General features: G+C 45.7%; 2 protein-coding genes across 2 annotated transcripts; both read left to right on the forward strand.

The window, feature by feature from the left end:
- Positions 1–2,242: 2,242 nt before the first annotated feature.
- On the forward strand, positions 2,243–8,827 carry LOC120981932 (sperm acrosome membrane-associated protein 6-like). Its single transcript, XM_040411738.1, has 8 exons — positions 2,243–2,338; positions 5,857–5,931; positions 6,021–6,086; positions 7,537–7,569; positions 7,680–7,757; positions 7,847–7,950; positions 8,055–8,214; positions 8,414–8,827. Exons 1-8 carry the CDS (start codon positions 2,272–2,274, stop codon positions 8,710–8,712), a joined length of 882 nt encoding a protein of 293 aa, XP_040267672.1. The 5' UTR covers positions 2,243–2,271; the 3' UTR covers positions 8,713–8,827.
- An 11,546-nt stretch (positions 8,828–20,373) lies between these two features.
- On the forward strand, positions 20,374–46,789 carry LOC120981450 (sperm acrosome membrane-associated protein 6-like). The gene is made up of 8 exons (XM_040410989.1): positions 20,374–20,469; positions 40,677–40,922; positions 44,267–44,341; positions 44,430–44,495; positions 46,248–46,280; positions 46,391–46,468; positions 46,558–46,661; positions 46,766–46,789. Exons 2-8 carry the CDS (start codon positions 40,712–40,714, stop codon positions 46,787–46,789), a joined length of 591 nt encoding a protein of 196 aa, XP_040266923.1. The 5' UTR covers positions 20,374–20,469; positions 40,677–40,711.
- The last annotated feature ends 15,837 nt before the right edge of the window (positions 46,790–62,626 follow it).

A 62,626-nucleotide genomic window follows, 5' to 3' on the forward strand; every position in this document is an offset into this window, starting at 1 on the left:
TCTGTAAAAAAATGGCCGGTGAAATCCTAAAGGTGCTCTTTGGAATGTGGGCCCCTTTGCCCACCTAGGCTGCAAAAAAGTGTCACACATTTGGTATTGCCGTACTCAGGAGAAGTTGGGCAATGTTTTTTGGGGTGTCATTTTACATATACCCATGCTGGGTGAGAGAAATATCTTGGCAAAAGACAACTTTTCCCATTTTTTTATACAAAGTTGGCATTTGACCAAGATATTTATCTCACCCAGCATGGGTATATGTAAATGACACCCCAAAACACATTCCCCAACTTCTCCTGAGTACGGAGATACCAGATGTGTGACACTTTTTTGCAGCCTAGGTGGGCAAAGGGCCCACATTCCTTTTAGGAGGGCATTTTTAGACATTTGGATCCCAGACTTCTTCTCACGCTTTAGGGTCCCTAAAATGCCAGGGCAGTATAATACCCCACATGGGACCCCTTTTGGAAAGAAGACACCCCAAGGTATTCAATGAGGGGCATGGCGAGTTCATAGAATTATTTTTTTTTTGGCACAAGTTAGCGGAAATTGATATATATTTTTTTTTTCTCACAAAGTCTCCCGTTCCGCTAACTTGGGACAAAAATTTCAATCTTTCATGGACTCAATATGCCCCTGAGCGAATACCTTGGGGTGTCTTCTTTCCGAAATGGGGTCACATGTGGGGTATTTATACTGCCCTGGCATTTTAGGGGCCCTAAAGCGTGAGAAGAAGTCTGGAATATAAATGTCTAAAAAATTTTACGCATTTGGATTCCGTGAGGGGTATGGTGAGTTCATGTGAGATTTTTTTTTTTTACACAAGTTAGTGGAATATGACACTTTGTAAGAAAAAAAAAAAAATAATAATAATTTCCGCTAACTTGGGCCAAAAAAATTTCTGAATGGAGCCTTACAGGGAGGTGATCAATGACAGGTGGGTGATCAGGGAGTCTATATGGGGTGATCACCCCCCGGTCATTGATCACCCCCCTGTAAGGCTCCATTCAGATGTCCGTATGTGTTTTGCGGATCCGATCCATGTATCAGTGGATCCGTAAAAATCATACGGACGTCTGAATGGAGCCTTACAGGGGGGTGATCAATGACAGGGGGGTGATCAATGACAGGGGGGTGATCAGGGAGTCTATATGGGGTGATCACCCCCGTCATTGATCACCCCCCTGTAAGGCTCCATTCAGACGTCCGTATGTGTTTTGTGGATCCGATCCATGTATCAGTGGATCCGTAAAAATCATACAGACGTCTGAATGGAGCCTTACAAGGGGGTGATCAATGACAGGGGGGTGATTAGGGAGTCTATATGGGGTTAATAAGTGACAGGGGGGGGGTGTAGTGTAGTGGTGTTTGGTGCTACTTATTACTGAGCTGCCTGTGTCCTCCTCTGGTGGTCGATCCAAGCAAAAGGGACCACCAGAGGACCAGGTAGCAGGTATATTAGACGCTGTTATCAAAACAGCGTCTAATATACCTGTTAGGGGTTAAAAAAATCGCATCTCCAGCCTGCCAGCGAACGATCGCCGCTGGGCAGGCTGGAGATCCACTCGCTTACCTTCCGATCCTGTGAACGCGCGCGCCTGTGTGTGCGCGTTCACAGGAAATCTCGGCTCACGCAAGATGACGCCAATCGGCGTTAGTGTAGCCTGTGAGCGCCACAGCAATGACTCCTTTCGGCGTTAGTGTTGCGGAAAGTGGTTAAATGTCCATAGCAACCAATCAGATTCCACCTTTCATTTTTCACAGGTGGAATCTGATTGGTTGCTATGGGTAACTAAGCCATCTCTTCTTTACACCAGTTTGATAAATCTCTCCCATTATATTTATGGTGCAAAACCCATCCCTCATTATCTTTCTAGTACAAGCTGTTGTGGGAGCCTTAGGGGGTCATTTGTCAAACTGGTATAAAGTAGAACTGGCTTAGTTACCCATAGCAACCAATCAGATTCCTCCTTAAATTTTCCAAAGAAGCTGAAAGGTGGAATCTGATTGGTTGCTATGGGAAACTAAGCCAGTTCTACTTGACACCAGTTTGATAAATGACCCCACTTATACTCACTTCTCTCCGTTTTCTCAGGTTCGCAGGCTGAAGGGATATAGTGACGATACGTCATGCGATTTTTTACGTCCTATTATCTGCTGCTGCAGATAATAGTATTTCTATGTGGAGCTCAGGTAGCGACATCTTGCCTGAAATGCTTCACCACCCCAGCGGACAGGGCCAGCATTTGTTACCATGCGGTCTCGCTGGACAAAATGGGGGCCGAAGAATGTCTCCAGAGGCTACACTGGGGCTTTGACCCCCTGAATAACATCTCGATAGGTAACGGCTTCATCTTCTATATAGTACATGTGTCCTCTCAGGATTGAGCCATTTCTCTGCCGACTAAAGCTTTACTTGTAGCTCATTAACCACCTCAGCCCCCCCTAGCTTAAACCCCCTTAATGACCAGGGCACTACACTACTTTCACCGTTTATTGCTCGGTCATCCAACTTACCACCCAAATGAATTTCACCTCCTTTTCTTCTCACTAATAGAGCTTTCATTTGGTGGTATTTCATTGCTCCTGACATTTTTACTTTTTTTGTTATTAATCGTAATTTAACGATTTTTTTGCAAAAAAATGACATTTTTCACTTTCAGTTGTAAAATTTTGCAAAAAAAACGACATCCATATATAAATTTTTCTCAGAATTTATTGTTCTACATGTCTTTGATAAAAAAAATAATTGTTTGGGTAAAAGCTATAGCGTTTACAAACTATGGTACAAAAATGTGAATTTCCGCTTTTTGAAGCAGCTCTGACTTTCTGAGCACCTGTCATGTTTCCTGAGGTTCTACAATGGCCAGACAGTAGAAAAACCCCACAAATGACCCCATTTCGGAAAGTAGACACCCTAAGGTATTCGCTGATGGGCATAGTGAGTTCATAGAACTTTTTATTTTTTGTCACAAGTTAGCGGAAATGATGATTTTTTTTTTATTTTTTATTTTTCCTTACAAAGTCTCATATTCCACTAACTTGTGACAAAAAATAAAAACTTCCATGAACTCACTATGCCCATCACGAAATACTTTGGGGTGTCTTCTTTCCAAAATGGGGTCACTTGTGGGGTAGTTATACTGCCCTGGCAATTTAGGGGCCCTAATGTGTGGGAAGTAGTTTGAAATCAAAATGTGTAAAAAATGACCTGTGAAATCCGAAAGGTGCTCTTTGGAATGTGGGCCCCTTTGCCCACCTAGGCTGCAAAAAAGTGTCACACATGTGCTATCACCGTACTCAGGAGAAGTTGGGCAATGTGTTTTGGGGTGTCATTTTACATATACCCATGCTGGGTGAGAGAAATATCTCGGCAAAAGACAACTTTTCCCATTTATTTTTATACAAAGTTGGCATTTGACCAAGATATTTATCTCACCCAGCATGGGTATATGTAAAATGACACCCCAAAACACATTGCCCAACTTCTCCTGAGTACAGAGATACCACATGGGTGACACTTTTTTGCAGCCTAGATGCGCAAAGGGGCCTAAATTCCTTTTAGGAGGGCATTTTTAGACATTTGGATCCCAAACTTCTTCTTACGCTTTAGGGCCCCTAAAATGCCAAGGCAGTATAAATACCCCACATGTGACCCCATTTTGGAAAGAAGACACCCCAAGGTATTCAATGAGGGGCATGGCGAGTTCATAGAATTTTTATTTTTTTTGGCACAAGTTAGCGGAAATTGATTATTTTTTTATTTATTTTTTCTCACAAAGACTCCCTTTCCGCTAACTTAGGACAAAAATTTAAATCTTTCATGGACTCAATATGCCCCTCACGGAATATCTTGGGGTGTCTTCTTTCCGAAATGGGGTCACATTTGGGGTATTTATACTGCCCTGGCATTTTAGGGGCCCTAAAGCGTGAGAAGTCTGGAATATAAATGTCTAAAAAATTTTACACATTTGGATTCCGTGAGGGGTATGGTGAGTTCATGTGAGATTTTATTTTTTGACACAAGTTAGCGGAATATGAGAAAAAAAAAAAAAAAACTATTTCCGCTAACTTGGGCCAAAAAAATGTCTGAATGGAGCCTTACAGGGGGGTGATCAATGACAGGGGGGTGATCAGGGAGTGTATATGGGGTGATCACCCCCCTGTCATTGATCACCCCCCCTGAAAGGCTCCATTCAGACGTCCATATGTTTTTTACGGATCCACGGATACATGGATCGGATCCGCAAAACACATACGGACGTCTGAATGGAGCCTTACAGGGGGGTGATCGCCCCATATAGACTCCCTGATAACCCCCCTGTCATTGATCACCCCCCTGTTATTGATCACCCCCCTGTAAGGCTCCATTCAGACGTCCGTATGTGTTTTGCGGATCCGATCCATGGATTCGTGGATCCGCAAAACACATACGGACCTCTGAATGGAGCCAGCCTTACAAGGGGGTAATCAATGACAGGGGGGTGATCAGGGAGTCTATATGGGGTGATCACCCTCCTGTAAGGCTCCATTCAGACGTCCGTATGTGTTTTGCGGATCCGATCCGTGGATCCGCAAAACACATACGGACCTCTGAATGGAGCCAGCCTTACAAGGGGGTGATCAATGACAGGGGGGTGATCAGGGAGTCTATATGGGGTGATCACCCCCCTGTCATTGATCACCCCCCTGTAAGGCTCCATTCAGACGTCCGTATGTGTTTTGCGTATCCGATCCATGGATCCGTGGATCCGCAAAACACATACGGACCTCTAAATGGAGCCAGCCTTACAAGGGGGTGATCAATGACAGGGGGGTGATCAGGGAGTCTATATGGGGTGATCACCCCCCTGTCATTGATCACCCCCCTGTAAGGCTCCATTCAGACGTCCGTATGTGTTTTGCGGATCCGATCCATGTATCCGTGGATCCGTAAAAAAACATATGGACGTCTGAATGGAGCCTTACAGGGGGGTGATTAGGGAGTCTATATGGGGTGATCACCCCCCTTTCATTGATCACCCCCCTGTAAGGCTCCATTCAGACGTCCGTATGTGTTTTGCGTATCCGATCCATGGATCCGTGGATCCGCAAAACACATACGGACCTCTAAATGGAGCCAGCCTTACAAGGGGGTGATCAATGACAGGGGGGTGATCAGGGAGTCTATATGGGGTGATCACCCCCCTGTAAGGCTCCATTCAGACGTCCGTATGTGTTTTGCGGATCCGATCCATGTATCCGTGGATACGTAAAAAACATATGGCCGTCTGAATGGAGCCTTACAGGGGGGGTGATCAATGACGGGGGGGTGATCAGGGAGTCTATATGGGGTGATCAGGGGTTAATAAGGGGTTAATAAGTGACTGACAGGGGGGGGTGTAGTGTAGTTGTTTTTGGTGCTACTTATTACTGAGCTGCCTGTGTCCTCTGGTGGTCGATCCAAGCAAAAGGGACCACCAGAGGACCAGGTAGCAGGTATATTAGACGCTGTTATCAAAACGGCGTCTAATATACCTGTTAGGGGTTAAAAAAAATCGCATCTACAGCCTGCCAGCGAACGATCGCCGCTGGCAGGCTGTAGATCCACTCGCTCACCTTCCGATCCTGTGAACGCGCGCGCCTGTGTGCGCGCGAGCGTTCACAGGAAATCTCGCGTCTTGCGAGATGACGCGTATATGCGTGACTCTGCCTGCAGCTGCCACCTCCGGAACGCGATCCTGCGTTAGGCGGTCCGGAGGCGGTTAACAGTTGTCCGAGCAGGAAATCTCTTCTACATTCTATCCATCCAGATAGCCCCATCTTCATCATAGAGCGCTGTAGGCAATGTCCTAAATCTTATGTGTCTTCTCCTTACAGCCTTCAACCAGATACAGAACATCAGAAAGTATCTCAAGACCTTTGAAAAAGAGGTCAAGAAAATTGAAAAACTATGTAAGTTCCTGAAATCTCAAGAATTTCCCCAATTTCCTTTGAGTCATAAATAGTAAATATAAGTTTTCCCAAATTTTTTTTTCCACCAGCTTGGGTAGAACAGTTTGACAAAAAGATGGCTGAATTTGTCAAAGGCGTGAAAGATCGTGTCTCAAGTAAGTGACTAAAGATCCTCATAAAGAGCCAGGAGACATATTCTATATACCGTATTTTTCGCCCTATAAGACGCACCGGCCCATAAGACGCACCTAGGTTTTTGGGGAAGAAAATAAGAAAAAAAAAATTTTTTAACCAAAAGGTGTGCTTTTGGTGGGTTTGGAACTAATGGTGGTCTGTGGATGGCACTGTTATGGGGGGATCTGTGAAGGACACTGTTATGGGGGGATCTGTGGATGACGGACACTGTTATGGGGGGATCTGTGGATGACGGACACTGTTATGGGGGGGATCTGTGGATGACGGACACTGTTATGGGGGGGATCTGTGGATGACGGACACTGTTATGGGGGGGATCTGTGGATGATGGACACTGTTACAGGGGGATCTGTGGATGACGGACACTGTTACAGGGGGGGGGATCTGTGGCTGGCACTGTTACAGGGGGGGGGATCTGTGGCTGGCACTGTTACAGGGGGGGATCTGTGGCTGGCACTGTTACAGGGGGGGATCTGTCGCTGGCACTGTTACAGGGGGGGATCTGTGGCTGGCACTGTTACAGGGGGGATCTGTGGCTGGCACTGTTACAGGGGGGATCTGTGGCTGGCACTGTTACAGGGGGGATCTGTGGCTGGCACTGTTACAGGGGGGATCTGTGGCTGGCACTGTTACAGGGGGGATCTGTGGCTGGCACTGTTACAGGGGGAATCTGTGGACTATATGTGCCATCCACAGATCCCCCCCACCCCATAACAGTGCCTTCCACAGACCCCCTTCACCCCTTAACTGTGCCATCCACGAATCAGAAAGCGCCCGCCCCCCACCCCCTTCCAGTATACAAATATAAAATGTCTTATTCAATTAAAATTTATTACATATGCCCCCTCACTCCTAAATTGCTAATAGTACCTTACATCCTATTCCTAATAGGTTCTGTACAATGCCGGCAGGCAGGCCGGGCGGCCAGCGCGTCACTCACTGACGTCACTTGCCTGCGCCGCCTGCTTCATTCATAAAGTAGGCGGCGCAGGCACGTGACATCAGGAAGTTACGCTGCCGCCCGCCCGGCCTGCCTGCCGGCATTGTACAGAACCTATTAGGAATAGGATGTAAGGTACTATTAGGAATTTAGGAGTGAGGGGGCATATGTAATAAATTTTAATTGAATAAGACATTTTATATTACTATACCGGAGGGGCGGGGCTATAGTACACTGACTGCACCGCCCCGCCGCTATTCCCGGCCCCCAGCTCCTCCTCATAGTCCCTCCCCCGGCCCCCGCTTGTACATCGCATCCAGCGATGTTAAACTGTCAGCATTTGCCCCATAAGACGCAGGGGCATTTCCCCCCCATTTTTTTTGGGGGGGGGGGGGGGGGAGTGCGTCTTATGGGGCGAAAAATACGGTATATCATCATCCATCCTTAACCATATTTGATTTCTTCCTTAGGTCATCCACCGTTGGAATGCAGACCTCCATGCGGTGAGTAATGTCATTAGATTAGACAATTTGAGGAGTGGCCTCCATTACATACATGGTGGGGTCATTATTTACCTCAGACATTAGACCCCTCTCTCTATTTCTTTCCCTAGGGCTTCAAAAAGCTGCCCGAACCTTTTCATGCAGCCGATGTGCTGAGGAGGACTGCAATATCCCGGTGACCTGTCCCCGTAAGATAATTTCTACCATTAGTTTGGGAACCTCTTATGAACCTGTTAGCTCATTGCTGCATGTCATTGACCGTGGTTTCCCATTTCAGTTAAGGACATCAAGGTGGAAGAGCTGGAAGAGACCCGAATCTGGTGCACGGCGTCCTTTATCCTTCCTGATCATCCGAAGGTTGTTTGGAAGTACGCCAAAAACGTAAGTCGCATATACCATTCTATTACAGTGCAAATTTATACTGCCATTTATACTCCACATAGGACACATGTCTCATGCGATGTCATCAATGTTTTCACTTTCAGATCAAAAAAACGGATTTGAGTAACTTTAAAGACATCTACATTGGGGATGACCTGGATGTACACATCAAGCCGACCAGAGTCAGCCATAAAGGAACTTATGCCTGTGAGATAATTGATGAGGATGATGACATCATACTCCGAAGATTCTTTTATCTCGATGGTAAGACTTAGTTTTCTCTCTCAAATATTCTCTTTTCTAGACCATTCTCATAAATATATATATACGATAAGAAGCCCCTCCTGCCTCTGCTCTTACAGTAAAGAACTATTTCTGATAACTTCTCAGTCTTTCATTCAGCACTGCAGAAGACAACGTTCTCCTCATCACATTATTTATTGTATTCTCTTCTGTTTTTCAGTGACGCAGACTAAATCCAAGGCAATGGAGGAAATAGAAGCTGAATTCCATCGAGCTCTGGCACAAAAACTACCTACCCAGGAGGAAGAGGAGGAGAGGATCGAACATGGTCCCTCCACTAAAGACATCATCCTCACCTTCCTCCAGAGCCATGTCAGCTATGCCATCTACGCTGCTGTCTGCTGTCTTATTGTCACCGTATTGGTCGGGTTCCTTTGGCGTCATGCCCTGAGTGTAGACTGGTCGAAAAAAACATCAGGACCAAGAACCAGCTTCCCACCAGGACACTACCTGCCATAGAACAAATCAGCCATCTGGAGTCAACAACAACAGACTCCCAAGGGGTATCACCAACTACCCCTCATCTGCAGCCAACCATCTCTGCAGAAAAAAAAACTATCCCTTACCCCCCCCCCCCCCCCCCCCCCCAAAAAAAAAAAAGAATAAAAAACTATCCCTTACCCAAAACCTATCCCTTACCCCCCTCCAAAAAAAAACAAAAACAATCCTGCAGAGGCACAGAGAGAACCCCTCAAGCCTGGAGCAGACCTTTATCACTTGTCAATAGGTTACACCCTGAAAGGACCAAGAACGTGTCCAGGAGGCAGAGGAGGAGGCCACCAACCCATCTATTTTAACCTGCAGCAAGACCAACACTGCAGAGGCACAGTGGGAACCCCTCAACCCTGGATGTGATTTTCATCACTGGTCAATGTGGTGCACCCTGAAAAGACATCGAGACATTCAGGATAAAGAGGATCACCATCAAATTACCTCTAGCTTGTGCTATAAGATCTTGCTGGATTGTTACCAAAAAAATTATTAAAAAAAAATAAAAATCTTTTCTTGAGTAACAGTTTTATTATCTAAAAGGTACAAATCTTTTACATAGTGTGAGAGGGGGGGCGTAAGGAAAGAAACAGAAGGTTTGTAAAGGGGGATCAGAGGTGGAAAATGGGTGGATAGAGGAGGACATCAGGGGGGAGCAAAACAATTGGCTTTATTTCTGGCTGTTCTCTCTCTCTCTCTCTCTCTCTCTCTCTCTCTCTCTCTCTCCCTTTCTGGCTGTCCTCTCTCTTTCTCTCTCTCCATTTCTGGCTGTCCTCTCTCTTTCTCTCTCTCCATTTCTGGCTGTTCTCTCTCTCTCTCTCTCTCTCTCTCTCTCTCTCTCTCTCCATTTCTGGCTGTCCTCTCTCTCTCTCTCTCTCTCTCTCTCTCTCTCCATTTCTGGCTGTCCTCTCTCTCTCTCCATTTCTGGCTGTCCTCTCTCTCTCTCTCTCTCTCTCTCTCTCCATTTCTGGCTGTCCTCTCTCTCTCTCTCTCTCTCTCTCCATTTCTGGCTGTCCTCTCTCTCTCTCTCTCTCTCTCTCTCTCCATTTCTGGCTGTCCCCTCTCTCTCTCTCTCTCTCTCTCTCTCCATTTCTGTCTGTCCTCTCTCTCTCTCTCTCCATTTCTGGCTGTCCTCTCTCTCTCTCTCTCTCTCTCTCTCTCCATTTCTGGCTGTCCTCTCTCTCTCTCTCTCTCTCTCTCTCTCTCTCTCTCTCTCTCTCTCCATTTCTGGCTGTCCTCTCTCTCTCTCTCTCTCTCTCTCCATTTCTGGCTGTCCTCTCTCTCTCTCTCTCTCTCCATTTCTGGCTGTCCTCTCTCTCTCTCTCTCTCTCTCTCTCTCTCCATTTCTGGCTGTCCTCTCTCTCTCTCTCTCCATTTCTGGCTGTCCCCTCTCTCTCTCTGTCCATTTCTGGCTGTCCCCTCTCTCTCTCTCTCTCTCCATTTCTGGCTGTCCCCTCTCTCTCTCTCTCTCTCTCTCTCTCTCTCTCTCTCTCTCTCTCCATTTCTGGCTGTCCTCTCTCTCTCTCTCTCTCTCCCCCCATTTCACACGCAAACAAAAACGATAACGGAACCCCGTTTTGCGGACTGCAAAAAAATACTGTCGCGTGCATGAGGCCTTAAAGGGACACTGACAGGCCAAATCAGCATATATAGTTAGATATATCACATTACAGGTCTTATAGAGTCTTTTAAAAGCATATAACTATCCCCCCTGTCCACCTTATAAAGAGCGAAATATAAAGTTTTATAACCTGCATCTGCGGTCAGCAATCTGCCCAAGGGGCGGCGTTTCATGTGAAAATGCGCCCAGCCAGCCTTCCCAACTGCCGTTTGTAGCCCCGCCCAGCTCATCATTATTCACTTCGCTGGGCGGCGGCTACAACTCTCCCCAGTCCCGATCCTGCGCCTGCGCAATTCAATCCTCCGGGCATCTTTCATGCCCATTCTTCTGCGCCCCGCCGTGCCGTCGGACGCACTATAATTAACCCCTTATATGATGTGAGTGAGCGGCGCTCTGAAGCGCTGCTCTGAACAGTGCATGGCTGTAGCCGCCGCCCAGCGAAGTGAATAATAATGAGCTGGGCGGGGCTACAAACGGCAGTTGGGAAGGCTGGCTGGGCGCATTTTCACATGAAACGCCGCCCCTTGGGCAGATTGCTGACCGCAGATGCAGGTTATAAAACTTTATATTTCGCTCTTTATAAGGTGGACAGGGGGGATAGTTATATGTTTTTAAAAGACTCTATAAGACCTGTAATGTGATATATCTAACTATATATGCTGATTTGGCCTGTCAGTGTCCCTTTAATGGGAATTTAACCACCTCAGCCCCCAGTGCTTAAACACCCTGAAAGACCAGGCCACTTTTTACACTTCTGACCTACACTACTTTCACCATTTATTGCTCGGTCATGCAACTTACCACCCAAATGAATTTTACCTCCTTTTCTCTCACTAATAGAGCTTTCATTTGGTGGTATTTCATTGCTGCTGACATTTTTACTTTTTTTGTTATTAATCGAAATTTAGCGATTTTTTTTGCAAAAAAATGACATTTTTCACTTTCAGTTGTAAAATTTTGCAAAAAAAAACGACATCCATATATAAATTTTGCTCTAAATTTATTGTTCTACATGTCTTTGATAAAAAAAAAATGTTTGGGTAAAAAAAAAATGGTTTGGGTAAAAGTTATAGCGTTTACAAACTATGGTACAAAAATGTGAATTTCCGCTTTTTGAAGCAGCTCTGACTTTCTGAGCACCTGTCATGTTTCCTGAGGTTCTACAATGCCCAGACAGTACAAACACCCTAAGGTATTCGCTGATGGGCATAGTGAGTTCATAGAACTTTTTATTTTTTGTCACAAGTTAGCGGAAAATGATGATTTTTTTTTTTTCTTACAAAGTCTCATATTCCACTAACTTGTGACAAAAAATAAAAACTTCTATGAACTCACTATGCCCATCACGAAATACCTTGGGGTCTCTTCTTTCCAAAATGGGGTCACTTGTGGGGTGGTTATACTGCCCTGGCATTCTAGGGGCCCAAATGTGTGGTAAGGAGTTTGAAATCAAATTCTGTAAAAAATGACCTGTGAAATCCGAAAGGTGCTCTTTGGAATATGGGCCCCTTCGCCCACCTAGGCTGCAAAAAAGTGTCACACATCTGGTATCTCCGTACTCAGAAGAAGGTGGGGAATGTGTTTTGGGGTGTCATTTTATATATACCCATGCTGGGTGAGAGAAATATCTTGGTCAAATGCCAACTTTGTATAAAAAAATGGGAAAAGTTGTCTTTTGCCAAGATATTTCTCTCACCCAGCATGGGTATATGTAAAATGACACCCCAAAACACATTCCCCAACTTCTCCTGAGTACGGAGATACCAGATGTGTGACACTTTTTTGCAGCCTAGGTGGGCAAAGGGGCCCATATTCCAAAGAGCACCTTTCGGATTTCACAGGTCATTTTTTACAGAATTTGATTTCAAACTCCTTACCACACATTTGGGCCCCTAGAATGCCAGGGCAGTATAACTACCCCACAAGTGACCCCATTTTGGAAAGAAGAGACCCCAAGGTATTCGCTGATGGGCATAGTGAGTTCATGGAAGTTTTTATTTTTTGTCACAAGTTAGTGGAATATGAGACTTTGTATGAAAAAAAAAAAAAAAAAAAAATCAGCATTTTCCACTAACTTGTGACAAAAAATAAAAAATTCTAGGAACTCGCCATGCCCCTCACGGAATACCTTGGGGTGTCTTCTTTCCAAAATGGGGTCACTTGTGGGGTAGTTATACTGCCCTGGCATTTTCCAGGGGCCCTAATGTGTGGTAAGTAGGTAAATGACCTGTGAAATCCTAAAGGTGCTCTTTGGAATATGGGCCCCTTTGCCCACCTAGGCTGCAAAAAAGTGTCACACATGTGGTATCGCCGTATTCAGGAGAAGTTGGGGAATGTGTTTTGGGGTGTCATTTTACATATACCCTTGCTGGGTGAGAGAAATATCTTGACAAAAGACAACTTTTCCCATTTTTTTATACAAAGTTGGCATTTGACCAAGATATTTCTCTCACCCAGCATGGGTATATGTAAAATGACACCCCAAAACACATTCCCCAACTTCTCCTGAGTACGGCGATACCACATGTGTGACACTTTTTTGCAGCCTAGATGCGCAAAGGTGCCCAAATTCCTTTTAGGAGGGCATTTTTAGACATTTGGATACTAGACTTCTTCTCACGCTTTGGGGCCCCTAGAATGCCAGGGCAGTATAAATACCCCACATGTGACCCCATTTTGGAAAGAAGACACCCCAAGGTATTCAATGAGGGGCATGGCGAGTTCATAGAAAATTTTTTTTTTTTGGCACAAGTTAGCGGAAATTGATATTTTTAATTTTTTTCTCACAAAGTCTCCCGTTCCGCTAACTTGGGACAAAAATTTCAATCTTTCATGGACTCAATATGCCCCTCACGGAATACCTGGGGGTGTCTTCTTTCCGAAATGGGGTCACATGTGGGGTATTTATACTGCCCTGGCATTCTAGGGGCCCTAAAGCGTGAGAAGTCGTCTGGAATATAAATGTCTAAAAATTTTTACGCATTTGGATTCCGTGAGGGGTATGGTGAGTTCATGTGAGATTTTATTTTTTGACACAAGTTAGTGGAATATGAGACTTTGTAAGAAAAAAAAAATAATAATTCCGCTAACTTGGGCCAAAAAAATGTCTGGAGCCTTACAGAGGGGTGATCAATGACAGGGGGGGGTGATCAATGACAGGGGGGGTGATCAATGACAGGGGGGTGATCAGAGAGTCTATATGGGGTGATCACCACAGTCATTGATCACGCCCGTGTAAGGCTTCATTCAGACGTCCGGATGCGTTTTGCGGATCCGATCCATCTATCAGTGCATCCGTAAAAATCATGCGGACGTCTGAATGGAGCTTTACAGGGGGGTAATCAATGACAGGGGGGTGATCAGGGAGTCTATATGGGGTGATCACCACAGTCATTGATCATGCCCCTGTAAGGCTTCATTCAGACGTCCGGATGCAGTTTGCGGATCCGATCCATCTATCAGTGGATCCGTAAAAATCATGCGGACGTCTGAATGGAGCTTTACAGGGGGGTAATCAATGACAGGGGGGGTAATCAATGACAGGGGGGTGATCAGGGAGTCTATATGGGGTGATCACCACAGTCATTGATCACGCCCCTGTAAGGCTTCATTCAGACGTCCGGATGCGTTTTGCGGATCCGATCCATCTATCAGTGCATCCGTAAAAATCATGCAGACATCTGAATGGAGCTTTACAGGGGGGTGATCAATGACAGGGGTGTAATCAATGACAGGGGGGTGATCAGGGAGTCTATATGGGGTGATGACCACAGTCATTGATCACGCCCCTGTAAGGCTTCATTCAGACGTCCGTATGCGTTTTGCGGATCCGATCCATCTATCAGTGGATCCGTAAAAATCATGCGGACGTCTGAATGGAGCTTTACAGGGGGGTAATCAATGACAGGGGGGGTAATCAATGACGGGGGTGATCAGGGAGTCTATATGGTGTGATCACCACAGTCATTGATCACGCCCCTGTAAGGCTTCATTCAGACGTCCGGATGCGTTTTGCGGATCCGATCCATCTATCAGTGCATCCGTAAAAATCATGCAGACATCTGAATGGAGCTTTACAGGGGGGTAATCAATGACAGGGGTGTAATCAATGACAGGGGGGTGATCAGGGAGTCTATATGGGGTGATAACCACAGTCATTGATCACGCCCCTGTAAGGCTTCATTCAGACGTCCGGATGCAGTTTGCGGATCCGATCCATCTATCAGTGGATCCGTAAAAATCATGCGGACGTCTGAATGGAGCTTTACAGGGGGGTAATCAATGACAGGGGGGGTAATCAATGACAGGGGGGTGATCACCACAGTCATTGATCACGCCTCTGTAAGGCTTCATTCAGACGTCCGGATGCGTTTTGCGGATCCGATCCATCTATCAGTGCATCCGTAAAAATCATGCAGACATCTGAATGGAGCTTTACAGGGGGGTAATCAATGACAGGGGTGTAATCAATGACAGGGGGGTGATCAGGGAGTCTATATGGGGTGATAACCACAGTCATTGATCATGCCCCTGTAAGGCTTCATTCAGACGTCCGGATGCGTTTTGCGGATCCGATCCATCTATCAGTGCATCCGTAAAAATCATGCGGACATCTGAATGGAGCTTTACAGGGGGGTGATCAGGGAGTCTATATGGGGTGATCACCACAGTCATTGATCACGCCCCTGTAAGGCTTCATTCAGACGTCCGGATGCGTTTTGCGGATCCGATCCATCTATCAGTGGATCCGTAAAAATCATGCGGACGTCTGAATGGAGCTTTACAGGGGGTTGATCAATGACAGGGGGGTAATCAATGACAGGGGGGTGATCAGGGAGTCTATATGGGGTGATCACCACAGTCATTGATCACGCCCCTGTAAGGCTTCATTCAGACGTCCGGATGCGTTTTGCGGATCCGATCCATCTATCAGTGGATCCGTAAAAATCATGCGGACGTCTGAATGGAGCTTTACAGGGGGGTGATCAATGACAGGGGGGTGATCAATGACAGGGGGGAAATCAATGACAGGGGGGTGATCAGGGATTCTATATGGGGTGATCAGGGGCTAATAAGGGGTTAATAAGTGACGGGGGGGGTGTAGTGTAGTGTAGTGGTGCTTGGTGCTACTTTACTGAGCTGCCTGTGTCCTCTGGTGGTCGATCCAAACAAAGGGGACCACCAGAGGACCAGGTAGCAGGTATATTAGACGCTGTTATCAAAACAGCGTCTAATATACCTGTTAGGGGTTAAAAAAAACACATCTCCAGCCTGCCAGCGAACGATCGCCGCTGGCAGGCTGGAGATCAACTCTCTTACCTTCCGTTCCTGTGAGCGCGCGCGCCTGTGTGCGCGCGTTCACAGGAAATCTCGCGTCTCGCGAGATGACGCGTATATGCGTCCAGGCGGAATGAATCAACCACCTCCAGGACGCGTCTGTGCGTACAGCGGTCCGGAGGTGGTTAAAGGGTTTCTGGCACCCCACAAAACTCATTATTTTTTTTTTGGTTAGTTAGATTCCTTATAGCGCGATATAGGAGAATATAATAGTCTTACTTTCATGCGGCCGATTCTTTATAAAACGAAGTTTTATAATATGTAAATGAGGGCTCTACCAGCAAGTAGGGCGTCTACTTGCTGGTAGCCGCAGCAGCAATCCGCCCCCTCGCCGTGTTGATTGACAGGGCCAGCCGGGATCTCCTCCTCCGGCCGGCTCTGTCAGTATTTCAAAAATCGCGCGCCTCTGGTCATTCGGCGCAGGCGCTCTGAGATGAGGAGGCTCGTCTCCTCAGCACTCCCTCAGTGCGCCTGCGCCGATGACGTCTTCTCTTTCGGTGATGTCATCGGCGCAGGCGCACTGAGGAGACGAGCCTCCTCATCTCAGAGCGCCTGCGCCGAATGACCAGAGGCGCGCGATTTTTGAATTACTGACAAGGCCGGCCAGGGGAGGAGATCCCGGCTGGCCCTGTCAATCAACACGGCGAGGGGGCGGATTGCTTCTGCGGCTACCAGCAAGTAGACGCCCTACTTGCTGGTAGAGCCCTCATTTACATATTATAAAACTTTGTTTTATAAAGAATCGGCCGCATGAAAGTAAGTAAGACTATTATATTCTCCTATATCGCCCTATAAGGAATCTAACTATCCCAAAAAAAATAATAAGTTTTGTGGGGTGACAGAAACCCTTTAAAAAACTAAATATTAGCTTTAAAATGTCCTGTGTAGAGATGAGTGACTCAAAGTTGACAATGAGGAATTCGATCCGAATTACATGAAAAATTCGATTCGCATCAAATCCGAATTTTCTCACGCTTCGCGGTAACGAATCGCATTTTTGTGAATGGGGTTGTTTTGGCTCGAAGCACATGGATTTCTCCAAGCCTCATTCAGATGAATGAACTGATTCTCAGTCGCAGTGAAGGCGCCTCAGGCTTTAAGTTCATTCATGCAAAAAATCTGGATGGGGCGGCTCACCCTGCTCTAGGAATGGTACGGTAAATTTAAGTTCATTCATGTCACTATTTTGTACGAATCCTAAAACAACTATTATTTGATGGATGGTATTTTTGTAGGGAAAGATGGCCGCTCTGCATGTCACCCAGCACCATGCTTGTGCATTGTGATGTCACCCAGCAGCAATCTCTATTGTGATGTCATCGGGGTATATAAGGAGGCGCTGGGCACAGAGCGGTCACTCTTCAGTTGGATGTGACACGTGAGTACTCCATCATTACCATGTCCGTACCTGTAGCTGAGAAATTAGTGCCCCTTCCCAAATCCTTAGGTCCACTTAAGGACCACAGGTTTATACCCCCCTAGTGACCAGGCCCTTTTTTACAAATCGGCACTCCACAACTTTAGCGGTTTATTGCTCGGTCATGCAACTTACCACCCAAATGAATTTTACCTCCTTTTCTTCTCACTAATAGAGCTTTCATTTGGTGGTATTTCATTGCTGCTGACATTTTTACTTTTTTTGTTATTAATCGAAATTTACAGATTTTTTATTTTTTTTTGCAAAAAAATGACATTTTTCACTTTCAGTTGTAAAATTTTGCAAAAAAAACGACATCCATATATTAATTTTTCTCTAAATTTATCGTTCTACATGTCTTTGATAAAAAAAAAATGTTTGGGTAAAAAAAAAAATGGTTTGGGTAAAAGTTATAGCGTTTACAAACTATGGTACAAAAATGTGAATTTCCGCTTTTTGAAGCAGCTCTGACTTTCTGAGCACCTGTCATGTTTCCTGAGGTTCTACAATGCCCAAACAGTACAAACACCCCACAAATGACCCCATTTCGGAAAGTAGACACCCTAAGGTATTCGCTGATGGGGATAGTGAGTTCATAGAACTTTTTATTTTTTGTCACAAGTTAGCAGAAAATGATTTTTTTTTTTTTGATTTTTTTTTTTTCTTACAAAGTCTCATATTCCACTAACTTGTGACAAAAAATAAAAACTTTCATGAACTCACTATGCCCATCAGCGAATACCTTGGGGTGTCTTCTTTCCAAAATGGGGTCACTTGTGGGCTAGTTATACTGCCCTGGCATTTTAGGGGCCCAAATGAGTACGAAGTAGTTTGAAATCAAAATCTGTAAAAAAATGGCCGGTGAAATCCTAAAGGTGCTCTTTGGAATGTGGGCCCCTTTGCCCACCTAGGCTGCAAAAAAGTGTCACACATGTGGTATTGCCGTACTCAGGAGAAGTTGGGCAATGTTTTTTGGGGTGTCATTTTACATATACCCATGCTGGGTGAGAGAAATATCTTGGCAAAAGACAACTTTTCCCATTTTTTTATACAAAGTTGGCATTTGACCAAGATATTTATCTCACCCAGCATGGGTATATGTAAAATGACACCCCAAAACACATTCCCCAACTTCTCCTGAGTACGGCGATACCAGATGTGTGACACTTTTTTGCAGCCTAGATGCGCAAAGGGGCCCACATTCCTTTTAGGAGGGCATTTTTAGACATTTGGATCCCAGACTTCTTCTCACGCTTTAGGGCCCCTAAAATGCCAGGGCAGTATAAATACCCCACATGGGACCCCATTTTGGAAAGAAGACACCCCAAGGTATTCAATGAGGGGCATGGCGAGTTCATAGAATTATTATTTTTTTGGCACAAGTTAGCGGAAATTGATATATATTTTTTTTTTCTCACAAAGTCTCCCTTTCCGCTAACTTAGGACAAAAATTTCAATCTTTCATGGACTCAATATGCCCCTGAGCGAATACCTTGGGGTGTCTTCTTTCCGAAATGGGGTCACATGTGGGGTATTTATACTGCCCTGGCATTTTAGGGGCCCTAAAGCGTGAGAAGAAGTCTGGAATATAAATGTCTAAAAAATTTTAAGCATTTGGATTCCGTGAGGGGTATGGTGAGTTCATGTGAGATTTTTTTTTTTTACACAAGTTAGTGGAATATGACACTTTGTAAGAAAAAAAAAAATAATAATTTCCGCTAACTTGGGCCAAAAAAATGTCTGAATGGAGCCTTACAGGGAGGTGATCAATGACAGGTGGGTGATCAGGGAGTCTATATGGGGTGATCACCCCCCTGTCATTGATCACCCCCCTGTAAGGCTCCATTCAGATGTCCGTATGTGTTTTGCGGATCCGATCCATGTATCAGCGGATCCGTAAAAATCATACGGACGTCTGAATGGAGCCTTACAGGGGGGTGATCAATGACAGGGGGGTGATCAATGACAGGGGGGTGATCAGGGAGTCTATATGGGGTGATCACCCCCGTCATTGATCACCCCCCCTATAAGGCTCCATTCAGACGTCCGTATGTGTTTTGCGGATCCGATCCATGTATCAGCGGATCCGTAAAAATCATACGGACGTCTGAATGGAGCCTTACAGGGGGGTGATCAATGACGGGGGGTGATCAGGGAGTCTATATGGGGTGATCACCCCCGTCATTGATCACCCCCCTGTAAGGCTCCATTCAGACGTCCGTATGTGTTTTGTGGATCCGATCCATGTATCAGTGGATCCGTAAAAATCATACAGACGTCTGAATGGAGCCTTACAAGGGGGTGATCAATGACAGGGGGGTGATTAGGGAGTCTATATGGGGTTAATAAGTGACAGGGGGGGGTGTAGTGTAGTGGTGTTTGGTGCTACTTATTACTGAGCTGCCTGTGTCCTCCTCTGGTGGTCGATCCAAGCAAAAGGGACCACCAGAGGACCAGGTAGCAGGTATATTAGACGCTGTTATCAAAACAGCGTCTAATATACCTGTTAGGGGTTAAAAAAATCGCATCTCCAGCCTGCCAGCGAACGATCGCCGCTGGGCAGGCTGGAGATCCACTCGCTTACCTTCCGATCCTGTGAACGCGCGCGCCTGTGTGTGCGCGTTCACAGGAAATCTCGGCTCACGCAAGATGACGCCAATCGGCGTTAGTGTAGCCTGTGAGCGCCACAGCAATGACTCCTTTCGGCGTTAGTGTTGCGGAAAGTGGTTAAATGTCCATAGCAACCAATCAGATTCCACCTTTCATTTTTCACAGGTGGAATCTGATTGGTTGCTATGGGTAACTAAGCCATCTCTTCTTTACACCAGTTTGATAAATCTCTCCCATTATATTTATGGTGCAAAACCCATCCCTCATTATCTTTCTAGTACAAGCTGTTGTGGGAGCCTTAGGGGGTCATTTGTCAAACTGGTATAAAGTAGAACTGGCTTAGTTACCCATAGCAACCAATCAGATTCCTCCTTCAATTTTCCAAAGAAGCTGAAAGGTGGAATCTGATTGGTTGCTATGGGAAACTAAGCCAGTTCTACTTGACACCAGTTTGATAAATGACCCCACTTATACTCACTTCTCTCCGTTTTCTCAGGTTCGCAGGCTGAAGGGATATAGTGACGATACGTCATGCGATTTTTTACGTCCTATTATCTGCTGCTGCAGATAATAGTATTTCTATGTGGAGCTCAGGTAGCGACATCTTGCCTGAAATGCTTCACCACCCCAGCGGACAGGGCCAGCATTTGTTACCATGCGGTCTCGCTGGACAAAATGGGGGCCGAAGAATGTCTCCAGAGGCTACACTGGGGCTTTGACCCCCTGAATAACATCTCGATAGGTAACGGCTTCATCTTCTATATAGTACATGTGTCCTCTCAGGATTGAGCCATTTCTCTGCCGACTAAAGCTTTACTTGTAGCTCATTAACCACCTCAGCCCCCCCTAGCTTAAACCCCCTTAATAACCAGGGCACTACACTACTTTCACCGTTTATTGCTCGGTCATGCAACTTACCACCCAAATGAATTTCACCTCCTTTTCTTCTCACTAATAGAGCTTTCATTTGGTGGTATTTCATTGCTCCTGACATTTTTACTTTTTTTGTTATTAATCGTAATTTAACGATTTTTTTGCAAAAAAATGACATTTTTCACTTTCAGTTGTAAAATTTTGCAAAAAAAACGACATCCATATATAAATTTTTCTCAGAATTTATTGTTCTACATGTCTTTGATAAAAAAAATAATTGTTTGGGTAAAAGCTATAGCGTTTACAAACTATGGTACAAAAATGTGAATTTCCGCTTTTTGAAGCAGCTCTGACTTTCTGAGCACCTGTCATGTTTCCTGAGGTTCTACAATGGCCAGACAGTAGAAAAACCCCACAAATGACCCCATTTCGGAAAGTAGACACCCTAAGGTATTCGCTGATGGGCATAGTGAGTTCATAGAACTTTTTATTTTTTGTCACAAGTTAGCGGAAATGATGATTTTTTTTTTTATTTTTATTTTTCCTTACAAAGTCTCATATTCCACTAACTTGTGACAAAAAATAAAAACTTCCATGAACTCACTATGCCCATCACGAAATACTTTGGGGTGTCTTCTTTCCAAAATGGGGTCACTTGTGGGGTAGTTATACTGCCCTGGCAATTTAGGGGCCCTAATGTGTGGGAAGTAGTTTGAAATCAAAATGTGTAAAAAATGACCTGTGAAATCCGAAAGGTGCTCTTTGGAATGTGGGCCCCTTTGCCCACCTAGGCTGCAAAAAAGTGTCACACATGTGCTATCACCGTACTCAGGAGAAGTTGGGCAATGTGTTTTGGGGTGTCATTTTACATATACCCATGCTGGGTGAGAGAAATATCTCGGCAAAAGACAACTTTTCCCATTTATTTTTATACAAAGTTGGCATTTGACCAAGATATTTATCTCACCCAGCATGGGTATATGTAAAATGACACCCCAAAACACATTGCCCAACTTCTCCTGAGTACAGAGATACCACATGGGTGACACTTTTTTGCAGCCTAGATGCGCAAAGGGGCCTAAATTCCTTTTAGGAGGGCATTTTTAGACATTTGGATCCCAAACTTCTTCTTACGCTTTAGGGCCCCTAAAATGCCAAGGCAGTATAAATACCCCACATGTGACCCCATTTTGGAAAGAAGACACCCCAAGGTATTCAATGAGGGGCATGGCGAGTTCATAGAATTTTTATTTTTTTTGGCACAAGTTAGCGGAAATTGATTATTTTTTTATTTATTTTTTCTCACAAAGACTCCCTTTCCGCTAACTTAGGACAAAAATTTAAATCTTTCATGGACTCAATATGCCCCTCACGGAATATCTTGGGGTGTCTTCTTTCCGAAATGGGGTCATATTTGGGGTATTTATACTGCCCTGGCATTTTAGGGGCCCTAAAGCGTGAGAAGAAGTCTGGAATATAAATGTCTAAAAAATTTTACACATTTGGATTCCGTGAGGGGTATGGTGAGTTCATGTGAGATTTTATTTTTTGACACAAGTTAGCGGAATATGAGAAAAAAAAAAAAAAACTATTTCCGCTAACTTGGGCCAAAAAAATGTCTGAATGGAGCCTTACAGGGGGGTGATCAATGACAGGGGGGTGATCAGGGAGTGTATATGGGGTGATCACCCCCCTGTCATTGATCACCCCCCCTGAAAGGCTCCATTCAGACGTCCATATGTTTTTTACGGATCCACGGATACATGGATCGGATCCGCAAAACACATACGGACGTCTGAATGGAGCCTTACAGGGGGGTGATCGCCCCATATAGACTCCCTGATAACCCCCCTGTCATTGATCACCCCCCTGTTATTGATCACCCCCCTGTAAGGCTCCATTCAGACGTCCGTATGTGTTTTGCGGATCCGATCCATGGATTCGTGGATCCGCAAAACACATACGGACCTCTGAATGGAGCCAGCCTTACAAGGGGGTGATCAATGACAGGGGGGTGATCAGGGAGTCTATATGGGGTGATCACCCTCCTGTAAGGCTCCATTCAGACGTCCGTATGTGTTTTGCGGATCCGATCCGTGGATCCGCAAAACACATACGGACCTCTGAATGGAGCCAGCCTTACAAGGGGGTGATCAATGACAGGGGGGTGATCAGGGAGTCTATATGGGGTGATGACCCCCCTGTCATTGATCACCCCCCTGTAAGGCTCCATTCAGACGTCCGTATGTGTTTTGCGTATCCGATCCGTGGATCCGCAAAACACATACGGACCTCTAAATGGAGCCAGCCTTACAAGGGGGTGATCAATGACAGGGGGGTGATCAGGGAGTCTATATGGGGTGATCACCCCCCTGTCATTGATCACCCCCCTGTAAGGCTCCATTCAGACGTCCGTATGTGTTTTGCGGATCCGATCCATGTATCCGTGGATCCGTAAAAAAACATATGGACGTCTGAATGGAGCCTTACAGGGGGGTGATCAGGGAGTCTATATGGGGTGATCACCCCCCTTTCATTGATCACCCCCCTGTAAGGCTCCATTCAGACGTCCGTATGTGTTTTGCGTATTCCGATCCATGGATCCGTGGATCCGCAAAACACATACGGACCTCTAAATGGAGCCAGCCTTACAAGGGGCTGATCAATGACAGGGGGGTGATCAGGGAGTCTATATGGGGTGATCACCCCCCTGTAAGGCTCCATTCAGACGTCCGTATGTGTTTTGCGGATCCGATCCATGTATCCGTGGATACGTAAAAAACATATGGCCGTCTGAATGGAGCCTTACAGGGGGGGTGATCAATGACAGGGGGGTGATCAGGGAGTCTATATGGGGTGATCAGGGGTTAATAAGGGGTTAATAAGTGACTGACAGGGGGGGGTGTAGTGTAGTTGTTTTTGGTGCTACTTATTACTGAGCTGCCTGTGTCCTCTGGTGGTCGATCCAAGCAAAAGGGACCACCAGAGGACCAGGTAGCAGGTATATTAGATGCTGTTATCAAAACGGCGTCTAATATACCTGTTAGGGGTTAAAAAAATTGCATCTACAGCCTGCCAGCGAACGATCGCCGCTGGCAGGCTGTAGATCCACTCGCTCACCTTCCGATCCTGTGAACGCGCGCGCCTGTGTGCGCGCGTTCACAGGAAATCTCGCGTCTTGCGAGATGACGCGTATATGCGTGACTCTGCCTGCAGCTGCCACCTCCGGAACGCGATCCTGCGTTAGGCAGTCCGGAGGCGGTTAACAGTTGTCCGAGCAGGAAATCTCTTCTACATTCTATCCATCCAGATAGCCCCATCTTCATCATAGAGCGCTGTAGGCAATGTCCTAAATCTTATGTGTCTTCTCCTTACAGCCTTCAACCAGATACAGAACATCAGAAAGTATCTCAAGACCTTTGAAAAAGAGGTCAAGAAAATTGAAAAACTATGTAAGTTCCTGAAATCTCAAGAATTTCCCCAATTTCTTTTGAGTCATAAATAGTAAATATAAGTTTTCCCAAATTTTTTTTCCACCAGCTTGGGTAGAGCAGTTTGACAAAAAGATGGCTGAATTTGTCAAAGGCGTGAAAGATCGTGTCTCAAGTAAGTGACTAAAGATCCTCATAAAGAGCCAGGAGACATATTCTATATACCGTATTTTTCGCCCTATAAGACGCACCTAGGTTTTTGGGGAAGAAAATAAGAAAAAAAATATTTTTAACCAAAAGGTGTGCTTTTGGTGGGTTTGGAACTAATGGTGGTCTGTGGATGGCACTGTTATGGGGGGATCTGTGAAGGACACTGTTATGGGGGGATCTGTAGATGACGGACACTGTTATGGGGGGATCTGTGGATGACAGACACTGTTATGGGGGGATCTGTGGATGACAGACACTGTTATGGGGGGGATCTGTGGATGACGGACACTGTTATGGGGGGGATCTGTGGATGACGGACACTGTTACAGGGGGGATCTGTGGCTGGCACTGTTACAGGGGGGGGATCTGTGACTGGCACTGTTACAGGGGGGGGATCTGTGGCTGGCACTGTTACAGGGGGGATCTGTGGCTGGCACTGTTACAGGGGGGGATCTGTGGCTGGCACTGTTACAGGGGGGGATCTGTGGCTGGCACTGTTACAGGGGGGTTCTGTGGCTGGCACTGTTACAGGGGGGGATCTGTGGCTGGCACTGTTACAGGGGGGGATCTGTGGCTGGCACTGTTACAGGGGGGATCTGTGGCTGGCACTGTTACAGGGGGGATCTGTGGCTGGCACTGTTACAGGGGGGGATCTGTGGCTGGCACTGTTACAGGGGGGGGGGATCTGTGGCTGGCACTGTTACAGGGGGGGATCTGTGGCTGGCACTGTTACAGGGGGGGATCTGTGGCTGGCACTGTTACAGGGGGGATCTGTGGCTGGCACTGTTACAGGGGGGATCTGTGGCTGGCACTGTTACAGGGGGGATCTGTGGCTGGCACTGTTACAGGGGGAATCTGTGGACTATATGTGCCATCCACAGACCCCCCCACCCCATAACAGTGCCTTCCACAGACCCCCCCCCCCACCCCTTAACTGTGCCATCCACGAATCAGAAAGCGCCCGCCCCCCACCCCCTTCCAGTATACAAATATAAAATGTCTTATTCAATTAAAATTTATTACATATGCCCCCTCACTCCAAATTGCTAATAGTACCTTACATCCTATTCCTAATAGGTTCTGTACAATGCCGGCAGGCAGGCCGGGCGGCCAGCGCGTCACTCACTGACGTCACTTGCCTGCGCCGCCTGCTTCATTCATAAAGTAGGCGGCGCAGGCACGTGACATCAGGAAGTTACGCTGCTGCCGCCCCCCCGGCCTGCCTGCCGGCATTGTACAGACCCTATTAGGAATAGGATGTAACGTACTATTCGGAATTTAGGAGTGAGGGGGCATATGTAATAAATTTTAATTGAATAAGACATTTTCTATTACTATACCGGAGGGGCGGGGCTATAGTACACTGACTGCACCGCCACGCCGCTATTCCCGGCCCCCAGCTCCTCCTCCTAGTCCCTCCCCCGGCCCCCGCTCGCTCGTACATCGCATCCAGCGATGTTAAACTGTCAACATTCGCCCCATAAGACGCAGGGGCATTTTCCCCCCATTTTTTTTTTGGGGGGGGGGGGGTAATGCGTCTTATGGGGCGAAAAATACGGTATATCATCATCCATCCTTAAGCATATTTGATTTCTTCCATTAGGTCATCCACCGTTGGAATGCAGACCTCCATGCGGTGAGTAATGTCATTAGATTAGACAATTTGAGGAGTGGCCTCCATTACATACATGGTGGGGTCATCATTTACCTCAGACATTAGACCCCTCTCTCTATTTCTTTCCCTAGGGCTTCAAAAAGCTGCCCGAACCTTTTCATGCAGCCGATGTGCTGAGGAGGACTGCAATATCCCGGTGACCTGTCCCCGTAAGATAATTTCTACCATTAGTTTGGGAACCTCTTATGAACCTGTTAGCTCATTGCTGCATGTCATTGACCGTGGTTTCCCATTTCAGTTAAGGACATCAAGGTGGAAGAGCTGGAAGAGACCCGAATCTGGTGCACGGCGTCCTTTATCCTTCCTGATCATCCGAAGGTTGTTTGGAAGTACGCCAAAAACGTAAGTCGCATATACCATTCTATTACAGTGCAAATTTATACTGCCATTTATACTCCACATAGGACACATGTCTCATACGATGTCATCAATGTTTTCACTTTCAGATCAAAAAAAACGGATTTGAGTAACTTTAAAGACATCTACATTGGGGATGACCTGGATGTACACATCAAGCCAACCAGAGTCAGCCATAAAGGAACTTATGCCTGTGAGATAATAGATGAGGATGATGACATCATACTCCGAAGATTCTTTTATCTCGATGGTAAGACTTAGTTTTCTCTCTCGAATGTTCTCTTTTCTAGACCATTCGGATAAATATATATATATATACGATAAGAAGCCTCTCCTGCCTCTGCTCTTACAGTAAAGAACTATTTCTGATAACTTCTCAGTCTTTCATTCAGCACTGCAGAAGACAACGTTCTCCTCATCACCTTATTTATTGTATTCTCTTCTGTTTTTCAGTGACGCAGACTAAATCCAAGGCAATGGAGGAAATAGAAGCTGAATTTCATCGAGCTCTGGCACAAAAACTACCTACCCAGGAGGAAGAGGAGGAGAGGATCGAACATGGTCCCTCCACTAAAGACATCATCCTCACCTTCCTCCAGAGCCATGTCAGCTATGCCATCTACGCTGCTGTCTGCTGTCTTATTGTCACCGTATTGGTCGGGTTCCTTTGGCGTCATGCCCTGAGCGTAGACTGGTCGAAAAAAACATCAGGACCAAGAACCAGCTTCCCACCAGGACACTACCTGCCGCCATAGAACAAATCAGCCATCTGGAGTCAACAACAACAGACTCCCAAGGGGTATCACCAACTACCCCTCATCTGCAGCCAACCATCTCTGCAGAAAAAAACCTATCCCTTACCCCCCCCCCCCCCCCCCCCCAAAAAAAAAAAAAAAAGAATAAAAAACTATCCCTTACCCAAAACCTATCCCTTACCCCCCTCCAAAAAAAAAAAAAAAAAAAAAAAAAAACAATCCTGCAGAGGCACAGAGAGAACCCCTCAAGCCTGGAGCAGACCTTTATCACTTGTCAATAGGTTACACCCTGAAAGGACCAAGAACGTGTCCAGGAGGCAGAGGAGGAGGCCACCAACCCATCTATTTTAACCTGCAGCAAGACCAACACTGCAGAGGCACAGTGGGAACCCCTCAACCCTGGATGTGATTTTCATCACTGGTCAATGTGGTGCACCCTGAAAAGACATCGAGACATTCAGGATAAAGAGGATCACCATCAAATTACCTCTAGCTTGTGCTATAAGATCTTGCTGGATTGTTACCAAAAAAATTATAAAAAAAAAAAAAAAAAATCTTTTCTTGAGTAACAGTTTTATTATCTAAAAGGTACAAATCTTCTACAAAGTGTGAGAGGGGGGAGGGGGGGGCGTAAGGAAAGAAACAGAAGGTTTGTAAAGGGGGATCAGAGGTGGAAAATGGGTGGATAGAAAAGGACATCAGGGGGGAGCAAAACATTAGGACCACACTTTTCATGGCTTTATTTCTGGTTGTCCTCTCTCTCTCCGTTTCTGGCTGTTCTATCTCTATCTATCTCTCTCTCTCTCTCTCCGTTTCTGGCTAATATACTGCGCAGACAGCCCCCCAATATACTGCGCAGACAGCCCCCCATATACTGCGCAGACCCCCCCCAATATAATGTGCGCAGGCACCCCCATATACTGCAAACATGTCTGAGAGTGTTGGGAGCAGGGACAGACTGACCTGAGCGCCGCGGTAGTGAGATTTAATAGAACATTTTCGTTATGATAGAGCTCCCTGTCCGCCGCGCGTGCGCACTGGCCCATAATTTTTGCCTACCCCAACTCTGCTGAGGCTCCCGGCGCATGCGCGATGGGCCATAAATCTAACCTGCACTGGCCATGAAATTTTGGTACCCAACTCACACGTGCGCACTGGCCCATAGTTTTTGCCTACCCCAACTCTGCTGAGGCTCCCGGCGCATGCGCGATGGGCCATAAATCTAACCTTCACTGGCCATTAAATTTTGGTACCCAACTCGCACGTGCGCACTGGCCCATAGTTTTTGCCTACCCTCTCTGCTAAGGCTCCCGGCGCATGCGCGTGGGCCATAAATCTAACCTACCGCCCCCCGTCGGCGCGTTCACATTCACTTGCCGTGAAATGTTGGTACCATAGTTAGTTCTGTGCAGGCGCTAACACACCTTCTTTTCAGCCACTGAGGTGGCGAGCTCGGCGACACACCTCCTTCTGAGCCTTCCGATGCCTCTACGTCACTACCGGAAGTGACGAGGGTACCAACTTTTTACAGGTACCAACTTTTCACGGAACACCGGTGGAGGAGTTATCCTGCAGGCCGTGTGATATAGAGACGGGACGGATGAAGGACGAGGAGGCCTCCTATTAACCCCTTCTACCCCCGAGGGTTTTGTTTATTGCGCTCCCTGCCTTCCCAGAGCATTAACTCTTTTATTTTTCTGTTCACATAGCCGTATGAGGGCTTGTTTTTTTTGCGGGACAAGTTGTATTTTCCAACACCGCTGTTTAATATTGCATAGAATTCCAAATGGGGTTAAATTGCAAAAAAAAAATGCTATTCCGCCACAGTTTTACGTTTTTATTTTATTTACGACGATCGATGGACGATAAAACTGACTAGAACTTTCATTCTACAGGTCAGTACGAATCCGGCGATACCTTATATTTATAGTTTTTCTTGCGTTTTGATAGTGATAAAATAATAAAGAAGTTAAAAAAAAATAATAATAATAATAATTAGTCGCCATATTTTGACCCCTATAACGTTTTTGTAATTATGTGTACGGAGCTGTAAGGAGGCTCTTTTTTTGCAGGGAGATCTGAACTTTTTATTGATACCATTCTGGGGTGTGTATGACATTTTGATCACTTTTTATTAAATTTTTTGTAGAAAATGAAGCGACCAAAAACAGCGAATCGGCCATTTTGACGTTCCCCCCCCCTCCCCGTTTCGCTGTTTGTCGTATGGGGAAGATATTTTTATAATATGGGCGTTTTTGCACATGGCGACACCCATGATGTGTATTTTATATATATATTTTTTAATTCTTTTATTTTTATTTTGGGGAAAGGGAAGGGGGGGTGATTTGAATTTTTATGTGTTTTTTTTTTTTTACACTTTTTTTTTTTATAGTTATAGATTGCTATTCTCATAGACCCCAATGTATTAGCATTGGAGTCTATGAGAAAATTTCTAGTTTCCTATGGAGCCCTATTGCAGGCGAGGGCTCCATAGGGAATACTATGCAGCAGCCTCCTCTCATTCACAAAGACAGGGGCTGCTGCACACAAGCTCCGGCTCCTCCGATCACTGCACGGGGGAGCTGAAGGATCATCGGAAGCGCGCGCATCTGGTGATTCGCGCACTCAGATGCCGTGGTCAAGATTGACCACGGCATCTAAGGGGTTAAATGTCCGCGATTAGCATTACCGCCGGCTGCTGACATTAGCTGCAGGTGTCTGCTATAAGAAACAGCAGGCATCTGCTCAGGAGCGGGCGCCATCTTTAGGGCTCATGCACACGACCGTATGGCTTTTTCAGTGTTTTGCGGTCCGTTTTTTGTTTCCGTTTTTCCGTTCCGTTTTTCCGTATGTACAGTATACAGTAATTACATAGAAAAAAATTGGGCTGGGCATAACATTTTCAATAGATGGTTCAGTAAAAACGGAACAGATACGGAAGACATATGGATGCATTTCCGTATGTGTTCTGTTTTTTTTTTTGCGGACCCATTGATTTGAATCGAGCCAAGCACCGTGATTTGCGGACAAGAATAGGACATGTTCTATCTTTTCACGGTACGGAAATACTGAAACGGAATGCACACGGAGACACTTCAGTTTTTTTTGCTGAACCATTGAAATGAATGGTTCAGTATATGTACAGCATACTGAACTCAAATAACGGCCAGTATGCTGAACGCAAAATACTGTCGTGTGCATGAGCCCTTAAAGACCTTGTACTAGTATGGCGCTGGTCGGGAAGGGGTTAAATGGCTCTACTAAGACAGGTGTGCACTGAGCCTTGTGCAGTCATGGGGCCTCATTTATCAAAACCGTTCAACAGGAAAACTGGAGTTGCCCTTAGCAACCAATCAGAGCTCAGCTTTCAGTTCTTAGTGTTCTGAAAACATGAAATCTGAGCTCTGATTGGTTGCTGTGGGCAACTAAGACAGTTTTCCTGTTAGACAGTTTTGATAAATGAGGCCCATAGTCTAGAGAAGGGACGTTTTCTTACAATAAAATTATATGCATGGTGCACTTTACTGTAACATGTGAAGGTGCACTCTGTATTATCACTATGGTTACATGTGGAGGTGCACTCTGTATTATCACTATGGTTACATCTGGAGGTGCACTGTCTTATCACTATGGTTACATGTGGAGGTGCAATCTGTATTATCACTATGGTTACATGTGGAGGTGCACTCTGTCTCATCGCTATGGTTACATGTGGAGGTGCATTCTGACTTATCACTATGGTTACATGTGAAGGTGCACTCTGTATTATCACTATGGTTACATGTGGAGGTGCACTCTGTATTATCACTATGGTTACATGTGGAGGTGCACTCTGTCTTATCACTATGGTTACATCTGGAGGTGCACTCTGTCTTATCACTATGGTTACAGGTGGGGGTGCACTCTGTCTTATCACTATGGTTACATGTGGAGGTGCACTCTGTATTATCACTATGGTTACATGTGGAGGTGCACTCTGTATTATCACTATGGTTACATCTGGAGGTACACTCTGTATTATCACTATGGTTACATGTGGAGGTGCACTCTGTCTTATCACTATGGTTACAGTGGGGGTGCACTCTGTATTATCACTATGGTTACAGGTGGGGGTGCACTCTGTCTTATCCCTATGGTTACATGTGGAGGTGCATTCTGTGCCTCCTCACTATGGTTACAGGTGGAGGTGCACTCTGTGCCTCATCACTATGGTTACAGGTGGAGGTGCACTCTGTGCTTCATCGCTATGGTTACACATGTCGGTGACATCCGGTTGGACTTGAACTGACTCGCCTGCAGCCGCTCTGAGTGCAGTGGAGATGGTGGCAACTGCAGCAGAACGGAGGGGTAAGGATAGAGCAGACTGTCTCCTCTCCACAGCTCAGTGCATAGGAAGATGTTCACTAAAGCCAGAGACCCCCTTTAATCTCTCTGATATGCTTCTAAAATTGAACTGAATGTTACATACAGATGCGGATCTACTAGATGATACATCTGGTGCAGGGACACACCCTTGTCTCTCACCCAATACCAGCTATTGGCTGGCTTACTATGACACAGAATTTTACATGGTGCATAACACAGTATCTTAGGGCACGCCACCTTTCCTGTTAAGTCACGCCCATTTTATAGCTAGGGACAGATAAGATCTGCCAAATTGTCCCACATTTTGGTGCAATTTACTCCAAATTGTAGGCACACTAACATCAGTAAACGTGAGCCGCAGCCTCTTGTAATGGCTGTCCATAGATTCCTGCACTGTGATCTGCCTGGTGTGCATGCTACATGCTGAGATACAGTTCATGCTGGCACACACTACAGAATTGATTACCGGTATTTTTCCCTTTATAAGATGCACTTTTTCCCCGAAAGTGGGTGAAAAATTGCAGCACGTCTTATGGAGTGAATACTACTGAGCGGTTCCATTACAGAAGTGGTCATTAGTATGTAGGAGGTATGGGGAGCAGCTGTACTCACCGCTCCCTCATCTTCCTCCCTGGCACCACGCTGCGCTGTCCTGACTGCGTACAGCGTCGGGACGTAGTGCGCACACTATGACCTAACACTGCATGCAGTCAGAGAGGTAGTGCAGCGGGTCCTATGGAGTGAATACTACTGAGCGGTTCCATTACAGAAGTGGTCATTAGTATGCAGGAGGTACGGGGAGCAGCTGTACTGCTGTACTCACCGCTCCCTCATCTTCCTCCCTGGCACCATGCTGCGCTGTCCTGACTGCGTACACTATGACCTAACATTGCATGCAGTCAGGCCGCAGTGCAGCGCGAGCTCAGAGAAGACCAGGGAGCGTGACTGGAGGAGAGACCGCTGGAGCTGCAGAGTGGCAGCACCGTCCAGAGCTGGAGAGGTAAGTTTATTTTTTTTGTCTGATATGAGGTCTAATGAGGATCTGATCTGATGTTTGCATTTGTCTGTTCAAGCGAGCTTAGAAAGGAGTTAAAGGGCATCTGTCAGCAGTTTTGTCCCTATGACACTGGCTGACCTGTTACATGTGCACTTGGCAGATGAAGGCATCTGTGTTGGTGCCATGTTCATGTGTGTCCTCATTGCTGAGAAAAATGTTTTTTCATCACTTTACCTCCCCCATAAATTAATAAAAAGTGATCAAAAAGTCATACACATCCCAAAGTATATACAGTGCCTTGCCAAAGTATTCACACCCCTTGACTTTTTTTGTATTTTTGTGCCTCACAACCTGGAATTAACATGGATTGTTTGAGGATTTGCATCATTTAATTTACAGAGCATGCCCACAACTTAATTTTTATTTTTTATTATTGTGAAGCAAACAACAAATAGGACAAAATAACTGAAAAAGTCAATGTGCATAACTATTCACCCCCCTTAAGGCTACTTTCACACCTGCGTTAGGTGCGGATTCGTCTGGTATCTGCACAGACGGATCCGCACCTATAATGCAAACGCTTGTATCCGTTCAGAACGGATCCGTTTGCATTACTCTGTCAAAAAAAAGTCTAAGTCAAACAGATCCGTCTTGACTTGCATTGAAAGTCAATAGGGGACGGATCCGTTTTCAATTGCACCATATTGTGTCAGTGAAAACTGATCCGTCCCCATTGACTTACATTGTAAGTCAGGACGGATCCGTTTGGCTCTGCATCGCTGCAGGCAGCGTTTTGGTGTCCGCCTTCAGAGCGGAATGGAGGCTGAACGGAGCCAAACTGATGCATTCTGTACGGATCCGCATCCATTCAGAATGCATTGGGGCTGAACTGATCTGTTTTGAACCGTTTGTGAGATCCCTGAAACGGATCTCACAAACGGAATTCAAAACGCCAGTGTGAAAGTAGCCCAAGTCAATACTTTGTAGAGCCACCTTTTGCGGCAATCACAGCTCCAAGTCGCTTTGGATAAGTCTCTATGAGCTTGCCACATCCTAACATTGGGATTTTTGCAAAACTGCTCCAGCTCCTTCAAGTTGGATGGTTTACGCTTGTGAACAGCAATTTTTAGGTCTGACCACAGATTTTCTATTGGATTGAGATCTGAACTTTGACTCGGCCATTCCAACACATTTAAGGCCAAATGCACACGGCCGTGAGCGGTCCGTGGTATGCCGGCCTGGATTCCTGCTGACAGCAGGAGTGCACGGCGTATTTGGTTGCCATGCCGCCGTTGCACTACAGTAATACACTCGTATAGATCATACGAGCGTATTACTGTAGTGCAGCGGCAGCATGAAGCGCACGGCGTCATAGCAACCAATGACGCCGTGCGCTCCTTCTGTCAGCAGGAATCCAGGCCGTGTGCATTCGGCCTTAATGTCCAGTGTTGCTTTAGCCGTGTGTTTGGGGTCATCGTCCTGCTGGAAGGTGAACCTCCGTCCTAGCCTCAGATCACACACAGAGTGGTACAGGTTTTGCTCAAGAATATCCCTGTATTTAGCACCGTCCATCTTTCCCTCAACTCTGACCAGTTTCCCAGTCCCATCCCCCCAGCATAATGCTGCCACCACCATGTTTCACTGTGGGGATGGTGTTCTTTGGGTGATGTGATGGGTTTGCGCCAGACATAGTGTTTTCTTTGGCCGAAAAGTTAAATTTTAGTCTCATCAGACCAGAGCACCTTCCTCCATACATTTTAGGAGTCTCCCACAGGCCTTTTTGCAAACTCACAACGTGCCTTTTTGTTTTTAGCTGAAAGTAATGGCTTTCTCTGGCCACTGCCATAAAGCCCAACTCTATGGAGCGTACGGCTTATTGTCATCCTATCTACAGATACTCCAGTCTCTGCTGTGGAACTCTGCAGCTCCTCCAGGGTTACCTCAGGTCTCTGTGCTGCCTCTCTGATTAAAAAGAGGACCTTTCACCAGAATAAAGCCTCTAAACTAACTATACAGAGGTGTAGAGCGGCGCCCAGGGATCCCCCTGCACTTACTGTTATCCCCGGGCCGCTCCGTTCTCCGGTTATAGCCTCCGGTATGTTCATAGTTAGGCTCCACCCAGGGGAACCTGCCGGCGGTCTCCTTCTCCTATGCTGTAGCGCTGGCCAATCGCAGCACTCAGCTCATAGCCAGGCTATGAGCTGAGTGCTGCGATTGGCCAGCGCTACAGCATAGGAGAAAGAGACGCTGGCAGGTTCCCCTGGGTGGAGCCTAACTATGAACATACCGGAGAACGGAGCGGTGCAGGGGGATCCCTGGGCGCCGCTCTACACGTCTGTATAGTCAGTTTAGATACTTTATTCTGGTGAAAGGTCCTCTTTAATGCCCTCCTTGCCCAGTCAGTGAGTTTTGGTGGGCGGCTGTCTCTCAGCAGGTTTGCTGTTGTGCCATGTTTTTTCCATTTGGTTATGATAGATTTGATAGCGCTCCTGGGGATCAGCAACGATTTGGATATTTTTTTTATAACCTAACCCTGACTTGTACTTCTCAACAACATTGTCCCTTGTTTGGAGAGTTCCTTGGTCTTCATGTCAGTGTTTGGTTAGTGATACCTCTTGTTTAGGTGTTGCAGCCTCTGGGGCCTTTCAAAAAAGGTGTGTATATGTAATGACAGATCATGTGACACTTAGATTGCACACAGGCGGACATCATTTCACTAATTATGTGACTTCTGAAATTAACTGGTTGCACCAGAGCTTTTTATGGGCTTCCTAACAAAGGGGATGATTACATACGCACATGCCAATTTTCTGTTTTCAATTTCTAAACAATATTTATTTATATATTTTTCTCATTTCACTTCACCAACTTCACTATTGTGTTCTGATCCATCACATAAAATTCAGAACAACAATACATTGAACTTAATGCTGTAATGTAACAAAATACAAATAAAGGCAAGGGTGGTGAATACTTTTGCAAGGCACTGTAGGTAATAACAAAAACTACAGATCGTCCCACAAAAAAAAAAGAGCCCTGGCACATCTCTGTAGATACATAAAAAAAATAAAAATTATGGTGTTGAACCTCCTCACTTCTTACAGTCATGGGAGAAAGAGTTAGGCCCCTTTCACACGGGCGAGTATTCCGCGCGGGTGCAATGCATGAGTTGAACGCATTGCACCCACACTGAATCCTGACCCATTCACTTCTATGGGGCTGTGCACATGAGCGGTGATTTTCACGCATCACTTGTGCGTTGCGTGAAAATCACAGCATGCTCTATATTCTGCGTTTTTCATGCAACGCAGGCCCCATAGAAGTGAATGGGGCCGCGTGAAAATCGCAAGCAAGTGCGGATGCGGTGCGATTTTCACGCATGGTTGCTAGGTGACGATCGGGCTGGGGACCCGATCTGTATTATTTTCCCTTATAACATGGTTATAAGGGAAAATAATAGCATTCTGAATACAGAATGCAAAGTAAAATAGTGATGGAGGGGTTAAAAATAAAAAAAAATTAACTCACCGAGTCCACTTGATCGCGTAGTTGCAGATCTCTGTCTTCTTCTGTAATGTTGAGCTGCCGGCTAAGGACCTGTGGTGACGTCACATCACATGATCTTTTACCATGGTGATGAACCATGTGATGAGCACAGTGACGTCATCAATGGTCCTATTCCTGTGCACAGCAAAGAAGAAGACAGAAGAAATGCCGGCTGCGCAATCAAGTGGTTTAAGGTGAGTCAAAAAAAAAAAAAATTAACCCCTCCATCCCTATTTTACTAAGCATTCTGTATTAAGAATGCTATTATTTTCCCTTATAACCATGTTATAAGGGAAAATAATAGAATCTACAGAACACCTAACCCAAACCTGAACTTCTGTTTAGAAGTTCGGGTACCAAACATGCGCGATTTTTCTCACGTGCGTGCAAAACGCATTACAATGTTTTGCGCTGGCGCGGAAAAAACGCGCATTTTCCCGCAACGCACCCGCATCTTATCCGGGCAAAAAACATGACGCCCGTGTGAAAGAGGCATTAGATATGAAGCTCTCAGTCCAAGATAGAAAGTTTATTTTGACTCATCCACATGGCTTCTCGCCATGCATCAAAATACAGGAAAACCATTATAAGCTCCTAGGTTTGGTCTTGTACGCTACTTACACAGGCAGATAATCTGCAGTACAGCATGTCAATCGGTGCTCATTTAGTAGATTTAAGGCCTCATGCACACGACCGTTGTTGTGTTCCGTGTCCGTTGTTACGTTTTCCGTGATTTTCTGCGGACCTATTGACTTTCAATGGGTCAGTGGAAAACTCGGATAATGCACCGTTTGTCATCCGCGTCCGTGATCTGTGTTTCCAGTCCGTCAAAAAAATATGACCTGTCCTATTTTTTTCACGGACAATGGTTTGCGGACCCATTCAAGTCAATGGGTCAGTAAAAAAACACGGAGGCACACAAGATTGTCATCCGCGTCCGTTTTTTTTCTATCATTTGCATGGCAAACTTGACTTGGATTTTTTTTCACTTTCCTTCATGTCTGGTGATCCTCCAAAAATCAAGGAAGACACACGTAAACAAAAACGGATAACGGAACAACGGAACCCCGTTTTGCGGACCGCTAAAAAATACTGTCGTGTGCAAGAGGCCTTAAAGGGAATTTAAAAAACTAAATGTTAGCTTTAAAATGTCCTGTGTAGAGATGAGTGACTCAAAGTTCACAATGAGGAATTCGATCCGAATTACATGAAAAATTCAATTCGCATCAAATCCGAATTTCCTCATGCTTCGCGGTAACGAATCGCATTTTTGTGAATGGGGTTGTTTTGGCTCGAAGCACATGGATTTCTCCAAGCCTCATTCAGATGAATGAACTGATTCTCAGTCACAGTGAAGGCGCCTCAGGCTTTAAGTTCATTCATGTAAAAAATCTGGATGGGGCGGCTCACCCTGCTCTAGGAATGGTACGGTAAATTTAAGTTCATTCATGTCACTATTTTGTACGAATCCTAAAACAACTATTATTTGATGGATGGTATTTTTGTAGGGAAAGATGGCCGCTCTGCATGTCACCCAGCACCATGCTTGTGCATTGTGATGTCAGCCAGCAGCAATCTCTATTGTGATGTCATCGGGGTATATAAGGAGGCGCTGGGCACAGAGCGGTCACTCTTCAGTTGGATGTGACACGTGAGTACTCCATCATCACCATGTCCGTACCTGTAGCTGAGAAATTAGTGCCCCCTTCCCAAATCCATACCCTCCTTTCTTCAGGCTTTTGAGATTCCGGACGCAATACAGATCTCAAATCTCCATCGCTACAGCAAAGCCTCTAGACTTCAGGGCATGCTGTGACTTGTAGTTCTACACAAATAAATAATTCAGCTAGACCCATTGGGGGAGATTTATCAAACTGGTGTAAAGTAAAACTGGCTTAACCACTTAAGGACCACAGGTTTATACCCCCCTAGTGACCAGGCCCTTTTTTACAAATCGGCACTCCACAACTTTAGCGGTTTATTGCTCGGTCATGCAACTTACCACCCAAATGAATTTTACCTCCTTTTCTTCTCACTAATAGAGCTTTCATTTGGTGGTATTTCATTGCTGCTGACATTTTTACATTTTTTGTTATTAATCGAAATTTACTGATTTTTTTTTTTTGCAAAAAAGACATTTTTCACTTTCAGTTGTAAAATTTTGCAAAAAAAAACGACATCCATATATAAATTTTTCTCTAAATTTATTGTTCTACATGTCTTTGATAAAAAAAAAATGTTTGGGTAAAAAAAAAATGGTTTGGGTAAAAGTTATAGCGTTTACAAACTATGGTACAAAAATGTGAATTTCCGCTTTTTGAAGCAGCTCTGACTTTCTGAGCACCTGTCATGTTTCCTGAGGTTCTACAATGGCCAGACAGTACAAACACCCCACAAATGACCCCATTTCGGAAAGTAGACACCCTAAGGTATTCGCTGATGGGCATAGTGAGTTCATAGAACTTTTTATTTTTTGTCACAAATTAGCGGAAAATGATTTTTTCTTTTTTTTTTCTTACAAAGTCTCATATTCCACTAACTTGTGACAAAAAATAAAAACTTCCATGAACTCACTATGCCCATCACGAAATACCTTGGGGTGTCTTCTTTCCAAAATGGGGTCACTTGTGGGCTAGTTATACTGCCCTGGCATTTTAGGGGCCCAAATAAGTGCGAAGTAGTTTGAAATCAAAATCTGTAAAAAATGGCCGGTGAAATCCAAAAGGTGCTCTTTGGAATGTGGGCCCCTTTGCCCACCTAGGCTGCAAAAAAGTGTCACACATGTGGTATTGCCGTACTCAGGAGAAGTTGGGCAATGTTTTTTGGGGTGTCATTTTACATATATCCATGCTGGGTGAGAGAAATATCTTGGCAAAAGACAACTTTTCCTATTTTTTTATACAAAGTTGGCATTTGACCAAGATATTTATCTCACCCAGCATGGGTATATGTAAAATGACACCCCAAAACACATTCCCCAACTTCTCCTGAGTACGGCGATACCAGATGTGTGACACTTTTTTGCAGCCTAGATGCGCAAAGGGGCCCACATTCCTTTTAGGAGGGCATTTTTAGACATTTGGATCCCAGACGCTTTAGGGCCCCTAAAATGCCAGGGCAGTATAAATACCCCACATGTGACCCCATTCTGGAAAGAAGACACCCCAAGGTATTCAATGAGGGGCATGGCGAGTTTATAGAAAAAAAAAATTTTGCCACAAGTTAGCGGAAATTGATTTATTTTTTTCTCACAAAGTCTCCCTTTCCGCTAACTTGGGACAAAAATTTCCATCTTTCATGGACTCAATATGCCCCTCAGCGAATACCTTGGGGTGTCTACTTTCCGAAATGGGGTCACATGTGGGGTATTTATACTGCCCTGGCATTTTAGGGGCCCTAAAGCGTGAGAAGACGTCTGGAATATAAATGTCTAAAAATTTTTACGCATTTGGATTCCGTGAGGGGTATGGTGAGTTCATGTGAGATTTTATTTTTTGACACAAGTTAGTGGAATATGAGACTTTGTAAGAAAAAATAAATAAATAATAATTTCCGCTAACTTGGGCCAAAAAAATTTCTGAATGGAGCCTTACAGGGGGGTGATCAATGACAGGGGGGTGATCAGGGAGTCTATATGGGGTGATCACCCCCCTGTCATTGATCACCCCCCTGTAAGGCTCCATTCAGATGTCCGTATGTTTTTTACGGATCCACGGATACATGGATCGGATCCGCAAAACACATACGGACATCTGAATGGAGCCTTACAGGGGGATGATCAATCACAGGGGGGTGATCAGGGAGTCTATATGGGGTGATCACCCCCTGTCATTGATCACCCCCCTGTAAGGCTCCATTCAGACGTCCGTATGTGTTTTGCGGATCTGATCCATGTATCAGTGGATCCGTCAAAATCATACGGACGTCTGAATGGAGCCTTACAAGGGGGTGATCAATGACAGGGGGGTGATCAGGGGTTAATAAGTGACAGGGGGGGGGGTGTAGTGTAGTGGTGTTTGGTGCTACTTATTACTGAGCTGCCTGTGTCCTCTGGTGGTCGATCCAAGCAAAAGGGACCACCAGAGGACCAGGTAGCAGGTATATTAGACGCTGTTATCAAAACAGCGTCTAATATACCTGTTAGGGGTTAAAAAAAATCGCATCTCCAGCCTGCCAGCGAACGATCGCCGCTGGCAGGCTGGAGATCCACTCGCTTACCTTCCGATCCTGTGAACGTGCGCGCCTGTGTGCGCACATTCACAGGAAATCTCGGCTCACGCGAGATGACTCCAATCGGCGTAAGTGTAGCCTGTGAGCGCCACAGCAATGACGCCTTTCGGCGTAAGTGTTGCGGGAAGTGGTTAAATGTCCACAGCAACCAATCAGATTCCACCTTTCATTTTTTACAGGTGGAATCTGATTGGTTGCTATGGGTAACTAAGCCATCTCTCCTTTACACCAGTTTGATAAATCTCTCCCATTATATTTATGGTGCAAAACCCATCCCTCATTATCTTTCTAGTACAAGCTGTTGTGGGAGCCTTAGGGGGTCATTTGTCAAACTGGTATAAAGTAGAACTGGCTTAGTTACCCATAGCAACCAATCAGATTCCTCCTTCAATTTTCCAAAGAAGCTGAAAGGTGGAATCTGATTGGTTGCTATGGGAAACTAAGCCAGTTCTACTTGACACCAGTTTGATAAATGACCCCACTTATACTCACTTCTCTCCGTTTTCTCAGGTTCGCAGGCTGAAGGGATATAGTGACGATACGTCATGCGATTTTTTACGTCCTATTATCTGCTGCTGCAGATAATAGTATTTCTATGTGGAGCTCAGGTAGCGACATCTTGCCTGAAATGCTTCACCACCCCAGCGGACAGAGCCAGCATTTGTTACCATGCGGTCTCGCTGGACAAAATGGGGGCCGAAGAATGTCTCCAGAGGCTACACTGGGGCTTTGACCCCCTGAATAACATCTCGATAGGTAACGGCTTCATCTTCTATATAGTACATGTGTCCTCTCAGGATTGAGCCATTTCTCTGCCGACTAAAGCTTTACTTGTAGCTCATTAACCACCTCAGCCCCCTTAGCTTAAACCCCCTTAATGACCAGGGCACTACACTACTTTCACCGTTTATTGCTCGGTCATGCAACTTACCACCCAAATGAATTTCACCTCCTTTTCTTCTCACTAATAGAGCTTTCATTTGGTGTTATTTCATTGCTGCTGACATTTTTACTTTTTTTGTTATTAATCGAAATTTACAGATTTTTTATTTTTTTGCAAAAAAAAGACATTTTTCACTTTCAGTTGTAATTTTTTTTTAAAAAAAACGACATCCATATATAAATTTTTCTCAATTTATTGTTCTACATGTCTTTGATAAGAAAAAAATGTTTGGGTAAAAGCTATAGCGTTTACAAACTATGGTACAAAATCGTGAATTTCCGCTTTTTGAAGCAGCTCTGACTTTCTGAGCACCTGTCATGTTTCCTGAGGTTCTACAATGGCCAGACAGTAGAAAAACCCCACAAATGACCCCATTTCGGAAAGTAGACACCCTAAGGTATTCGCTGATGGGCATAGTGAGTTCATAGAACTTTTTATTTTTTGTCACAAGTTAGCGGAAATGATGATTTTTTATTTATTTATTTTTTTTCCTAACAAAGTCTCATATTCCACTAACTTGTGACAAAAAATAAAAACTTCCATGAACTCACTATGCCCATCACGAAATACCTTGGGGTGTCTTCTTTCCAAAATGGAGTCACTTGTGGGGTAGTTATACTGCCCTGGCAATTTAGGGGCCCTAATGTGTGGGAAGTAGTTTGAAATCAAAATGTGTAAAAAATGACCTGTGAAATCCAAAAGGTGCTCTTTGGAATGTGGGCCCCTTTGCCCACCTAGGCTGCAAAAAAGTGTCACACATGTGGTATCACCGTACTCAGGAGAAGTTGGGCAATGTGTTTTGGGGTGTCATTTTACATATACCCATGCTGGGTGAGAGAAATATCTCGGCAAAAGACAACTTTTCCCATTTTTTTTTTATACAAAGTTGGCATTTGACCAAGATATTTATCTCACCCAGCATGGGTATATGTAAAATGACACCCCAAAACACATTGCCCAACTGCTCCTGAGTACAGAGATACCACATGTGTGACACTTTTTTGCAGCCTAGATGCGCAAAGGGGCCCAAATTCCTTTTAGGAGGGCATTTTTAGACATTTGGATCCCAAACTTCTTCTCACGCTTTAGGGCCCCTAAAATGCCAAGGCAGTATAAATACCCCACATGTGACCCCATTTTGGAAAGAAGACACCCCAAGGTATTCAATAAGGGGCATGGCGAGTTCATAGAATTATTATTTTTTTTGGCACAAGTTAGCGGAAATTGATATTTTTTTTTTCTCACAAAGCCTCCCTTTCCGCTAACTTAGGACAAAAATTTAAATCTTTCATGGACTCAATATGCCCCTCACGGAATACCTTGGGGTGTCTTCTTTCCGAAATGGGGTCACATTTGGGGTATTTATACTGCCCTGGCATTTTAGGGGCCCTAAAGCGTGAGAAGAAGTCTGGAATATAAATGTCAATTTTTTTTTACACATTTGGATTCCGTGAGGGGTATGGTGAGTTCATGTGAGATTTTATTTTTTGACACAAGTTAGTGGAATATGAGACTTTGTAAGAAAAAAAATCAATTTCCGCTAACTTGGGCCAAAAAAATGTCTGAATGGAGCCTTACAGGGGGGTGATCAATGACAGGGGGGTGATCAGGGAGTGTATATGGGGTGATCACCCCCCTGTCATTGATCACCCCCCCTGAAAGGCTCCATTCAGACGTCCATATGTTTTTTACGGATCCACGGATACATGGATCGGATCCGCAAAACACATACGGACGTCTGAATGGAGCCTCTATATGGGGTGATCGCCCCATATAGACTCCCTGATAACCCCCCTGTCATTGATCACCCCCCTGTTATTGATCACCCCCCTGTAAGGCTCCATTCAGACGTCCGTATGTGTTTTGCGGATCAGATCCATGGATTCGTGGATCCGCAAAACACATACGGACCTCTGAATGGAGCCAGCCTTACAAGGGGGTGATCAATGACAGGGGGGTGATCAGGGAGTCTATATGGGGTGATCACCCTCCTGTATGGCTCCATTCAGACGTCCGTATGTGTTTTGCGGATCCGATCCGTGGATCCGCAAAACACATACGGACCTCTGAATGGAGCCAGCCTTACAAGGGGGTGATCAATGACAGGGGGGTGATCAGGGAGTCTATATGGGGTGATCACCCCCCTGTCATTGATCACCCCCCTGTAAGGCTCCATTCAGACGTCCGTATGTGTTTTGCGGATCCGATCCATGTATCCGTGGATCCGTAAAAAAACATATGGACGTCTGAATGGAGCCTTACAGGGGGGTGATCAATGACAGGGGGGTGATCAGGGAGTCTATATGGGGTGATCACCCCCCTTTCATTGATCACCCCCCTGTAAGGCTCCATTCAGACGTCCGTATGTGTTTTGCGGATCCGATCCGTGGATCCGCAAAACACATACGGACCTCTGAATGGAGCCAGCCTTACAAGGGGGTGATCAATGACAGGGGGGTGATCAGGGAGTCTATATGGGGTGATCACCCCCCTGTAAGGCTCCATTCAGACGTCCGTATGTGTTTTGCGGATCCGATCCATGTATCCGTGGATACGTAAAAAACATATGGCCGTCTGAATAGAGCCTTACAGGGGGGTGATCAATGAGAGGGGGGTGATCAGGGAGTCTATATGGGGTGATCAGGGGTTAATAAGGGGTTAATAAGTGATAGGGGGGGGGAGGTGTAGTGTAGTTGTTTTTGGTGCTACTTATTACCTAGCTGCCTGTGTCCTCTGGTGGTCGATCCAAGCAAAAGGGACCACCAGAGGACCAGGTAGCCGGTATATTAGATGCTGTTATCAAAACGGCGTCTAATATACCTGTTAGGGGTTAAAAAAATCGCATCTACAGCCTGCCAGCGAACGATCGCCGCTGGCAGGCTGTAGATCCACTCGCTCACCTTCCGATCCTGTGAACGCGCGCGCCTGTGTGCGCGCGTTCACAGGAAATCTCGCGTCTTGCGAGATGACGCGTATATGCGTGACTCTGCCTGCAGCTGCCACCTCCGGAACGCGATCCTGCGTTAGGCGGTCCGGAGGCGGTTAACAGTTGTCCGAGCAGGAAATCTCTTCTACATTCTATCCATCCAGATAGCCCCATATTCATCATAGAGCGCTGTAGGCAATGTCCTAAATCTTATGTGTCTTCTCCTTACAGCCTTCAACCAGATACAGAACATCAGAAAGTATCTCAAGACCTTTGAAAAAGAGGTCAAGAAAATTGAAAAACTATGTAAGTTCCTGAAATCTCAAGAATTTCCCCAATTTCTTTTGAGTCATAAATAGTAAATATAAGTTTTCCCAAATTTTTTTTCCACCAGCTTGGGTAGAACAGTTTGACAAAAAGATGGCTGAATTTGTCAAAGGCGTGAAAGATCGTGTCTCAAGTAAGTGACTAAAGATCCTCATAAAGAGCCAGGAGACATATTCTATATACCGTATTTTTCGCCCTATAAGACGCACCTAGGTTTTTGGGGAAGAAAATAAGAAAAAAAATATTTTTAACCAAAAGGTGTGCTTTTGGTGGGTTTGGAACTAATGGTGGTCTGTGGATGGCACTGTTATGGGGGGATCTGTGAAGGACACTGTTATGGGGGGATCTGTGGATGACGGACACTGTTATGGGGGGATCTGTGGATGACAGACACTGTTATGGGGGGATCTGTGGATGACAGACACTGTTATGGGGGGGATCTGTGGATGACGGACACTGTTATGGGGGGGATCTGTGGATGACGGACACTGTTACAGGGGGGGATCTGTGGCTGGCACTGTTACAGGGGGGGGATCTGTGACTGGCACTGTTACAGGGGGGGGATCTGTGGCTGGAACTGTTACAGGGGGGGGATCTGTGGCTGGCACTGTTACAGGGGGGGATCTGTGGCTGGCACTGTTACAGGGGGGGATCTGTGGCTGGCACTGTTACAGGGGGGGATCTGTGGCTGGCACTGTTACAGGGGGGGATCTGTGGCTGGCACTGTTACAGGGGGGGATCTGTGGCTGGCACTGTTACAGGGGGGGAATCTGTGGCTGGCACTGTTACAGGGGGGGATCTGTGGCTGGCACTGTTACAGGGGGGGATCTGTGGCTGGCACTGTTACAGGGGGGATCTGTGGCTGGCACTGTTACAGGGGGGGATCTGTGGCTGGCACTGTTACAGGGGGGGATCTGTGGCTGGCACTGTTACAGGGGGGGATCTGTGGCTGGCACTGTTACAGGGGGGGATCTGTGGCTGGCACTGTTACAGGGGGGGGATCTGTGGCTGGCACTGTTACAGGGGGGGATCTGTGGCTGGCACTGTTACAGGGGGGGGATCTGTGGCTGGCACTGTTACAGGGGGGATCTGTGGCTGGCACTGTTACAGGGGGATCTGTGGCTGGCACTGTTACAGGGGGAATCTGTGGACTATATGTGCCATCCACAGACCCCCCCACCCCATATCAGTGCCTTCCACAGACCCCCCCCCCACCCCTTAACTGTGCCATCCACGAATCAGAAAGCGCCCGCCCCCCACCCTCTTCCAGTATACAAATATAAAATGTCTTATTCAATTAAAATTTATTACATATGCCCCCTCACTCCAAATTGCTAATAGTACCTTACATCCTATTCCTAATAGGCTCTGTACAATGCCGGCAGGCAGGCCGGGCGGCCAGCGCGTCACTCACTGACGTCACTTGCCTGCGCCGCCTGCTTCATTCATAAAGTAGGCGGCGCAGGCACGTGACATCAGGAAGTTACGCTGCTGCCGCCCCCCCGGCCTGCCTGCCGGCATTGTACAGACCCTATTAGGAATAGGATGTAAGGTACTATTAGGAATTTAGGAGTGAGGGGGCATATGTAATAAATTTTAATTGAATAAGACATTTTATATTACTATACCGGAGGGGCGGGGCTATAGTACACTGACTGCACCGCCCCGCCGCTATTCCCGGCCCCCAGCTCCTCCTCCCAGTCCCTCCCCCGGCCCCCGCTCGCTCGTACATCGCATCCAGCGATGTTAAACTGTCAGCATTCGCCCCATAAGACGCAGGGGCATTTCCCCCCCATTTTTTTTTGGGGGGGGGTAATGCGTCTTATGGGGCGAAAAATACGGTATATCATCATCCATCCTTAAGCATATTTGATTTCTTCCTTAGGTCATCCACCGTTGGAATGCAGACCTCCATGCGGTGAGTAATGTCATTAGATTAGACAATTTGAGGAGTGGCCTCCATTACATACATGGTGGGGTCATCATTTACCTCAGACATTAGACCCCTCTCTCTATTTCTTTCCCTAGGGCTTCAAAAAGCTGCCCGAACCTTTTCATGCAGCCGATGTGCTGAGGAGGACTGCAATATCCCGGTGACCTGTCCCCGTAAGATAATTTCTACCATTAGTTTGGGAACCTCTTATGAACCTGTTAGCTCATTGCTGCATGTCATTGACCGTGGTTTCCCATTTCAGTTAAGGACATCAAGGTGGAAGAGCTGGAAGAGACCCGAATCTGGTGCACGGCGTCCTTTATCCTTCCTGATCATCCGAAGGTTGTTTGGAAGTACGCCAAAAACGTAAGTCGCATATACCATTCTATTACAGTGCAAATTTATACTGCCATTTATACTCCACATAGGACACATGTCTCATACGATGTCATCAATGTTTTCACTTTCAGATCAAAAAAAACGGATTTGAGTAACTTTAAAGACATCTACATTGGGGATGACCTGGATGTACACATCAAGCCAACCAGAGTCAGCCATAAAGGAACTTATGCCTGTGAGATAATAGATGAGGATGATGACATCATACTCCGAAGATTCTTTTATCTCGATGGTAAGACTTAGTTTTCTCTCTCGAATGTTCTCTTTTCTAGACCATTCGGATAAATATATATATACGATAAGAAGCCCCTCCTGCCTCTGCTCTTACAGTAAAGAACTATTTCTGATAACTTCTCAGTCTTTCATTCAGCACTGCAGAAGACAACGTTCTCCTCATCACCTTATTTATTGTATTCTCTTCTGTTTTTCAGTGACGCAGACTAAATCCAAGGCAATGGAGGAAATAGAAGCTGAATTCCATCGAGCTCTGGCACAAAAACTACCTACCCAGGAGGAAGAGGAGGAGAGGATCGAACATGGTCCCTCCACTAAAGACATCATCCTCACCTTCCTCCAGAGCCATGTCAGCTATGCCATCTACGCTGCTGTCTGCTGTCTTATTGTCACCGTATTGGTCGGGTTCCTTTGGCGTCATGCCCTGAGCGTAGACTGGTCGAAAAAAACATCAGGACCAAGAACCAGCTTCCCACCAGACACTACCTGCCATAGAACAAATCAGCCATCTGGAGTCAACAACAACAGACTCCCAAGGGTATCACCAACTACCCCTCATCTGCAGCCAACCATCTCTGCAGAAAAAAACCTATCCCTTACCCCCCCTCCCCCCCCCCCCCCCAAAAAAAAAAAAAAAAGAATAAAAAACTATCCCTTACCCAAAACCTATCCCTTACCCCCCTCCAAAAAAAACAACAAAAAAACAAAAAAAACAATCCTGCAGAGGCACAGAGAGAACCCCTCAAGCCTGGAGCAGACCTTTATCACTTGTCAATAGGTTACACCCTGAAAGGACCAAGAACGTGTCCAGGAGGCAGAGGAGGAGGCCACCAACCCATCTATTTTAACCTGCAGCAAGACCAACACTGCAGAGGCACAGTGGGAACCCCTCAACCCTGGATGTGATTTCCATCACTGGTCAATGTGGTGCACCCTGAAAAGACATCGAGACATTCAGGATAAAGAGGATCACCATCAAATTACCCCTAGCTTGTGCTATAAGATCTTGCTGGATTGTTACCAAAAAAATTATAAAAACAAAAAACAAAAAATCTTATCTTGAGTAACAGTTTTATTATCTAAAAGGTACAAATCTTCTACAGAGTGTGAGGGGGGGGCGTAAGGAGGAAAGAAACAGAAGGTTTGTAAAGGGGGATCAGAGGTGGAAAATGGGTGGATAGAGGAGGACATCAGGGGGGAGCAAAACATTAGGACCACACATTTCATGGCTTTATTTCTGGTTGTCCTCTCTCTCTCTCCGTTTCTGGCTGTTCTCTCTCTGTCTCTCTGTCTCTCTGTCTCTCTGTCTGTCTCTCTGTCTCTGTCTCTCTCTGTCTCCATTTCTGGCTGTCCTCTCTCTCTCCGTTTCTGGCTAATATACTGCGCAGACAGCCCCCCAATATACTGCGCAGACAGCCCCCCAATATACTGCGCAGACAGCCCCCCAATATACTGCGCAGACAGCACCCCAATATACTGCGCAGACAGCACCCCATATACTGCGCAGACAGCACCCCATATACTGCGCAGACAGCACCCCATATACTGCGCAGACCCCCCCAATATAATGTGCGCAGGCACCCCCATATACTGCAAACATGTCTGAGAGTGTTGGGAGCAGGGAGAGACTGACCTGAGCGCCGCGGTAGTGAGATTTAATAGAACATTTTCGTTATGATAGATCTCCCTGTCCGCCGCGCGTGCGCACTGGCCCATAATTTTTGCCTACCCCAACTCTGCTGAGGCTCCCGGCGCATGCGCGATGGGCCATAAATCTAACCTGCACTGGCCATGAAATTTTGGTACCCAACTCGCGCGTGCGCACTGGCCCATAGTTTTTGCCTACCCTCTCTGCTAAGGCTCCCGGCGCATGCGCGTGGGCCATAAATCTAACCTACCGCCCCCCCGTCGGCGCCTTCACATTCACTTGCCGTGAAATGTTGGTACCATAGTTAGTTCTGCGCAGGCGCTAACACACCTTCTTTTCAGCCACTGAGGTGGCGAGCTCGGCGACACACCTCCTTCTGAGCCTTCCGATGCCTCTACGTCACTACCGGAAGTGACGAGGGTACCAACTTTTTACAGGTACCAACTTTTCACGGAACACCGGTGGAGGAGTTATCCTGCAGGCCGTGTGATATAGAGACGGGACGGATGAAGGACGAGGGGGCCTCTTATTAACCCCTTCTACCCCCGAGGGTTTTGTTTATTGCGCTCCTTGCCTTCCCAGAGCATTAACTCTTTTATTTTTCTGTTCACATAGCCGTATGAGGGCTTGTTTTATTTTTGCGGGACAAGTTGTATTTTCCAACACCGCTGTTTAATATTGCATAGAATTCCAAATGTGGTTAAATTGCAAAAAAAATAAATGCTATTCCGCCACAGTTTTACGTTTTTATTTTATTTACGACGATCGGTGGACGATAAAACTGACTAGAACTTTCATTCTATAGGTCAGTACGAATCCGGCGATACCTTATATTTATAGTTGTTCTTGCGTTTTGATAGTGATAAAATAATAAAGAAGTTTAAAAAAAACATTAGTCGCCATATTTTGACCCCTATAACTTTTTTGTATTTATGTGTACGGAGCTGTAAGGAGGCTCTTTTTTTGCGGGGAGATCTGAACTTTTTATTGATACCATTCTGGGGTGTGTATGACATTTTTATCTCTTTTTATTAAATTTTTTGTAGAAAATAAAGCGACCAAAAACAGCGAATCAGCCATTTTGACGTCCCCCCCACAAGCACTGTGATTTGCGGACAAGAATAGGACATGTTCTATCTTTTCATGGTACGGAAATACTGAAACGGAATGCACAAGGAGACACTTCAGTTTTTTTGCTGAACCATTGAAATGAATGGTTCAGTATATGTACCGCATACTGAACTCAAAAAACGGCCAGTATACTGAACGCAAAATACTGTCGTGTGCATGAGCCCTTAAAGACCCGGCCAGTGCTGTACTAGTATGGCACTGGTCGGGAAGGGGTTAAATGTGCTCTACTAAGACAGGTGTGCACTGAGCCTTGTGCAGTCATGGGGCCTCATTTATCAAAACCGTTCAACAGGAAAACTGGAGTTGCCCTTAGCAACCAATCAGAGCTCAGCTTTCAGTTCTTAGTGTTCTGAAAACATGAAATCTGAGCTCTGATTGGTTGCTGTGGGCAACTAAGACAGTTTTCCTGTTAGACACTTTTGATAAATGAGGCCCATAGTCTAGAGAAGGGACGTTTTCTTACAATAAAATTATATGCATGGTGCACTTTACTGTAACATGTGAAGGTACACTCTGTCTTATCGCTATGGTTACATGTGGAGGTGCACTCTGTATTATCACTATGGTTACATGTGGAGGTGCACTCTGTATTATCACTATGGTTACATGTGGAGGTGCACTCTGTATTATCACTATGGTTACATGTGGAGGTGCACTCTGTCTTATCACTATTTTTACATGTGGAGGTGCACTCTGTATTATCACTATGGTTACATGTGGAGGTGCACTCTGTATTATCACTATGGTTACATGTGGAGGTGCACTCTGTCTCATCGCTATGGTTACATGTGGAGGTGCACTCTGTATTATCACTATGGTTACATGTGGAGGTGCACTCTGTATTATCACTATGGTTACATGTGGAGGTGCACTCTGTATTATCACTATGGTTACATGTGGAGGTGCACTCTGTATTATCACTATGGTTACATGTGGAGGTGCACTCTGTATTATCACTATGGTTACATGTGGAGGTGCACTCTGTATTATCACTATGGTTACATGTGGAGGTGCACTCTGTATTATCACTATGGTTACATGTGAAGGTGCACTCTGTATTATCACTATGGTTACATGTAGAGGTGCACTCTGTATTATCACTATGGTTACATGTGAAGGTACACTCTGTCTCATCGCTATGGTTACATGTGGAGGTGCACTCTGTCTCATCACTATGGTTACATGTGGAGGTGCACTCTGTCTCATCACTATGGTTACATGTGGAGGTGCACTCTGTATTATCACTATGGTTACATGTGGAGGTGCACTCTGTATTATCACTATGGTTACATGTGGAGGTGCACTCTGTCTCATCGCTATGGTTACATGTGGAGGTGCACTCTGTATTATCACTATGGTTACATGTGGAGGTGCACTCTGTATTATCACTATGGTTACATGTGGAGGTGCACTCTGTATTATCACTATGGTTACATGTGGAGGTGCACTCTGTATTATCACTATGGTTACATGTGGAGGTGCACTCTGTATTATCACTATGGTTACATGTGGAGGTGCACTCTGTATTATCACTATGGTTACATGTGGAGGTGCACTCTGTATTATCACTATGGTTATATGTGAAGGTGCACTCTGTATTATCACTATGGTTACATGTGGAGGTGCATTCTGTGCCTCCTCACTATGGTTACAGGTGGAGGTGCACTCTGTGCCTCATCACTATGGTTACAGGTGGAGGTGCACTCTGTGCCTCATCACTATGGTTACAGGTGGAGGTGCACTCTGTGCTTCATCGCTATGGTTACACACGTCGGTGACATCCGGTCGGACTTGAACTGACTCGCCTGCAGCCGCTCTGAGTGCAGTGGAGATGGTGGCAACTGCAGCAGAACGGAGGGGTAAGGATAGAGCAGACTGTCTCCTCTCCACAGCTCAGTGCATAGGAAGATGTTCACTAAAGCCAGAGACCCCCTTTAATCTCTCTGATATGCTTCTAAAATTGAACTGAATGTTACATACAGATGCGGATCTACTAGATGATACATCTGGTGCAGGGACACACCCTTGTCTCTCACCCAATACCAGCTATTGGCTGGCTTACTATGACACAGAATTTTACATGGTGCATAACACAGTATCTTAGGGCACGCCACCTTTCCTGTTAAGTCACGCCCATTTTTTAGCTAGGGACAGATAAGATCTGCCAAATTGTCCCACATTTTGGTGCAATTTACTCCAAATTGTAGGCACACTAACATCAGTAAACGTGAGCCGCAGCCTCTTGTAATGGCTGTCCATAGATTCCTGCACTGTGATCTGCCTGGTGTGCATGCTACATGCTGAGATACAGTTCATGCTGGCACACACTACAGAATTGATTACCGGTATTTTTCCCTTTATAAGATGCACTTTTTCCCCGAAAGTGGGTGAAAAATTGCAGCACGTCTTAAGGAGTGAATACTACTGAGCGGTTCCATTACAGAAGTGGTCATTAGTATGTAGGAGGTACGGGGAGCAGCTGTACTCACCGCTCCCTCATCTTCCTCCCTGGCACCATGCTGCGCTGTCCTGACTGCGTACACTATGACCTAACACTGCATGCAGTCAGAGAGGTAGTGCAGCGGGTCCTATGGAGTGAATACTACTGAGCGGTTCCATTACAGAAGTGGTCATTAGTATGTAGGAGGTATGGGGAGCAGCTGTACTGCTGTACTCACCGCTCCCTCATCTTCCTCCCTGGCACCATGCTGCGCTGTCCTGACTGCGTACAGCGTCGGGACCTAGTGCGCACACTATGACATTACACGGCATGCAGTCAGGCCGCAGTGCAGCGCAAGCTCAGAGAAGACCAGGGAGCGTGACTGGAGGAGAGACCGCTGGACCTGCAGAGTGGCAGCACCGTCCAGAGCTGGAGAGGTAAGTTTATTTTTTGTCTGATATGAGGTCTAATGATCTGATCTGAGGTCTGATGTTTGCATTTGTCTGTTCAAGCGAGCTTAGGCTACTTTCACACCTGCGTTCAGGTGTCCACTCGTGAGCTCCGTTTGAAGGGGCTCACAAGCGGCCCCGAACGCAGCCGTCTGGCCCTAATACATTCTCCGTGGAGGCGGATCCGCTGAGAATGCATCAGTCTGGCGGCGTTCAGCCTCCGCTCAGTGAGCGGACACCTGAACGCTGCTTGCAGCGTTCGGGTGTCCGCCTGGCCATGCGGAGGCAAGCGGATCCGTCCAGACTTACAATGTAAGTCAATGGGGACGGATCCGCTTGAAGATGACACTATATGGCTCAATCTTCAAACGGATCCGTCCCCATTGACTTTCAATGTAAAGTCTGGACGGATCCGCTCAGGCTACTTTCACACTTAGAAATTTTTCTAAGTTATAATGCAGACGGATCTGTTCTGAACGGATGCAAACGTCTGCATTATAGGAGCGGATCCGTCTGATGAAACATCAGTTGGACCCGCTCCGAACGCTAGTGTGAAAGGAGTTAAAGGGCATCTGTCAGCAGTTTTGTCCCTATGACACTGGCTGACCTGTTACATGTGCACTTGGCAGCTGAAAGCATCTCTGTTGGTGCCATGTTCATGTGTGTCCTCATTGCTGAGAAAAATGTTTTTTTATCACTTTACCTCCCCCCAAAAATTAATAAAAAGTGATCAAAAAGTCATACACATCCCAAAGTATTCACACCCCTTGACTTTTTTCGTATTTTGGTGCCTCACAACCTGGAATTAACATGGATTATTTGAGGATTTGCATCATTTAATTTACAGAGCATGCCCACAACTTAATATATTTTTTTTATTATTGTGAAGCAAACAACAAATAAGACAAAATAACAGAAAAAGTCAATGTGCATAACTATTCACCCCCCTTAAGGCTACTTTCACACCTGCGTTAGGTGCGGATCCGTCTGGTATCTGCACAGACGGATCTGCACCTATAATGCAAAGATTGTATCCGTTCAGAACGGATCTGTTTGCATTACTCTGTCAAAAAAAAGTCTAAGTCAAACGGATCCGTCTTGACTTGCATTGAAAGTCAATAGGGGACGGATCCGTTTTCAATTGCACCATATTGTGTCAGTGAAAACGGATCTGTCCCTATTGACTTACATTGTAAGTCAGGACGGATCCGTTTGGCTCCGCATCCAGAGCGGAATGGAGCCAAACTGATGCATTCTGTACGGATCCGCATCCATTCAGAATGCATTGGGGCTGAACTGATCCGTTTTGAACCGTTTGTGAGATCCCTGAAACGGATCTCACAAACGGAATTCAAAACGCCAGTGTGAAAGTAGCCCAAGTCAATACTTTGTAGAGCCACCTTTTGCGGCAATCACAGCTCCAAGTCGCTTTGGATAAGTCTCTATGAGCTTGCCACATCTTACCACTGGCATTTTTGCTAAACTGCTCCAGCTCCTTAAAGTTGGATGGTTTGCGCTTGTGAACAGCAATCTTTAAGTCTGACCACAGATTTTCTATTGGATTGAGATCTGAACTTTGACTAGGCCATTTATGCCGGCCTGGATTCCTGCTGACAGCAGGAGTGCACGGCGTCATTGGTTGCCATGCCGCCGTTGCACTACCAGTGCTCCAGACTAAAAAAAAAACTAGTAGCCATTGGCTCCTGAACTCAAAAATTTAGGAGCCAAATCAAATTTTTTGTTGCCAAATCGAAACCGAATCAAAATTTTGGTATCGTGACAACGCTACGCCGATCAGATCGGCATAGGGTTGTTTTGAAACCAAAATTTTGATTCGCTTTCGTCACCATAAAAAAAGTATTGCGATACTCAATACCACGCAAAAAAAAACACCAAAAAAAGCTGCGTGTATTTCGCATTTTATGAAACATTCGGCCCATAATAGAGCAGTCCTATCCTATTTTTTGGGGTGACAAGGTGACAAAAAAATGGCAAATGCTCACCGCATAGGAGATATTTCTTAATAATTTAATAGTTTGGACAGCGCTATGTAATATGTTTATTTATTTATTGTTTATATATTTTATATGTAAAATTGGGAAAGGGGGGATTTAAACTTAATATTTTAAAGTACTTTCACACTAGCGTTTTTCTTTTCCGGCATAGAGTTCCGTCACAGGGGCTCTATACCGGAAAAGAACTGATCAGGCATATCCCCATGCATTCTGAATGGAGAGTAATCCGTTCAGGATGCATCAGGATGTCTTCAGTTCAGTCATTTTGACTGATCAGGCAAAAGATAAAACCGCAGCATGCAACGGTTTTATCTCCGGCAAAAAAAACTCGCCCAGAGCCTGGTTGGTTCGTTATCTGTAATACTGAGTGCACGCCCGCCGTGACACCCATTCACTTCTATGGGGCTGTGCACATGAGCGGTGATTTTCACACATCACTTGTGCGTTGCGTGAAAATAGCAGCATGGTCTATGTTGTGCGTTTTTTAGAAGTTAATGGGGCTGCGGAAAAATCGCAAGCAAGTGCGGATGCGGTGCGATTTTCACGCACGGTTGCTAGGATGAAAGTCTATTCATTGTATTATTTTCCCTTATAACATGGTTATAAGGGAAAATAATAGCATTCTTAATACAGAATGCTTAGTAGAAGGTCAATATAATAAACATTATATACACCCCAGTATAATAAACATTGGTGGCGCAGTGTGCCCCCCCAACACCCCAGTATAATAAACATTGGTGGTGCAGTGCGCCCCCCCAACACCCCAGTATAATAAACATTGGTGGTGCAGTGCGCCCCCCCCAACACCCCAGTATAATAAACATTGGTGGGGCAGTGCGCCCCCCCCAACACCCCAGTATAATAAACATTGGTGGTGCAGTGCGCCCCCCCAACAACCCAGTATGATAAACATTGGTGGCGCAGTGTGCCCCCCCAATATAATAAACATTGGTGGTGCAGTGCGCACCCCCCAACACCCCAGTATAATAAACATTGGTGGCGCAGTGCGCCCCCCCCAACACCCCAGTATAATAAACATTGGTGGTGCAGTGCGCCCCCCCCAACACCCCAGTATAATAAACATTGGTGGTGCAGTGCGCCCCCCCCAACACCCCAGTATAATAAACATTGGTGGTGCAGTGCGCCCCCCCCAACACCCCAGTATAATAAACATTGGTGGTGCAGTGCGCCCCCCCAACAACCCAGTATGATAAACATTGGTGGCGCAGTGTGCCCCCCCAATATAATAAACATTGGTGGTGCAGTGCGCACCCCCCAACACCCCAGTATAATAAACATTGGTGGCGCAGTGCGCCCCCCCATCACCCCAGTATAATAAACATTGGTGGCGCAATGGGCAGTGCCAATGAGGGTTAAAAAAATTATTAACTCACCTCCTCCAATTGATTGTCTCCTGTTCTTTCTTCAGGACCTGTCAAAGGACCTGTGGTGACATCACTGTGCTCATCACATGATCCATCACCATGGTACTGGACCATGTGATGAGCTCAGTGACGTCACCACAGGTCCTGAAGAAAGAACAGGAGCCCGGCAGCTACGCGATCAACTGGAGGAGGTGAGTTAATTTTTTAAACCTCATTGGCACTTCCCACTGAGCCACCAATGTTTCTTATACTGGGGTGTTGGGGGCGCACTGTGCCACCAATGTTTCTTATACAAATACAGGAGGCGGGTGCTGGAATCAAATAGCCGACACCCGACCTTTGTGACAGGGAGCTGCGATCAGCGACAGTTAACCCCTCAGGTACCGCACCTGAAGGGTTAACTCAACTGCCGCTGATAGCAGCTCCCTGTCAGAGGTCGGGTGCCGGCTATTTGATTCCAGCACCCGCCTCCTGCATTTGTATTACAGGTCAGTTATCTTCATTGGTGGCGCAGTGCGCCACAGCCCCTCCCCTCCTCCCGTCTCTTCTTACTGGCGGAGGCGGCGGCAGCAGCAGCACAGGGGGGAGGGAGAGACTCCTCCACTGCGCTGCTGAGAACGATCATCTCCTGTGCCCCGCCGCTGTATTGAGCGGAGCTGCAGCGGCGGGTCTAGTCGCAAATGGCGACAAGACCAAAAAGTCTTGTCGCCATTTGTAAATTCTAAGTCGCATTGGCGACCATTTTGGTTGCCATCTGGAGCCCTGACTACAGTAATACACTCGTATAGATCATACGAGTGTATTACTGTAGTGCAGCGGCGGCATGAAGCGCACGGCGTCATAGCAACCAATGACGCCGTGCGCTCCTGCTATCAGCAGGAATCCAGGCCGTGTGCATTCGCCCTTAATGTCCAGTGTTGCTTTAGCAGTGTGTGTGTGTGGGGGGTCATTGTCCTGCTGGAAGGTGGACCTCCGTCCTAGCCTCAGATCACACACAGAGTGGTACAGGTTTTGCTCAAGAATATCCCTGTATTTAGCACCGTCCATCTTTCCCTCAACTCTCACCAGTTTCCCAGTCCCATCCCCCCAGCATGATGCTGCCACCACCATGTATCACTGTGGGGATGGTGTTCTTTGGGTGATGTGATGTGTTGGCTTTGCCCCAGACATAGCGTTTTCTTTGATGGCCGAAAAGTTCATTTTTAGTCTCCTCAGACCCGAGCACCTTCCTCCATACATTTTGGGAGTCTCCCACATGCCTTTTCGCAGACTCACAACGTGCCTTTTTGTTTTTTGCTGAAAAGTAATGGCTTTCTTCTGGCCACTCTGCCATAAAGCCCAACTCTATGGAGCGTACGGCTTATTGTCATCCTATCTACAGATACTCCAGTCTCTGCTGTGGAACTCTGCAGCTCCTCCAGGGTTACCTCAGGTCTCTGATTAATGCCCTCCTTGCCCGGTCCGTGAGTTTTGGTGGGAGGCCGTCTCTTGGAAAAAACATGGCACAACGGCAAACCTGCCATTTGGTTATGATAGATTTGATGGTGCTCCTGGGGATCAGCAACGATTTGGATATTTTTTTTATAGCCTAACCCTGACTTGTACTTCTCAACAACATTGTCCCTTACTTGTTTGGAGAGTTCCTTGGTCTTCATGGCAGTGTTTGGTTAGTGATGCCTCTTGCTTAGGTGTTGCAGCCTCTGGGGCCTTTCAAAAAAGGTGTGTATATGTAATGACAGATCATGTGACACTTAGATTGCAGACAGGTGGACTTCATTCACTAATTATGTGACTTCTGAAATTAATAGGTTGCACCAGAGCTTGTTATGGGCTTCCTAACAAGGGGTGAATACATACGCACATGCCAATTTTCTGTTTTCAATTTCTAAACAATATTTATAGATTTTTCTCATTTCACTTCCCCAACTTAGACTATTGTGTTCTGATCCATCACATAAAATTCAGATTACAGCCATAAGTTCAATGTTTTGTTAATGTAACAAAATACAAATAAAGGCAAGGGTGGTGAATACTTTTGCAAGGCACTGTAGGTAATAACAAAAACTACAGATCGTCCCACAAAAAAAAGAGCCCTGCCACATCTCTGTAGATACATAATAAAAAAAAAAAGTTATGGTGTTGAACCTCCTCACTTCTTACAGTCATGGGAGAAAGCGTTAGGCCCCTTTCCCACGGGCGAGTATTCTGCGCGGGTTGAACACATTGCACCCACACTGAATCCTGACCCATTCATTTCTATGGGGCTGTGCACATGAGCAGTGATTTTCACGCATCACTTGTGCGTTGCGTGAAAATCGCAGCATGCTCTATATTCTGCGTTTTTCATGCAACGCAGGCCCCATAGAAGTGAATGGGGCCGCGTGAAAATCGCAAGCATCCGCAAGCAAGTGCGGATGCGGTGCGATTTTCACGCATGGTTGCTAGGTGACGATCGGGCTGGGGACCCGATCTGTATTATTTTCCCTTATAACATGGTTATAAAGGGAAAATAATAGCATTCTGAATACAGAATGCATAGTACAATAGGGCTGGAGGGGTTAAAAAATAAAATAAAAATTAACTTACCGAGTCCACTTGATCGCGTAGTTGCGGATCTCTGTCTTCTTCTGTAATGTTGAGCTGCCGGCTAAGGACCTGTGGTGACGTCACATCACATGGTCCCGAACCATGTGATGAGCACAGGTCCTGTTCCTGTGCACAGCAAAGAAGACAGAAGAGATGCCGGCTGCGCGATCAAGTGGTTTAAGGTGAGTTAAAAAAAAAAAATTTTCTTTTTTTTAACCCCTCCATCCCTATTTTACTAAGCATTCTGTATTAAGAATGCTATTATTTTCCCATATAACCATGTTACAAGGGAAAATAATACAATCTACACAACACCTAACCCGAACTTCTGTTTAGAAGTTCGGGTACCAAACAATCAGATTTTTCTCACGCGCGTGCAAAACGCATTACAATGTTTTGCACTCGCGCTGAAAAATCGCGCATTTTCCCGCAACGCACCCGCATCTTATCCAGGCAAAAAACATGACGCCCGTGTGAAAGAGGCCTTAGATATGAAGCTCTCAGTCCAAGATAGAAAGTTTATTTTGACTCATCCACATGGCTTCTCGCCATGCATCAAAATACAGGAAAACCATTATAAGCTCCTAGGTTTGGTCTTGTACGCTACTTACACAGGCAGATAATCTGCAGTACAGCATGTCAATCGGCGCTCATTTAGTAGATTTAAGGCCTCATGCACACGACCGTTGTTGTGTTCCGTGTCCGTTGTTACGTTTTCCGTGATTTTCTGCGGACCTATTGACTTTCAATGGGTCAGTGGAAAACTCGGATAATGCACCGTTTGTCATCCGCGTCCGTGATCTGTGTTTCCAGTCCGTCAAAAAAATATGACCTGTCCTATTTTTTTCACGGACAACGGTTTGCGGACCCATTCAAGTCAATGGGTCCGTGAAAAAACACGGAGGCACACAAGATTGTCATCCGCGTCCGTTTTTTTTCTATCATTTGCATGGCAAACTTGACTTGGATTTTTTTTCACTTTCCTTCATGTCTGGTGATCCTCCAAAAATCAAGGAAGACACACGTAAACAAAAACGGATAACGGAACAACGGAACCCCGTTTTGCGGACCGCTAAAAAATACTGTCGTGTGCAAGAGGCCTTAAAGGGAATTTAAAAAACTAAATGTTAGCTTTAAAATGTCCTGTGTAGAGATGAGTGACTCAAAGTTCACAATGAGGAATTCGATCCGAATTACATGAAAAATTCAATTCGCATCAAATCCGAATTTCCTCATGCTTCGCGGTAACGAATCGCATTTTTGTAAATGGGGTTGTTTTGGCTCGAAGCACATGGATTTCTCCAAGCCTCATTCAGATGAATGAACTGATTCTCAGTCACAATGTAGGCGCCTCAGGCTTTAAGTTCATTCATGTAAAAAATCTGGATGGGGCGGCTCACCCTGCTCTAGGAATGGTACGGTAAATTTAAGTTCATTCATGTCACTATTTTGTACGAATCCTAAAACAACTATTATTTGATGGATGGTATTTTTGTAGGGAAAGATGGCCGCTCTGCATGTCACCCAGCACCATGCTTGTGCATTGTGATGTCAGCCAGCAGCAATCTCTATTGTGATGTCATCGGGGTATATAAGGAGGCGCTGGGCACAGAGCGGTCACTCTTCAGTTGGATGTGACACGTGAGTACTCCATCATCACCATGTCCGTACCTGTAGCTGAGAAATTAGTGCCCCCTCCCAAATCCATACCCTCCTTTCTTCAGGCTTTTGAGATTCCGGACGCAATACAGATCTCAAATCTCCATCGCTACAGCAAAGCCTCTAGACTTCAGGGCATGCTGTGACTTATAGTTCTACACAAATAAATAATTCAGCTAGACCCATTGGGGGAGATTTATCAAACTGGTGTAAAGTAAAACTGGCTTAACCACTTAAGGACCACAGGTTTAATCCCCCCTAGTGACCAGGCCCTTTTTTACAAATCGGCACTCCACAACTTTAGCGGTTTATTGCTCGGTCATGCAACTTACCACCCAAATGAATTTTACCTCCTTTTCTTCTCACTAATAGAGCTTTCATTTGGTGGTATTTCATTGCTGCTGACATTTTTTGTTATTAATCGAAATTTACTGATTTGTTTTTTTTGCAAAAAAGACATTTTTCACTTTCAGTTGTAAAATTTTGCAAAAAAAACGACATCTATATATAAATTTTTCTCTAAATTTATTGTTCTACATGTCTTTGATAAAAAAAAAATGTTTGGGTAAAAAAAAAATGGTTTGGGTAAAGTTATAGCGTTTACAAACTATGGTACAAAAATGTGAATTTCCGCTTTTTGAAGCAGCTCTGACTTTCTGAGCACCTGTCATGTTTCCTGAGGTTCTACAATGGCCAGACAGTACAAACACCCCACAAATGACCCCATTTCGGAAAGTAGACACCCTAAGGTATTCGCTGATGGGCATAGTGAGTTCATAGAACTTTTTATTTTTTTGTCACAAGTTAGCGGAAAATGATTTTATTTTATTTTTTTCTTACAAAGTCTCATATTCCACTAACTTGTGACAAAAAATAAAAACTTCCATGAACTCACTATGCCCATCACGAAATACCTTGGGGTGTCTTCTTTCCAAAATGGGGTCACTTGTGGTCTAGTTATACTGCCCTGCCATTTTAGGGGCCCAAATAAGTGCGAAGTAGTTTGAAATCAAAATCTGTAAAAAATGGCCGGTGAAATCCAAAAGGTGCTCTTTGGAATGTGGGCCCCTTTGCCCACCTAGGCTGCAAAAAAGTGTCACACATGTGGTATTGCCGTACTCAGGAGAAGTTGGGCAATGTTTTTTGGGGTGTCATTTTACATATATCCATGCTGGGTGAGAGAAATATCTTGGCAAAAGACAACTTTTCCTATTTTTTTATACAAAGTTGGCATTTGACCAAGATATTTATCTCACCCAGCATGGGTATATGTAAAATGACACCCCAAAACACGATCCCCAACTTCTCCTGAGTACGGCGATACCAGATGTGTGACACTTTTTTGCAGCCTAGATGCGCAAAGGGGCCCACATTCCTTTTAGGAGGGCATTTTTAGACATTTGGATCCCAGACGCTTTAGGGCCCCTAAAATGCCAGGGCAGTATAAATACCCCACATGTGACCCCATTCTGGAAAGAAGACACCCCAAGGTATTCAATGAGGGGCATGGCGAGGTTTATAGAAATTTTTTTTTTGCCACAAGTTAGCGGAAATTGATTTATTTTTTTTCTCACAAAGTCTCCCTTTTCGCTAACTTGGACAAAAATTTCCATCTTTCATGGACTCAATATGCCCCTCAGCGAATACCTTGGGGTGTCTACTTTCCGAAATGGGGTCACATGTGGGGTATTTATACTGCCCTGGCATTTTAGGGGCCCTAAAGCGTGAGAAGACGTCTGGAATATAAATGTCTAAAAATTTTTACGCATTTGGATTCCGTGAGGGGTATGGTGAGTTCATGTGAGATTTTATTTTTTGACACAAGTTAGTGGAATATGAGACTTTGTAAGAAAAAATAAATAAATAATAATTTCCGCTAACTTGGGCCCAAAAAATTTCTGAATGGAGCCTTACAGGGGGGTGATCAATGACAGGGGGGTGATCAGGGAGTCTATATGGGGTGATCACCCCCCTATCATTGATCACCCCCCTGTAAGGCTCCATTCAGATGTCCGTATGTTTTTTACGGATCCACGGATACATGGATCGGATCCGCAAAACACATACGGACATCTGAATGGAGCCTTACAGGGGGGTGATTAATGACAGGGGGGTGATCAGGGAGTCTATTGGGGTGATCACCCCCTGTCATTGATCACCCCCCTCCCTGTAAGGCTCCATTCAGACGTCCGTATGTGTTTTGCGGATCCGATCCATGTATCAGTGGATCCGTAAAAATCATACGGACGTCTGAATGGAGCAATGACGGGGGTGATCAATGACAGGGGGGTGATCAATGACAGGGGGGTGATCAGGGAGTCTATATGGGGTGATCACCCCCTTTATTGATCACCCCCCTGGAAAGACGTCCGTATGTGTTTTGCG

This window comes from Bufo bufo, chromosome 11, assembly GCF_905171765.1.
Source record: "Bufo bufo chromosome 11, aBufBuf1.1, whole genome shotgun sequence".
NCBI classification, from domain to species: Eukaryota; Metazoa; Chordata; class Amphibia; order Anura; family Bufonidae; genus Bufo; species Bufo bufo.

Coding starts and splice junctions, on each gene's coding strand:
- LOC120981932 (XM_040411738.1), top strand. CDS start 2,272: ATGGGGGCCGAAGAATGTCTCCAGAGGCTACACTGGGGCTTTGACCCC. Junction 7,570..7,679: donor GGAATGCAGACCTCCATGCG/GTGAGTAATGTC, acceptor TTCTTTCCCTAG/GGCTTCAAAAAGCTGCCCGA. Junction 7,758..7,846: donor TATCCCGGTGACCTGTCCCC/GTAAGATAATTT, acceptor TTCCCATTTCAG/TTAAGGACATCAAGGTGGAA.
- LOC120981450 (XM_040410989.1), top strand. CDS start 40,712: ATGCGATTTTTTACGTCCTATTATCTGCTGCTGCAGATAATAGTATTT. Junction 40,923..44,266: donor CCTGAATAACATCTCGATAG/GTAACGGCTTCA, acceptor TTCTCCTTACAG/CCTTCAACCAGATACAGAAC. Junction 46,662..46,765: donor TTTGGAAGTACGCCAAAAAC/GTAAGTCGCATA, acceptor TTTCACTTTCAG/ATCAAAAAAAACGGATTTGA.